The following is a 72,089-nucleotide window of genomic DNA, read 5'->3' as shown; positions in this document are numbered from 1 at the left end:
GATTTGACTCAGTGGTTAAGTGCCCCTGGGTTCAATTTCTGGTACAAAAAAAAAAAGAAAAGAAAAAAAATGTCACTTCAAAATAGCAGGAAATATCTTCTTTTTTATGCAAATCATGGTGTTATCTTCTTGAATTATTTTTTAAGTTTATTATAGATAGATATAATATCGGGGTTCATTTTGACATAATCATATAGCATGGAATATAATTTGCTCCAATTCAGTCCCCGGTACTTTAGCTTTCCATCCTCTACTCTTACCCCTGCTCTCTTTCCTCTATTCTACTGGACTTTCTCCTATTTATCTATAGTTTTTATTTTTTAAGTTAGTGCATTATGGATATACATGAAGGGCAAATACACTTCTCTTGGACCAAGGACAAGATTTAGAATTATGAACACTCTTTTCCATGGTGACTTGGAGCTGAACACTGTACAGGAATATAGAATCTCCATCGATAATGTGTTCTGATCTGTGCTTGCCTTTAAAGTTCTGTCTTTTAGAACAACCAACACATTTAGATCCCATGGGCTAAAGTGGAAGCATTTTTTGATTCACACCCTCCAAGTACTTGGCTTGTATTTCCATAGAAACCTGCCTGTGGAGTTCTCTTGGGATGCAAGGATCCATGGAGTAGAAAATGAAGCACTAAATGCCAGACTGAGACACACAGATGTTTGCATCTTCAACTTCGTCCAACTGAATGAAGTTTTGAGACTTTATATTTTTGGATCACTTTCCCAGGACCCAGATGTATTGGTGACCGAACATGTGAGTTTGAGGGCAAAGAACTGGGGTCATTTCCTATTTCCCTCACTTCTTTTTCTTGTGACATTAAGTTCCCAAATCCCTCACTAGAGAAAACGTTTCTGAAAGCACTTCATTAGAACGTCAGATACATTCTTCATGGCAAGCAATGTTGGGTGCATTTTCCTACAAATGGGACTAACTTCAAAAGGGTTTATGTTATCTAGGGTCATCTTTATTAGCTTAAAGTGGATAGTGTGGAAAACTTCTGCTGAAGGTAGGCAGCTGTACACTTTAACTCTGATTGTCTCTCCAACTTCTTATAGAATCTTGAGGAAAAAAATCAACTATTTTATGATTTTTATTCCCCTGCCTCTTCATCTATAGAATATAAGAAATAGCACTTACCTTGATGGACCCAAATAAGATAGTTTATGTAAAAGCACCTAGTATAGTGGTTCGCATTGAGTAGTTGGTCACTAAATGTTGGTTTTAAATGTCATCCATTCAGGGATGACATTTAAAACCAACACCAAGTTTTATGTCAATCTATTTATTTGTGCAATCCTGGGGAATGTATCTTACCTGTGCCTAAGTGTATCCACTGATAAAGCAAGATTTTTTTTAAAGACATTACTACGTAGTTCAAATGTAATAGTATATGTATATTTTCAAGAACATAATGATGATTGGAAAGATAATTATAAAAACTGATTACATTAGTTGTTTTTATTTAGGAATTATTTAGGATTATCAGCAAGGATGCTTAAATGTATCTTTGAGGGATGTCATTATGTGTTATCATTACCAAATGTAAATGTCCAAGCCAGGATCCAACCTGAATAAAGACAAAATGTTAAGTGTATAAACACCTCCTCAACACATATGGACGTGCATGCAGATGTGACAGATACTTCCTCTTGTGCTCTATTTATATTTTTGCCACATGCCTTTTATGTGTGTGTGTGTGTGTGGAAGGTGGGGGCATTGATGAGGATTGAACCCAGGGCCTTGTACATGTGAGGTAAGCATTCTACCTACTGAGCTATAGCCCCAGCCCTGAAACACACCCATTCTTTAGCATATAAGCTCTAATGTTCCTGAATTTCTCACCATGCTCTGAAGCTCTTCTATCTAAAAGCCAGAGTCATACTGAGTGGAAGTTAATCAGTGACTCTCTGGGTGTGATGTAGCTTAAAATATCATGTCATTTTGGTGGCGTGTGAACTTTGTAAGTGGAAGATCCCAAAATATACTAGGCTGGCTGGAGAATGAATTAGAAGGAAATGAAAGGGGATGTGCCATTTCCAGAGGTTTTAATGAAAAGGAAAAGGTAGAGATTATAGAGAAATAAAAGGATTCCTCTTCCATACTGATTCTAAGCACTTAACCAAGTAACCCAAATGTTCATCGTGTTGGGGGAGGGGAGGCCCTGTGATTAACAATGGCAGAGCCTTGAATCTCCTTACCTTTTAAAAACTCTTTGCTCTCTAAGGTTCCAATTGCTCATTTATAAGATAGGAATGATTACATACTGTAGTGTGCTGTTAAATGTTTAACTGCCAAATCCATATCTCTGGGGGCAAAGGTGAGCCCTGATTGTAAGTTGCTGATTTCTTAATTATAAATAGACCATAGTGGTCAATTTCAACTCATAAGGCAGAGTTGGGAAAAAATGTGTTATAGCACATTACATAGCATTTCCACTTTACATAAACAATAGAATTAAATAACATCAGAAGCAGAGATAATAGCAAAATGTAGTAAAATAATTAGAGAGTAATAACTTTGAGTTTTTATTACCATTTTTAATATAATTTATTTCAGTGCAAGTTTCTCTGATTTAACTTTTAATAATGTCTTTATTTTACAACAAGCCCTCCAAACTCCTGAAAATACAATAATCAACCCCTGCTAGCTGGTCTAAGCCAGTTCCAGCACATCACTGATTATATTGGCTTAAAAGGCTCATTTGAGAATTATCATGCTACATTTTTTTATTTAAATCTTAGAGAAACTCTGTTTAAAGCTATTACTTTATATCTTTCAATTTAAGCTATCTTAATAACCTTACCAGTAATTCTGGATGTTAAAGAAATTGATGCAACTCTGATGTCAATTGCATTGTTAGCCTAGTTAAGTCGAGATGCCTGCCATCTTATCAGATTAAGGATTTCAGCACCAGCAGCAGTGACTGGAATGTGTAACAGTACAGGCCTCAACAACAACAAAATCATCAAGAGGAGGAATCAACCCTGGTGGTTCATATCTAAGCTCCTGTTCTGACCAATTGCATGCTTCAAGCCTCCAGGCAAGCTGGAAAAGGTGGAAGGTGAACTGGAAGTTGCATGGCCTGACAGATAAAGAAAACCCTGGAAACATTGTTTGTCACTGTTCTTATTCTGTTGTGTCTACAAAGGCTTCTAGATTCTTCTCTCTCAGGCAAGTAGATTGAAAAATACCAATTATCACATGAAAAGCAGGAAGGCAAGAAATGGATCAGAGAAGTATTTTCAAATCGGAAAGAATAAGTAAGATGGTGATAGAGGAGGGGGATGAGGAGAAAGGGGAGAGAATTTTCATTTAGTTCCTATCCAGAGGCTAAAATGTGTTCCACTTATTAAATGAAAGAACCTACTTCCTGGATTCCAGGAATATTCTTCTGAACAAAATTGTTGTATCTTACAGAAGCAACGCCTTTTGCCTGGATGAAAAAAAATAAGTAATAACAAAGACACAAAGTTGAGAAATAGTGGAAGATCTTCAGCACACTTAAGAGATTCTCTTTCCTTCTTTTACTAATATACCGAGAAGGTCAACCACAGGGAAGGCAGAGGTTCAAGGGCAACATAATAATTTTTTTTTATTTTTTTAAGGAAAAGACTAAGCATTTTTAAGACAGTAAGCAAGAGCTACTATTCACATTGTAAGCAACGTTTTAACAGAGTTTATGTTAGCACTGTTACTTCTTTTTCTTACCATTCAGAGACTTTCCCAAGTCTTGAAGAAGCACAGCCCATAAGCTGATAGGAATAGAAATGTCAGACTAAGTCAGCCTGCTGGAGCTGCTTGATTCAGGCAGCTGAAAGGCAGATGGAGAAGATTCTGAAGGTCAATCAGAACCATCACTATTATTTCTGGCAGTAAATGTATAGAATCAAGTCTAAAGAATAGACAAATCTGAAAGACAGATATGAATGGGAAAAAGCAAGAAACAGGGGGTCCACGAACAAAAGATTTAGAAATGGGAGAAAATCATGTCCTTGAGATAGGTCAAGATGACTGCAGTTAACATGGAGTGTGTGTGTGTGTGTGTGTGTGTGTGTACGCAATGCATACAGAGATATACATGCACTCAAAATGTAGTTGTTCAAGTCATCAGTCAGGAGGAAAAACGAATGTATTTTTCTTTTAGATAATCCAAAAAGGAGACTTTCTTCACTTCTTTAAATAAATGAAAAGAGAAAACAATCCAGTTGCTATGTGAAGTAGAACATAGCACAACAAATAAATATGGGGAAAAATGTAGCAGAAGCAGAATTTGTTGTTATCCTTAATTATTCTGAGATGTAGTTTTAAGACCATCCCTCTGCCTTTTAAATCTGTTTTCTTTGGAAATATCAAAAAATAATTCACTCAGTTTCTTACCCAGGCACATGCAGAGAATGATGGCAAAATGTATAACTGCAAAAGGGATTATGTTAGAGGGAGAAATGCATAATATAAGAAGAATGAGGAATTTATCAAGCATGTTAAAGGTACAGTGTCTCCATCTACTGTAGAGTCAAAGGATTCAAACTTTCAGTATCTTGATGTTTTGCCATATTTCTCTGATCTTCATTTTCCTCCTCTCCAGGAACGTCCTTCAGAGGAAGATGAATTTGTTAAAGTTACAGGAAGGCCACATGCTTTTGTTCATTTGTGAACAATCTCACAAATAAAGCAAGAATGATGTCATCTTTTCTGACCCTGTCCCCAAGCTAGTTGACTTCTAAGCGATCTCTCTCTTCTTTCTTCCTCATTTTTTCCCTGTAAATCTGCCTTCTCCTCGCCCCCCCCCCCCAGAAACTTGAAATTTAATTGCAGTTTTACTGTCCTGGCTAATATTCCAACAGCATAAGGACAAAGAATCCTTGGATTAGAAGCTGATTCTGATTTTAGCATATATTTTTTTCAAAGGGGAGATAGCAGAAGAGATATACTTCCTGTAGCACACAAGAAAATAAAACCTAGCAAATACTCTGTCCAAGAAAGTATATTCAGTTAACAAGTTTGATTCACTAATTTCCATACTCTACAGCAGTTCCCCTTATCCACGGTTTTGATTTCTGCAATATTAGTTATCCATAATCAACTGCCACGCGAAAATATTAAATGGAAAATTCTAGAAACAACCAGTTGCTAAGTATTAAATCATGCACTGTCCTGAGCATCACGATGAAATCTCCTACCTTCCCACTTGGGATGCGAATCATCTCTTTGTTTTGCATCTCCATGCTGTACACACTACCTGCTCCTTACTTACTTTGCTCTTTACTTAATCACAGTTACCAGATCGACTGTCACAATATCATCACATTGAAGTAACCCTTATTTCCCTTATTTTACTTAATAATAGCCCCAAAGTGCAAGAGTAGTAATGTTGGCAATTCAGACATGTCAGAAACTAGCCATAAAGTGCTCTCTTTAAGTGACAGGCGAAAGTACAAAAAGATATTTTGAGAGAGAGAGAGAGAGAGAGAGAGAGAGTTTAAGAGAGAGAGAGCATATTTACATAACTGTTATTGCAGTATATTGTTGTGTTGTTGAAATCAAAATTTTTGGTAATTAGTTCTCCATGAATTTTCTTATTTTTTTCATTAATCTTTCTGTGCCTAATTTATAAATTAAACTTTATCATGGGTACGTAAGTACAAGAAAAATAAACTTGGCATATATAGAGTTCAATACTACCTATCCATGGTGTCAAGCATTTACTAGGAGTCTTGAACATATTCCCTAAAGAAAAGGGAAACCACCAAAGTCCAATTATGACCCAGTTTGTTAATGTATAAATTCATTCTTCAGAGAAAATCATGCCTCCTGAAACATGATACTTAATTTTCACAACAACCCGAGTCTAAAGTTTTTTCTTTCACCTCTAACTTTTGCTGAGTACACACAATGCCTTTGCTGCTGTCCAGGCAAGAATGCAGTATGGTTCCAGCTTTGTGGGAATTTACAAGGGTCCCAAGGGTCAGCCTAACCAGACTTGTAAGTTGAATACTGAAAAGTACCTCAAGGGCAGATTCTCATCAGACTCATTCTCCTGAGTCTGACATGCTATTTTTGCAACAGAAATACCATTCTCCAGGACTGTCACTGGAAAGAAACCTATGCAAATATTTCCATTATGAGGAATAAAGCTATAGGCTTTGGGGGAAACCACATTTGATGGCAGGTATTATGTAAACCATTCCTGTCTCAATGGGCTAACATTTAGGGAAGGAGTCAGAGAATAGTGGTCTGAACTGAGCTGGGGCATTATGAGTGAAGGAAAACTCAGATACATTAGACTGATTTTAAAGACTGCATGTTTTTTTAAAGAACTCTGAATGTGGAGTTAACTTATGTGGGTTTGAATCCTAATTCTGTCACTTGAATATTAACTGTATGACCTTGAGCAGGTAACTTTTTGTTTGCAAACTTGTTTTTTCATGAATACAATAGAAAGGATTTTTCTTTCTCCATAGAGTTATTCCAAGGACTGAGATAATTTCTGAAATAATTCATTATTTTCAAAACACTTGACATTCCCTCGTTGTTTTCAATAACAGCAATAACATTTTAGAAACCATCCCTGCCAAAGGTATTCCTTGGTTTTGAGCATTGAAGACAGTCTATAAATGCTCGAATGACACTTGCCCTCCTCCTCCAAAAACATAACATAAAATAAAAATCAGAATATATAGATAGTTTTTCATACTGATGGGACGAGCAGCTATTTTTGTTCCTTCCACTCTTTTTTTTTTTTTGATATCTGTTGACAGAAATCAAATTCTTCAGTTAGTGCTCTTGCCCAGAGATGCTTGCAAATTATTTTAACTTGAAAATTTCAGATCCTATGCCAGAAGGAAGTGTTGCTGATGAAAGTAAAACGGAGTATTGAGCAGAAAGAAGGGATTCACCAGGCTTCATGAAATGTCTTCCTTGGAGACCCAAACTCTTCTCCCCAAAAATGATCTAAAGAGAAATATTTGCTGGGAACATGAGGTCTTGTCCATGGTCACCCCTAAAGTCCTACCACAAGGAGGAGGTAGCCCAGCTACGTGAGATAGCTAAGAAATCTCCTCCTCAAATAATGACCTTACAACTTCTGCACTGGTGGGATCAGTACATTTTTGATTGACTGGTCTTTTTCACAACCTGCTAGGAATGGCGCAGGTCTGAGGTATAGTAGGGAATACTCAATTAATTAAAAGGTTGTTCTGAGCAACAGACTTAGTTAGTACAATTGATCTTCAGGGGCATAAGCTCTTGCCTCCAGCTTTGGCTCCGCTGCCACATTATTATGAACTCTTCTATTTTGTTGAGGAGGGGACATGTGAGAAGAAAGGTCTCTGTCCTCAGAATGGGGTTGACAGGGTCAGTGCCCAGCTGAGCTACAGAGAAGCCTACGGCGAAAGAAAACTCAATAACACTGAACCTATCCTTATTGAAAATTTTGATAATTAGTTCTCCATGGAATTTTGGCATTAATTTTGATTTTAAAACTTTTGCATTTAAAATATTATTTGTCTTCTTGATTGCTTTTGGGGCAACTAATGTGAATGCTTTAATTGCCTCACCCTAGTCACAGTCCTGACTCAGGGTCTTTGTCCTCAGAGGAGGAATCTTGTGGGTTCAAAAGAAAATACAGTTCTGCTCCAGATTTGGGGGAAACAGTGCCACTTCCTCAAAGTTCCTGGTCAACCTGCAATGCAGTCCACCTTCCCAAAGCAATACCACGGGCTCATAGGGAGAGCCTAGGGCTAAATGCATGCAGTGTTCTGCCAGACTCTCCTCCAAGTGAGAAACCTGGGGTGGAGCCAACATTACATCCAGTTTCCAGAACTGACAGAGGAACTTCATTAAAGATAAAGCTGATTGGATGTGCCTTGTTCACAAAACCTGAGGACCTAGGCTTGCTCCTTGGAATTTCACCTTAGTACCTCTGCAAATCTATTCCTATTGTTTTGACTTTGAGTCACTTCTAAGCCAACTAACTTCCAGCCTGAGTCTATGTCTATTGTTCAGTTCAGTTCCTCCTGCTATTGCTGGTTACTTGTCCCAGTTGTGCTGGAGAGTGGCAGCCCCTTGTCAAGCTCACTTCCTGATAGCAATTAGCATGCCATATTGCTGCTCCTCTCCTCTAATAACACAGACACAAGAACCTGAGAATGAAAAGATACACTTTAAAAAAAAATTTTTCAAAACGTGCACATGCTAACAAAATCTCCTCTCTTCTTAACCCTGCTAGGAAAAAGGGACCTGAAGATACATGCCAACCACATTTCTTCCTGTGTTAATCCCCTCCTTTCAGAAGCCACAGGCAGGCTACAGCAGTGCATATTTCCTCTGAAGACAACTCCAGCCCAGCTGTGCTGCTAATACAATATTGTCAATGTATCTAAACTATTTAGTTGTTTGTTCACACATTCAAGGGATGGAAAAATGGAAGGCTAAGACGCTGTCTGCTCCCTGATTCCAGACAAGTCCTCCACTCCTACTTGACTTTCTCATCTTCTATTTTTTTCCCTCTGCCCTCACCATCACGGATAGTCTAATTTGTGGGAAACCAGAAAGCATACATTGTACCCATCTCAACCACTAGAGCTGCCAGATCCGATTTCCTGGTAGATGTGGTAGATAGAGGAAAGAACAACAGTGGCTGACAATTAGATTTATTTTTCTGCAGGTGCTCCAACCCTTGACACGGTGCCCAGCCTTCTGCAGCTAACCTACTATCCTCAGCAGAATTGAGGGAATTTCATTGGCTCCGAGAGAGGGAGACAGAATTTCTCAGAGTCAGGTCAGACCCTCCCTGATGGTTTGTCAGCTCTTTCAGCATCACTCATAACAAAAAAGCCCATCCTGGAAGAAAACGCTAGGAAGAAGGCAGTGGGATATCCCGGAGGAAGAATGTGCTAGAGGAGACATAAAAGGATTTCAACTAAATGTTACCATTTTCTCTCCTCAACTTCACCATCAGACTCCACTGGCCTGAGTGTTTTACAAGTAAACATATCAACTACAGTGCTTGATGGCATCATTCCACAGCACCCTCCCTCTCTCTCTCTCTCCATTTTTATCACATTGCTAGTATTATATTTGGGGCAGTCATTAACACCTTCATGTAAGATACCATAAAATGTCTTTTTGGTTGGAAGGAAAACACAATATAGAATATAGTAAAACAACAACACATTTGTCCCCCCAAAGAAGATAAAAAGGAAGAGAGAAAATCAGTCATGTTGCTATGTTGAACACTGCAGTGAGGCAAAGCGATCAGCAGATGATATCTTATAAAATAAAGCTAATTTGTAAAATAAATTTGAAAACAAACTCAAGATCTCTGATGGTCGATTTAAGTGACAATTTGACTGGATTAAGGAATAAGTAGGGAACCAGTAGCACACTTATTTGGGGTATATCTTTGATGGCATCCCATAGGAAATTGGTGTGTGAGTCTGAGTAGAAAAGATTTTCCTTCCACATGGGTAAGCACCCAATCACCTGGGGACCCGAAATGAAGACAGGGAAAATAAATTGGTCTCTCCTGGAGCTGGGATATATTTTCTTCTTCCTCCTTGGACATCAGAACTCCAGGCTCTCTGCCCTTAGGATTCCAGGATACAAAGACTGTTAGCAACCTCGAGTTTTCAGGCCTTTGTGGACTTAGACTGAGAGTTACAGCATCCCCTTCTCTGGCTATGAGGATTTTGACTTGGCTGAGTTATGCTACTAGGTTCCTGCTGTCTCCAACTTGTATGTAGACTTTTGTGAGACTTCTCAGTCTCTTTTGTATGAGCTTGTTGCCCTAAAAATTTCCTTCTCATCTATCTGTCTCTCTCTATCATCTACCCATCTACATTCTATTGATTCTATCCCTCTGGAAATAACATAGGTTCTTCCTCAACAAGAGACTGAATGTCAAACAAAGGAGAATTTAAGGAAGAAGGAAGGAAGAAAGAAAAGCCTTTAAGAAAAAATCAATAGGGATGAAATTAACCGGGGAGGGTCTCTGCTAGACAGATACTTATTTTGGCTCCTTGACATAAGTTTTCTTTCTAAAATCTCTCCATATTTTGAAATGTTTGCTCTTAAATTTTGAAACATCCTTTCAGGAAGCCTGAATTGGTCTAGGGCTAGAGATCCTCTCTTCTTCTCACCAATCCCTGCGCTTTCCAACATCTAGCTGGAGGTGGCGATAGGCTCACAGCCACTCCTCAGTGCCCCCCAGCTGTATATTTGGAATACCTTTGTCTACTATAAAACTTAAATAGGTTTTAGATCCAAATATTGCATCCAAGAATTTTCTCTGGATACCAGATCCATGGCTCACATTTATCTAACTCTGTGGTATCCAAAGGCTGAGGACAAGAAAAAGACAGTATCACAGACTCCATTTTCAAAATGGAGGGCTCCTAGGGAGAGCCTAGGGCTCTCCTATAGCCTACCAATGGGCAAAATGATATTGGTTGTGATTTCTTATTTTATAAGGTAAACACTTTCCTGGAAGACCATGGTCTTTTTATGTACTTTCCCACTATTATTTTATTCACCCAATTCTTCTGAAACCTAATTCGAGATGCTCAGATTCCTATTCAGTTCCCATCTTTAAAAACCAAGTTCCCATTAGAGAATTCTGCCATTGTTCCCAAGAGATTGGAGTGAAAGTTATTAAATGAACTTTTCAAGATAATTGGCTCCAAAAGACTCTCTTTCCCTGCCTTTCCTATTTATTGACAATCTCTCTGGGAATCACAAGACAAAATAAGTTGGGATTCATTAGGTGCACCATGTCTGATAGAGAGCCAGTCCGTGGAAGCTGATTTCCTGGGTTGGGGTGCTACATTCTGGTAGAAAGTCTGTAGCTCTGCTCAAATGCCTGCTTCTGACCTTCTTAGGCTGGTTTGCCCTCATCCACATTCTGCTCCAGTCTGCCTTGCATACTTTTACATGGTTGCATACTTTTACATGGTTCAAAACAATTATATTTTGAATTCTCAAATCAAAAGGCATTCCTGCAGTTAATTTATCCTGAGACATGATGTTAGCTAGCTTTTTGTCTCTGTGACAAAATATCTGAGAAAAAGAACTCATGGGAGGAAAGATTTATTATGTCTCTCCATTTCAGAAGTTCAAATCAATGGCCACTTGGCCTCATCACTGTGGGCTTGTGTTAAAGCAAAACATCAGTGCAAGGTACATACGACAAAGCAGAGCTTCTCATATCATGGTGGCTGGTAGAGAGAGAGAGAGAGAGAGAGAGAGAGAGAGAGAGAGATTGCAGAGAAGATACAGTCCCTAAGGGCACACTCCCAAGGACCCACTTCCTTCAAAGAGGCCTCCTACAATTTCCATCATTTCCCAAGAATTTCTTTGGTTATGAACCCAGCAGTGGATTAATCACTTGATAAGACCACAGCCTTCATGATCCAGTTACTTCCCAAAATGTCCCACCTTTTAATATTGCTGCATTAGTAATCCAGTCTTTAACATGTAAGCCTTTGGGGACATTTCATATCCAAACCCTAACAGACACACATTTTCATGTGGTTATTTTTTAAGGCCATGAAGTGAAATATTCACCACCTGTTTTCAGAAAATCTTCAGGACACATCACTCATTCACTTAAATAGTTGTTGATCCTATTATTCTGATGCATTAATTCAGTTGCTGAAAAGAAAAGAGTTTAACTGCAGATAAGACCAGGCCAGAATAAAGAGCTTGTATTCTAGAAGAGGGAGTCAGAGAAAGATCAAGGAAGCAAGGAAATAAGCAATAATGATCTCAGATTATTCAAATTGTGGATCAAAAATGAAAAGTTTCCAGAACTAGAAAGTATCTGGTGAAGAGAGGTATTTACTGAAAAAGACAGTTTCAGGGCATTCTGATTTTAAACCTAGCAGTGTAGAAGCCCATTCTTGAAAGGCCATCTTTTGGAGGGGGATTGAACACAGAGGTTCTCCAGTACTGGGCCACATCCCAGCCCTACTTTCTATTTTATTTAGAGACAGAGTCTCACTGAGTTGCTTAGTACCTGACAGTTGCTGAGGCTGGCTTTGAACTTGTGATGCTCCTGCATCAGCCTCCCAAGTCTCTGGGATTACAGGCATGTGCCACAGCACCTGTTTTAGAAAGGTAATCTTTTAACTGAAATAGAAAAAAATAAAATGAAAATCAGTTGGCCCTGCAAGGGTCAGAGGAAGAAAACTTGAGGCAAATGATACAAGTGCAAAGACACTAAGGGAAGAGATTGAAGGTGATGGGGCAGAGAGTAGGTTTGTGAAATATTATAAGCTATGAGAATGGAGAGGTAACCAACAGCTAGATCCTCTAGGACTTTAGTGCCACAACCAGGAGTTTAGACGTTATTCTAAATATAGTGAGAAAAATATTTTAGTGAGTAGATAACCATCAGCACATATCCCTGGTTAGCTGAATATACCTCAATTTTAGGTGCCACTAAGTAGGCTCAGGGGAGTCAACATTTTAAAGAAGGGCTTCCACTGAAACTGACAAAACAAATAAATTAAGATGATAAGCATGGTGACATTGCTACAGTTTGGATCTGAAATATTTTCTAAAGACCCATGTGTTAAAGACTTTTCCACAGTCTGTGGCCCTATTGGGAGGTGGTAGGCCTTTAAGAAGTGGGGCCTAAGGGAAGTCAGTCAGGTCGCTGGGGATGTGCCCTTGACTAGGATATTGGAACCCTGGCCTCTTGCTGTCTCTTGGCTTCTCAGCTGCCATGAGGTGAACAGACCCCAGCCACCACACACACTCCCACTACGGTGTACAGTGTCACCACAGGGTCAGGTAACTATGGAGGGAAACCCCTAAAACCATGAGCTAAAATAACCATCCCCACACACTTTAAGTTGATTATCTGATCTATTTTGTCGCAATGATGGAAAGTTGACTAAAATAGAGATGTACAAATGAGAAACTCTCTCTGCATGGGTTTCCACTTGGCCTGTAAAATTATCTCATTCAACAAGGCCAAACATCTCTAAATCAACATCATTTTTTTCATTGCTGAATATTATAGAACATCTCCTTAACCTTGACCAATTTGGACTGCTTCAGGGCTTGTGTTATTGAATGATTTTGTCAATGATAATAAAAAGTTGCTTTTTAATTAGAAGAGAAGAGGGCAGTATTTATAGTGAGATAATAAAGGAATTCAATGAAAGTCCAATATGATCATACTAGGAGATGTCTGGTCTCCAATGCTCCTGCTCTTAAGTATTACTCCTGGCAGGCTGCTGTGTATCTGCTGAGCATGAAGACACACCTTCCTGTTGAACACCTGGAGAAAGGTCTTGCTAGAGAAGACCACCAACAAAATAGAGAAGAGTAAACTCACAGTACAGACTCTTTGAATGTTAGTTGTGCTTTCTACCATCAGACAGTTCCAAGATGATAAGAATTAGTTACAGAAACAGAGGAGCACAGAAGCTGAGAGTCTGGGCTTTGGAGTCAAAATTGGGTTCTTATTCACACCTGTACCCACACTTGCCATCAATGCCTACTATTACTCACTTTGGGAAATGGCAGCTTCATACTTCCAGGTGGTTGCAATCATCCTTGACTCCTCTCTTTATCTCCATGATCAATCCATCCGTTAATTCTGTGAGGGTGGACTTCAGTGTACATCAAGACCTTCTTCCACTGCTACAAGGCTTATCCAGGCTACCACCATCTCTTGCCAGGTTTGTGCAACAGTTTTCTAACTGATGTCCCTCCAAGCATTACTCTTCACTGCTGGCAGGATAAGCTGTCAAAAAGTAGGTCAGAAAGGTGTCAATTAATTCCACACTCAGAGGATTGGATTTAAACACTTACTTAGAAACTAAGTAGAGTAGGGCAAGGACAGATCATATCTTTTTTGAAAATTTTTTTTCTATTAATATATGAAGCGGAATGCATTACAATTCTTATTACACTTATAGAGCACTCTGATTGTACACAAAGGATACTCACACCAATTCGTGTCTTCATATGTGTACTTTGGATAATAATGTCCATCACATTCCACCATCATTTCTAACCGCATACCCCTCCCTTCCCCTCCCACCCTCTGTCCTATCTAGAGTTCGTCTATTCCTCCCATACTCCCCTCTCTACCCCACTATGAATCAGCCTCCTGATATCAGAGAAAACATTCAGCATTTGGTTTTTTGGGATTGGCTAACTTCACTTAGCATTATCTTCTCTAATTAGTGAAGTCAGGCAGATACCAACTGGATCCAGTGATCGAGGCTCACATCACCAGTGATAAGTGGCATGATCCCCTGTGCCAGTGATATATTGATGAGAAGAGCACCCACCCCTATGCTGTGCTTCCCCAAAAACCATAAGTCCACTGTAATTAGGAGGAAACATTAAACCAAACCTAATAGAGGGTCATCTTACAATGTAGCTGTCCTCTCGAAGACTCTCAAAATTATGAAAAGCAAGAAAAGACTGAGGAAAGATCCCAAGATATCAAGAAGAGAAGAAGAATATGGCCAGCCATGGTCTGAAATTATTGCATGAGTATAAGTTTAAGTTGTACACTGGAGTAGTGTCACAAAATCTTGAGACATTCTGCTTTATGCTGATTAGGATGTTAATAATTCCCTTGTCCAACGTATTCATGTTATATGTGCTTATTTTACTTAATTATGACCCCAAAGTACAAAAAGAGGGAAGCTAACAATTCAGATATAGCAAAGAGAAGCTGTAAAGAACTTTAAGTGAAAGGATGAAAGTTCTTAGTAAAAAAGGTAAAAGATCATACACCAAGGATGCTAAGATCTATGTCATAAGAAGCGCCTATGAAATTGTAAAGAAGGAAAAAGAAGTTTGCACCAGATCTCTGTTACTATCACAAGATAACTGAGATAACTTAAAAAGAGGAAATGGGCATTTTGGCTTATAGTTTCAGAGGTTTTAGTACATGGTCAATTGTCGTGTCATTTTGGACCTGTGGCAGGAAGCATGTTATAGTTGAGCAAAGTTGATCACCTCCATGACACCTGGGAAATGCAAAACAGGAAGAGACTAGTATCCCACAGTCTGCTTCAAAGGCACAACTTCAGTGACCTAAAATCTGCCAATAGGCCCCACTTCTTAAGTGTTTCTACCACCTTCCCAGAGCACCATCTGTTGGGGTCAAGCCTTTAAACACATGGGCCTTTGGGGGACATTCCAGGTTTGAGGTATGTTATAGTTCACATCTACCTCCAAACATGTGCATTTAGTTTCTTTATATATATATATATATATATATATATATATATATATATATATATATATAAAATCATTATTATGATTACTAAATATACACATATATATGTGTATATATATATATATGATCCTTTTCCTCTCTTGTTAGAATGTAAATTCCAAGAGGTATAGTTTGAGTGCTGTGTTTACTGCTGTATTCTTAATTTTCTTTGGCATACTGTAGGTACTCTATATTTTTCTAAGAATTGAAAGATCTTGGATATTTGCTTAATATTAGACTCTGCTTTCACATACAGTGCAATAATTGCCTGTTTCACCAATGTCTTATAAATGTGTTAAAGAATGTAAAGTGTTATGCATAATGTTTAACATGTAAAATTTGTAAGAAGCTATATCTTATCCCTAGTTCCATTCCCATTACTATGATTACTATTTCCATTGTTCACAAGTGGTTATGGATTTCACATTGAATGAGAACTGAACTGGAAGATTTGTAAAACCGGTGATTATCCCCTAATATACACATGTCTCTCTACATATGAGAAAAATCTATGGCTCCCTCCTCCATCAAAATAAATAATGATCTGTCTGCTTTGCTATAGACAGGGAATTTTGAGGAAGAGGACTGAGAAACACATGTTTTAAGTCAAGATGTTAGGATTTATTTCTAGGTCAAAAAACAAATTAAGTCATTTTCCAAGTAGTCTCATCCTTACCTTGGAGCTCCATTTCAAAGTAGCAATAATTATTTCACCGTGATTTCTGAAAATGAGCTCCAATGTGCTTGTGTCTTTTGCTACCTACTTCATGCATAAACATATATTAGGTACTTTCTGGTGTGGAGTGGTTTGTAATCTAGTCTAGGGTCATATATAGGTAAAGAAGAGAATAAGTTTTGTGATATATGATATATGACACAGACTGGATTCCTTTGTCCAGAGAAAAGCCAAAAGAAAACTACCATGAGGGTTAGAAAAACTTCACATCTGTCGTTTGCTTTTAGGTTCACTCGTGTGCAATGTTGCATTTCATCTCTCTTCTTAGTCCTTGATGATAATTATAAAGATGTTTATTACTGATATTCTTTTTATCTCTTATTTGTTCCTTCTAGATATACATGACTATAGAGTGTATTTTGACATACATACATGGAATATAACTTATTCTTATTAGACCCCATTCTTGTGATTGTACATGATGGAGAGTTTCACTGGTGGTATAGAACATAGGAAAGTTATGTCCCATTTATTCTACTGCCTTTTCTATTTCCATCCCACTGCCTTCCTGATATTCTTATTATGAAAGGAATGGGATATAGATAAAATATACCATAATGTAATTTACCATTAGTATTCTTTGATTATTATAAATGACGTACCAGGCCTTGTGCTGAGCATATTGCATGCCACATTGTCATTTATTAGTAAAGTTATAACTGTACTTAAAAGAGGTACTAATTTTATTCTCATTTTTTAGTTAAAGAAAGTGAACTTCAGCAAGGATTAACATGCCTAGAGGGAGGACAGAACCAGAACCCAGGTTTACAAGGCTCCAAGCTTGCACTCCATCACTTCCTCTGTATTCACATCCTCCAAAGTTGAAACTCAGTGCTTGGAGCACAGCTGTTTATACATGCTAATTGGTATTAGGCTTACATTTATTCTGCTGAGGTCACAAATCTTATTGTCCAGGCACACATGTCAAGTCTGATCAGAACAACTGGAACTTGGAATTGAATTTCCCCTGCTCTTTGCCCCCAACAGCTTGCAGGTTAAACCTAAATGTATGTGTTATCCATCTCTGCAGCTGGGTTCCAGGGACATTTATTGGTCTAAAAGTTAAACAGCACAGGAGACATTCTCACCCAAACCAGACTCTTCCATCTTCTTTAGTCAAACTTGGGGTGACGATCAGGAAAACCACATCGAGCAAAATGAGGGTGTTTCTCCAGGAAATTTTTTGGGAGAAAAGAAAAAAAAAAGAATCCCTAGGGTAGCCCATTCCCTTGCTAAAAGAAAAAAACTGAGAAACAAGGTGAAATTAATTTGTTAACAGATTTCAAACAGGACCGACTTATGTCGCATACACGAACATGGGTCTGGAGGTCCCAGCCCTTCCCTGCAGAAGGGAAATGTTAGTTCACAGCTCACAGTGATGGGTGATTGATAGCATGATCTGATGGAGGCCTTCATCAGGGTCAAGAGTGAGTTATGGCCGCAGAGTTCTCTGTGTGCTCGGCACCACCGATGGTCAGCCTGTAAACCTCCAACAGCTCCTGCCCACATTCGCCCCCGCGTGTTGTGAATACTGATTTCACGCTAGCTGGTTTTATCCTTGTAGGCCTAAAGAGAGGACAAGAATGGAAAAGAAACCACAACAACTAGAACAACAGAAACTGTAATTTCCAGGGCATTCAACACACTGCTGTAGGTCATAAGGATGACAGAGAGAAAACAGAATGACCTCTAGTAGGTCTCTATCTTTTCTCTGAATATTGATGATTTAAAATCTGAAAAGTTTGGGGGAAGAACACGAGGCTGAGAAGTAATCACACCCCATGCTTAAATAATGCCTCATAGTGTGAAAGAAGTTGATCTGTCCCAGAGGAATCTGATAGGGTTTGGATGAGGTCACAGAAACATTGTTGGTTAACATGTTGACCATGAACTCACTCTGGCATCTCTTGTATGTCTCATGATTATTTAAATTTTGTCCCAATTTTTAAAAATCTTATCTACCCAAGTTTTTGATTGATTGATTAATTGTTTTAATAAATAATCCTCGAGAGAAACATTTTGTCTTTAGTGCAAATGTTATCTTTGGAGGGGTATTTATTGGAATAATAATAATAATAATAATAATAATAATAATAATAATAACAATAACAATTCCATAGTGCTGGGAAGGGAACCCAGGGCTTTGCACATGCTAATCAAGCGCTCTACCACTGGACCACATCCTCAGCCCTGGGACCAGGCCCTTAAAGGGGCTTCAACAAGTCACATCACAGGTCCAGCTGGTTTACAAGAAGATTGATTACCCTAAATTTCACAGTATTAAAGTGTATAGAACTGGAAAGAACTTGGGATCCAGATGTTGGCTCTTCTCAGTGACTCCATAATCTGTGATCATTTCTCTTTATTTTTTTTTAAAGTTTGTTCTTTTTAGATGTACATGACAGTAGTGTGTACTTTGACGTATTATACATACATGAAGTATAATTAGGATCCAAATGTGATCTTTGACACCTGAATTTTGAGCTTCATTTAATGAAGTTTAATTCTGTTTCTTTTTTTTAATTTTGCAATTTTAATGCTGATTTTATCTGCCACATGGTTTCTTTTTTCTCTGCTTATGAATATTGACGATCTGTAGGTTAATTTTTCTGGATGATTGTTATGTTATTACAACTTGTTCCTTTCTGTCTTTTATTCCAATGATCAACTTTGGCAAAACTGCAAGTCAAACGTTTGTATGTCAATAATATTCTTGATGCTCTTAATATGAAAAATATAGAATTTTAAAAATATTACTGTCCATCTCAGAAGTAATGCGGGATATATGAGAGAATAAATTAAATCTGAGAAAAGAGGGGGCCTTCTCTGCTTTCTAATAATCATTGCTCTTTTTCAGAAATACAACCTGCCCAAGTCTGGATAATTCCCTTGTATGGTTATGTGGAGCTATTAAAAAGGGGAGGGGGGGTAGTGATGCAGTGTGTAGACACCATCAGACACCCTGCTGAGGTCAAGAAGCAGGAAATCTCTTAAAATGCTTTTGTGGATAAGAGAGAAAGACATTTGTGAAAAATATATCAAAAATTTAAATTTATTTGCAGGCAAAGAACAGCAGACCAGAGGTAGGTCCTTGAACTACCAAAATAATGACTTTTGCCTTACTCATTCAATGTCTTTTGATTTATAGTTTAAAAAAAATCATTTTCTTTCAAAAAGATACCTTTTGTCTAATTTGCAGAAGTAGCATTTGAAAGTCAAAGTAATATAAAGTAATGAGAAATAAGGTTCCAAAAGGTCTGACATGTTTGTAAAGTAAAATCATAAATTAAAATACAATCATCAAGTTCAGAAAATATTTATGAGAAATAAACAGGAAAACAGTTATATGCCTAATACATACATTTTTTTTCACAAGGTAAGAAAATTACTAAAACTCCAGGAGGCAACGTAAATATATTAATCACCAAAGATAAAAAGACTGCTAAACCTCCTAAAATAAATATACTTACCTTATATATATTGATATGTGTGTATGTTCAAATATACTAATTAAATTTAAAAATCAGAAATATCCTATTAAATATCAAAACCAAGAAGGTATAGCATTTCATTTTGGTGAAAGTACTTTCAATTAACTTACAAAAATTTAGCAAGGCCTATTAGTTATTTTGAAGTACTTCATTCTGATCTTTTTTGACACATTTTCCACTTCTACAACTCCCTCCTAATATTTTCATGCCAAAAGGTCCAATTTAGCATCATAGGTATAAGCAAAGAGCAAGAGGAGGAGGACATAGAAATAAAGACAGAGAACTGCAGAAGCATGTGTAAGAGAGAAGGGGAAGGAAAGAAGAACAGGAGAGAAGATGACAGAGAAAAGAAAAGCAGCATATTCAAATTTAGTAAAATGATTAATCAATTATTAGATATTCCTTAAATAGAACTTTATAGATGACCATAAACCAAATGCTTTCAAATATGTTAAATGACATGAGAAAATGCTATGATTAAGTGTTGTTTGAATCCTAGTGCCAAATTTCACATTAGCCTCTATTAAACATTCATTTTACTAATAGCACTTGGAAAAATTGTGATTTAACAAAAATTTATATGTAAAACATATATCATTTATTTCCTGTGCTAGACTGTATCTTTCCAAGTAAGTACCACAACTTTTCAGCATTTTATCTGAACTACATGGGAAGCCCTTAGTGTTTGTAGCATAAATGATTACAGAATCAGTGTGTGGCTTCACCCAGGCTCTCTAGAAGACAGAGCCCAGGAGACAGCAGGGATACTATTGCTTTCCTGCAAATATGAAGGCAGCAAGATTGAAAAAGTGCAGACACAGGGTAGGGAAAGAAGAGAGCAAAGGGAAGATTGTGTATCACGCTGCCCATGTCTTCACAAGAACACAGCCATTCCACGGAATGTCACTGTATCACATCCACACTGACGAGATGAACTGGGTTTAAAAGAGCTGGCTACAATATGAAGCTAAGACTATGGAGGAAAGGCACAGGACTCAGAAGTGATTTTCATATCAGGGGCGGGACGGCTCTTTGGGCCAGCTTCCATGCTGGAAAAGGAGCACAGGAAAGAGCACTGGAATCTCTTTATTTTTATAGGGAGACACACAAAGGAGTTTTGATAGAATGTTCTTCGCCAAATAAGGCAGGGGAGAGGGTAGAGGCTTTCTTTGTGATGTCTTGTGGTCAGCAGATTGATTGACATCTTGGCAAGTCACGCCCATCTCATGTGCTCTGTGGGATCTCAGGCAGAGCTAAAGGGAAGGCAAACACTTGCGTCTCCCAGCCCAATCAGTGTGCAATGCCAGACCTGTCCCCTCACTTGGCTACTACGGACATAGCCCACACACACAGCCCATGGATGGCTCATGACAACTACGTATTTTAGTCTTGTTGCACATTAGAACAACCCAAGCTGTTGGATGGAGAAAATGAAAATAATCTACTGGCTGTTCTATCTCTTCTCTGCCACAGATCAACTTTTGTCCCATAGGGAATTAATGTCTTTACTTATTTTTAGTGTCACCTGGCCCTTCAAGCAGCCACTGAAGGAGATGCATCTCAAACCTAATGGAACTGCATCTAAGTCCTGAAGAATTGAGTTGGACCAGAGTTTCTGTTGTCCCAGTCTCTGGTGGGTTGGGTCTGAACACTGGAGGAGCTGACCCTTCTGCTATGGTGGGAATCATGGAAACAGTGACAAAAATTAGCCTACTCTAGGGGAAGCAAGGATAGCTAGAGATGTCATGTGATGTGTCTACTGCATCCAGCCTCTACAGAGCAAAGCAGAGGGGCCTGGGGGAAGACAGCTAAGAAATACTGGAAAGTTCCATAACTTGTGTCTGATGTCATTTTGACACCACAAATCTGATAAACTTGACTGTAACAGTAGAAATTCTACGTCCTATACAAATCACATAATCATCCCTGTTATAATTTGGATATGAAGTATCCAGGCACAAGATTCATGGGTTAATACAGGAATTTTCAGAACTATAATGATTAGATAATAAGAACTATAACCTAATCAGCAGGTTAATACATTTGATGGATTAAAACTTTGAAAGGAACTGTACTGGGTGGTAACTATAAACAAGTAGAATGTGGCTAGGTCACTGAGGGTATGTCCTTGGGGATTTTATATCTTGTCCCTGGCTCCCCTCTCACCCCACTTTCTGGCTGCCATGAGATGAGCAATTTTCCTCCACCAAGCCCTTCTGCCGTGAAGTTCTGCTTCACCTCAGGCCCAGAACAATGGAACTGGCTGATTAAAGACTGAAACTCTGAAACTGTGAGTCTGAAATAAACCTTTCATTCTTATCGGGTATTTTGGTCATAACAGCAAAAAACTAACACAAGCCCTCTGTGAGTCTCTCTTTAAAGTCAAGCCACGGGTGGAATATTGTGTTCAGTTTCTACTACAAGGGAAACAACTAAGAAAAAACAAGACAAAAAAGAAAAAGCCATCGTGACGAAGAAGAGTTGGCTATTAGGTTGAAGGCACTGTGATCATGTGTCAAAAACATAAAAAGAAGGAAAAAGGGGAAGACTCATATATGGTCTCTAAATTTTGTACCATCTTTTGTATTACAAAGTTATTCAAATATTCCACCAAAAGATATTAACTATAAAATCTAAAGACTGGCTAATTAAATACATGGAGTATCAGCAGGGTACATTTTTATCATGGCTTTTCTTTATCTGGCACAGTTACTTCTAACAATATATGTGTTCAGAAAATGGTAAAAATAGTAAAATTACAATGAAAATACTGCTAATAATAACAGCATAATAATGAAATAATTTTATTGTTTTACCTACATATACTAAGTGCACTAGAAGTGCAAAGAAAGATATTCTGTAACTTTTGGTTTTCACAACTATCCTAACTTAAGCAAATAAGGTGAAACGTAGGATGACATAAAAAGACAATGAAGCTGGAAAACATGGATAGTAAAATGAACTTAAGCCTTAGGAATGAGAAAACCACAGTAATTATTTTCCTGTGTGTTGAGCTTACAGGCAATGAAATCTTTATTCTTAGGTTAAATGCAAAAAACAAAAATCCTTTATTTCCTATGTTATCCTTTCAGACTGTGGTCTGTAATACCCAGGCTGACTCCATCTAGATATTTGCTCAGGAACATCAGTCATTCCACGTGGAACGATTTCTGCAAACCTCTCTGAATATTTTCATGTGGTTTCTTTCAGGTACTGATCATCTCTCCATTCTAAACATTTTTTCTGGGCCTTGTCAAGAGTGGATTGCTCCTCTTTCTTTGACTCTTTCCAGAGCTTAGCATTTCTTATCTACTTTTGTCTAATGCTATGGGAGAAATTTCTCCAAATCTGTTTTACCCAGACCCCAGACATATCACGTCTAAGAAACTGTGATCCTATTGAACTGAAAATTAGTTTCCTTTAAATACTCTCCTCATTCCACTCCTCAGACAAAACTTCCCATGAGGTCCATTCCGGCAGGATGATCCCAAAGCCAGAGCAACAACCCAGGTCCTGCATCCTTTGTTTCTTTATCTGCACCATCCAGATCACCCAATCTGAATATCTCCTCTCTCATTAAACACTTTGCCTCTGTGTCTGTATGTGCACCCCTATCAAGATGCCATCTTCTTTCCATGGCTCTGTAAATTCTCCCAATCCTTTAAATACCAATGAGTCAAATATTCTTCAGGCAGTTCATCTTGATTCCTTTATTCCACAATGATTTCTCCACATTCAAAATTGTTACATGTATTTTGAGTCATTCATAATCATAAAATGATCAAGTTCTACTTGGTTTTGCAAGGTAACTTTTCATGGATATCTATTTAATTTTTGTCTATGAGATTAATTATATGTTTTCCTATATTTTCTAGAAGACTTAGCATATATTTATCATTTATTATGTCAAAGTGTAACCATTACCTGTCTGCCTATCTATCTATACACATATTATTTATATCAATAGGAATCATATTTAGAAGTGAAATGATTGTAGTCTTTGGGAATGAGACATAAGAAAAGACCAGCATGAAAAGTGATTTACAAAATGAGTTAGGTATTAATTATATAACCTATGCAGTATTATCTTATTTAACCCCAACTCTAACCCCTAAAATATAAGTATTAAGCTCTCTAAGCCTCAGTTTTCTCATCTTTAAAATGAAGATGAGCAATTTATCAATTTTTATAGGACTAGCATATAATGCAGGCCAGGAGGAAGAACTGAACTAACTTCTCTTTGACTCAACAATCCTTGCTCTTTCCTCCTGTGGGAAGTGGGAAATATGTATTCTTCATCCACCAATGTTCTGGGTGACTTCAGTCACACTGCTTCATGTCCCTGAACTTCAATCTCCTGAGTTCTAAAATAAGGAAAAGGCCAGATTAGACCAAGGACTTTAAAGTGTTTTTGAACATGACAGTACTCTAAATCACAACCCTGCATACATGTATACCTATACTGTACATATACATGTAAAACTTTGCTTAGAGAACATCAACCTTATCATCAACGTTTACTATCTGAATTTAACCTAATTGCTATTCCATTCTTTTAAAAATTCTATTCTATTTAATTTTTAAAATGTTTACCTACAATTCACTAAATCAATTTCACAACCTGATCAGAATTCAACCCTAGACGAAAAAGCTTCTGAAATCCCTATTTGCTATACAGTGTGAGGTTATGACTCCCGGCTGAGAGCTGCAGGGTAGAATCCAAGCTCGTGGACTCAATCTGCTTTCACCAACCAGTAAAAATACAGGTCAGAAAACTGATGGAGCCTTGAGCTACGAGGTTTTACACAAGTTCAACCATTGACATATCCTGTGAACTAGGGCATACCACCTGCATCTAAACCTTTATCTATAAATCAAGAAGAATGAAAGTACTCACTGACCTCACAAATTTTCCACAGGGAAAACTCCGAATGTTTTGAAGCCCTTTGGAAATGCCAGGTGACCCCTTCAGAAGTGTCTCTTTCTATTAGTAAGAAATACTCTATAGAAGAAGCCATCATAAAAGTGATATAGAAAGTAGACAGTCCAGATCTTATCAATTTCTGACCTCTGGGTCCTTGGCAAAACCTAGGTAAATATTTTATAGTGCCCCCACCCTCAAAAATACATAAGTACTTTATACTAAAAGAGAAGGATACAAAGATGTGACAGGGAATTCCTATTTCAGAAACTTTTTATAGAATGCCTGAAAAAAAATATTTTTAAATCCATTATGGAATTTCAAGCTCTTTTCATTGTTTCACAGAAACAAGTTCCAAAGAGGTAAAATAGCTTCTTCAATTAATTCTGTTTACTGGCTTCAAAGAAGATAGACTATAATTGAAGCTAGAGCTTTCTTTTGAAGACGGTGCTCTAGTAACCGCTCCAGTTTAAGTTGTGAGGAACATTGAAACTTGTAATGGTGGAGGAGTAGGTGTCATTTAAGGTCATTGATTCATTTGGCAAAAATGTGTTTAGCACCATCTCATGCCAATTGCAAAAATGATCCAAGTACTCCCCTTCCTTTATTCATGCCCCCTTGCCATGTGACTGTGCATCTTTTCCTTCCAATGCCCTTAAATCAGGATTGATCTTGTGACTTATTTACATGGAATAAAATAGAGTATGATGGGCAGCAGCCAGTTCTGAGTCTAAGCTTTCAGAGGCCTTACAATCATGACCAGCTCCAAAGAGAGAACGACTAGACCAGCATACTGGGTGATGAATGATAATCACTCTCATGGCACTTAGAGTTTTCCAATCACAAGATGTGATCCTTGACCCACCTGGTGTCCAGAGATACATGAACAAGTCGTGCTGGAAATCAACAGAGGTTTTTTGAGACTAACAGAATTTAGGGACTCACAGACTCTTATGCAAAAATAAATACCTATTGTTTTAATCCACCCATGTGGGGGAAGTTTTGATATGAAGTAATAGCTCCTTAGCTGGACACTGTTGCAGAGATTGCTCTAGATTGCTTCAGACTTTTTGTGTTTCCACTAGTGATACTGTGATCCCACACACAGGAGAGGGTGGCTGCCATTCACTCTCACTCTTCCCACCCAACTCTCAGGTTGCAAAACCACACAGTTCCCTTGGGCCCCAGTGCCAATGTTCCCACCCTCTCTGTGATATTAGATTCTGTTGAGCTTTGCCTCCACTTAGAAACATCAGTGAATATTTACACCACCTTGGAGAGGATCCTAGGTCCTGGGAGAAGCAGGGTCACTGTGGACAGACTGCTGCATTTACATCTCCCTTGAGCCAAGGATGATATACATTCAAGCTCTGAATGCTATTATGGTATAATTAAGAGGATGAGTTAAGATGCTCTGCCTTCTGAATCAATTTTGAAATCTCTGTTATTCTTCCTATCTTCTGCTAAGCCAAGGGCATCAAGGCAGTCCCCAAAAATATGCTCTGCTCTGTGACGACAAAGGCAGAGCTGCCACTGAAAGAAAGAAATGAAGATGATGTCCCACTGAACCCTCTAATCCAGGTGTGGTGAGAAAGCTCTGGCTTGCCTGGGCATCCCTTTGCCTTCTTGTCCCCCATTGTTCCTGGCCTTCCTGCACAAACTTATTGTCCTAAATCTCTGAAAATCAACTTTTCATGAAATGAGGAATTGGATCAATTCTCACTTAGATATTCAAACAGTGTCTGTCAATGAGATTCTGTGATATGTCTGAAATATGAAGAAATCATATTTTTGTAGGCAGGGAGAAAGGAAAAAAAAAGTAGACAGGATGGACAAATTAAATTTGTGGTTTAAGTAAATTCAAATCCACTTGACATTTCTTATATGCTCTGCAAAGGACAGAGCTTGTATAATAAACTTGTTACCAGCCACCTTCCTGCCACTGCCTCTCAGAAGTTTGTAAATCATTCTCTGATGCTATTCTAAGTGTTGAAACGGAAGTCCTAGGCAATATTTTACAAGCTAAATCATCCTAAATAGTCCTTGCATAAATGGTGGAGAAGTTAAGAACTATGGAACGAAGTATTTGCTGCTTCTTTCAACAATTATTGAGCATCAATCACATACATCATAGAAGCTGAAGGCATTACGGAGAACTCAGATCTAGAAAATAATTGTAGGGCAAGATCAATTCATCTTCTATTCCCTACGCTGGAAAGAGGACTTTCCAGTAAGGAATTTTTATTATATAGCCCTGAACAGGAGCGAGAGATATTTCCTTGATCTAATAAAACCAGAGTCTTAATTCACAAGTAAAAATATTTATAATAACTATGTTAAAGCACTAAATTATATAATAATGTGACAGGCACTATAATAAGAACTTATATTATATAACTAGAAATCAGACCCCATTCTAAGGGATTCCAGGGTAATACTCATGTAATCATCACAATGAATACATTGATAACCAGAAAAAATGAGGAGTATAAAGGTCAGTAAATTTGCTCACTTTCTTCCTAAGAGGGGCCCAGGTGGCTGAACTTCAGAACTCCCCTCTACACTATACACTGTAATAACTACAGTATGCTGCCCCCACTCCAGGTTTATTTGACCTATATATTGTCAAAGATATGACAATAGAAGAAATTTTATATTTTCCATAGATCAGAAAAAAAGAAGGTTCTCAGAAGAAAATTAATCTTTCCCATAGAGAAATGCGAAAATTTAGAGAGTCTAGTGAAAAACCAATGCTGCTTAGAGAAGCAGACATTTTTTGGTGTTTAACCTTTTACCATACTCACAAAACCAGAGCTCTTCTCCTTTTCCACTTTCCCCCTGCTTGCATATCTCAGGGAAGTAGCTGATAGGAAGAATGAATAGAAGCAGTCACCGTGAAGAGGAGAAACATCACTGACATATGTCATGGGTGTCATATTTGAGAAGCTATTTTTCTGTCCAAGATCTAGTTAGTATGTGGCAGAGCCAGACATTCAGGGGAACTCCTAGACACAAATCTCTTCTGCCTTTCACAAATGAACATAAAATAATTGCACTTTTTAGCCCAAGAGTTGAGGAGGAGCAAGAGAGAAGTAGGTAGCAGTTGAGAGAAGGGTGCTCTGCTGTGTCTGAGCTGGAGTGGGAGAGGGGCGTTAATATGCAGGACCACAGCAAAAGTGAGACAGCTGCTTTCCCCACACCTCTTGCAGTCTGTCATTGGTCATCAGCCCCAAGGGTTCCACATACACTCTAATCAAGGAATGCCTCTGTTGGGGTAAGAGATAGTTGCAAACTAGAGTTGAGAAAAGAGAAAGGACCTTCATCTAAGTTCCCAAGGTTTCCTTTGCCCATGCAGGGTACTGATGGAACTTAGAAATTCCTGTGTGCCCTCTTGAAAGGTTTCAAATGTGATAAAAAGAAAAGGCAGCCGGTGACATCCAGAACTGATCTGACATTCACAACTAGACATCAGTGTTCTTACAAGCTGGTCTGACACTCATAGTCAGCCCAGTTTTCTCCTTTGGGACAAAAATGACCTCCCAGAATTTCATATCAAGTAAGATCACTCTTAGACTATGATAAAACAAGACAAGAACAAGGTCACCAGGTAACACAAAACACTCCACATCTCTCACTCAATAAAGGAATGACTGCCACTTCTTTGCCAATTATAGCTTTATTCTTGCTGTAGTCTGTCTTCCCTACAGAGATTATTGAAGTAATCATAGAATTGCTCCTACTTTCTGACAATACCCAAGAAAGACTGAGCTTTTGCTTCTTATGTTCTCTCCCAAATTACCCAACAAAATCCAAATCTACAGTTGGTTCTTTCTAACACCCTTTCACTGAGATGCCTCCTGGTCCCCTTGCTACAAGGAGAAATAAATTCAACTCATATGCACAGTAGTCAAAGACAGCTGGAAAAACTTCCAGAGAGAGTTGGCACATTTGGGGTAAAGTGCTCTATCAATTAACTTTTGATTTAACAACAAAAATACAAAACATCAGTGTCATATGAGAAGTATTTGTGGTTCATGAATTCGTTGGTGAGTTAGGCTGCTGATTGTGGCTGCATTCACTAGGATTTCTCAGGGCAGCTCACTTCTGAATGCTCTATGTTGGGAAGGACCTATTAGTTGCCTGGATTTTGCTCCATGTGTCTCTTGTTTTCTAGTAGGCTAGCCATGGGGCTATAGCTTGGATCTGGAAGGTTCCCCAAAGGACTTTGTTTGGATGTTGAAGACTTGGTCCTCAGCTTGGCACTCTTAGAAAGTGGTGGAATATTTAAAAGGTGGGAGAACTTAGGTCCCTGGGCTGTTTCCACAAAGTGCATCTAGGATTTCCACCTCTTCCTCTCTCTTTATTTTCTTCCTGGACAGAAGAAGCAGTTTGTTTTACAATGAACTCTCTGCCATGGTGCCCTGCCTTGCTACAGGCTCCAAAGCAATCATAAACTACAACTCCCAAAGCTGTGAGTTAAAATAAACCTTTCTTTGATAAGTTGATTGTCTTGGGTATTTATTACAGTAATGGAAAGCTGACTGATACAACATAGTCTCATGGTGAAGGTAAAGGAAAAATAGAGCAAAAAGATATGTGTGGCCTCTTGAAGATCTAGGGTCACGACTAACACAATATCACTGCTGCCTCATTTTGAAATAAAGAAAAGAACTTGTATTTACAATAAGTATTCAAAGGGAGTTGCAAAACTGGAGCAGAGTCATGGCAGCTTTGGGTATGGACTCCATCCCTTTAGTAAAGGGAACTACATAGTCCATGGCCAAGGCCAGGTATAAAGGGAAGGGTAAAGAATTGGGGTTATCATTGTAATCTACTGCAGGAGCCCTTTTAGCTTGCTCAGCCAAACGTCAGGGAGGCTGTACTATCCATGAGAGACAACTGAGGCCAGGACAACCAGAAATCCTCTTTTCCACAAATTCTGGATTACATAAGCCAGGAATGACCACTCACACTGATTTATACCAGTAACAAATGCCAAACATGAATCTCAGAAGGGCAAGCAAGAGACAACAGATAAGGAACATGTACTCATGATTCACTTAAGCCAGAAGATGCTTCATCAAAGGACCATGGTCCTCCCTGCACCCAAACTGTGAGAAGCACATGTTCCTTGGTTCTCTCTCATTGTGCATGTTTCAGGGAACTGAGAGATAATATTTATTTTTCCAGAAAAAAACATGACCTTACCTAAGAGGAAGATTTAAATGATTAGCATGGACCAAGTGTTATGCAAGATTGAACTAAAATTAATTTTTACCCGTTAACCAGAATTGCAGTATCAGAAAAAGACCCAACTAGGCAAAATAAAGAAGATACAATTTCCCTGCACTCAGAGTCACACAAATGTAAAATTATGACCTTAATATATTCATCACCAACAATTGTCTGTGTCTCAAGGAATCTATAATGTTGGAAGACCTCATCGACAAAACTAGCTGTCACATGTTTCTTCGTTTCTACCTAGAAGTCGATAAGGGAAAATGATGAACATTTTCTCCATCTGTCTGATTGTAAATATTCATTTCAAACTTTGGGGCCTGCCCTAATTAGTAGCATTATCTCTATTTTATTTTTCAAATGAAATTACTTTATAAATACCTCACAGGCTATTGTGAGAATCAAATTAGAGAACAGATGTGAAAGTGTTTTGAAAAGTTCAAAATGTCTTAGAAATTGGAAGTTATCTGACATGCTGTTACAATAATAAAAATGTAAGTGTGTTAATAGACATTGTTTTCTCATTATAAGGAGGAGTGGTACGGTAGAGATAACACGATATGAAGTCAGCCCTTGCATGTTTAAGTTCCAGCTCTTCCTCTACCTGGTATAACCCTTGGGGACAAGGCCCTTTTCCACTCCAGAACTCTATGCCTGATGTTCTCATTAGTAGAGTGAAAAGGTGAAACTAGAGAATTTTTAAAGTCCTTTTGAACTCTAAATAAAATTTCTTGTTGATAATTTTTCCAATACACTTATATGCAAAAAAAAATACATAAATATGTAGCAAATAGAAGATATGCCATACATACATAAACATAAACATAAACACACACACACACCATATAATGCAGCCATTTGAAATCTATTCACATCCATTTAATTTTAATACTTTGGACCTGTCAGGCCTATAGCTAGTATCACCCCTGTATTTCATAAAGTTCCCTTACCTCTCTCACCCTTGTTCAGGTCACCCTTGTTCAGGGCTTCCTCCTCAATTTTCCTATAGCTCTTTGAGCTCTTCATCATCAAACTCATTGTCATCTTTGTTCTCATTTGCACAACAGCATCTTTACTAGAAATCTATGCACTCAAACTAGAAATTACATTATAAAAATTAATTCAATATCATCAATGCACAAGAACTCTGCAAAACAGGTTTAATTCTCCTTATTTTACAAATTAAGATGCCACAGAGAAGTTTAATACATTGCCCAAAGTTATACAAGTAAGAAGGAGGTAAAATGACGTCACACTCATAACTAATTGCAAGGTCCTTGTTTCTCGTTAAGTCATACTGAATGCCTTATAGCCTCTATCAGAAATCTTCATACTGTAATAATGTAACTACTAATTCTATTCCTTCTAGATAGTCAGCTCCTTGGTACTTAAGAATACTTGTTCTTTTATGTGTTCCTGGTATTTAACACAACACATAAAATGGAAGATGTTCAATTACTGTTTGTTCCTTAAATACATTATACTAGTCACATGTCCATTTTGTCCTAAGTATGATTTTTAACATAAACCATTACAATTTTCTATGAGGATATGGCTAGGAATTGAACCCAAATTTCACATATGCTAGGAAAATATTCCACCACTGAGCTACATTGCCAGCCCTATAGTCACTTTTTAAAAAACTTTATTTAGTTGTAGATGAACACAATACCTTTAATTAATTAATTATTTATTTAAGAAACTAAATAATTTCTTTTTTATGTGGTGCTGAGGTTTAAAACCAGCGCCTCATGCATGCTAGGCAAGCACTCTACCACTAAGCCACAATCCCAGCCCCCTAAAGTGACTTTTTAATGCTAGCTCTTAGACCTGTATTAAGCAGGATAGGATTTCTTGAAGGTTAAATACATTCTAAAAATATTCTCAAAATAAATCCATTTAAAGTCTCAAAATCATCTCCAGTTCCCATTTACAAAGTACTGTCTTCAAATAATGGTAAGTCACACCATAAATCATAGTCATATAAAAAATAACTGCAGTACAAAGAATTATCTTACATACATCATAGGTCTGATGGTCCCATCCTCAGTTCTTTAAAATGTCAATCTAACTGCTTTCTCAAGCTCCTGTCCTATTTTCTAAATGTCTCCTAGCCATTTGCACTCACTGCTTCTAGAATTATTTCTAAGTTGTCATATCTTACGTCAATTTAAACATCTTTCTCTCTATAAGAGGAGTTTGGGTTGATGTCTTTTAGACTTCCATGATGCTTAGCATAAAGGAGTTTAATAGATGTATTCTCTGATTAAATAACCACAAATATTAACCCAAATATATTAATTTCTGTTGATTTTCTTACTACTGATCTTTCAATTTAAAAATTCAACATTTTAAAAATAATATCACTTATAAGTGAAGAATAATATGATTTCATTTTCTACTTTCAAGCCCTAAAATATTGGCTACATGGGTGCCCACCTTTGCACTTCATTGCATGCTATATATAAATTGGAGTATTTACTAATAGACACAGCATACTGAGAATGGTTAAATACTGTAGTAAATAGAAAAGAAGCCATGGCCCCTGCTTTTGAGAACACAGACACAAGAATTATACACAGAAAGACGAAAAAAAAATAGAGAACAATGCAAGGCAGAACCTAATCAAGTGCTCACTTGTTTAGAACAGATAATTATTCTACAGCACTTCAAAAGGGGAGAGATGATATTGTTACTCTTGGAATACAAGAACATACAGAATGCAACCAAGTAATTCTGAAACTAAAGCTTCCTTGTGGAGGACTCTTTGAGTTAACCATTCTCAATCCTTAATTATAGCATCTGTTCTGTTTTTTGTTTGTTTGTTTGTTTGTTTATAGATGCCTCTTTGTCCTCCATCTTCATAATGAAGGCATTCCCAAGGTTTCGTTTCCAGAAATCCACTCACTTTTTTATCCCTTCCCCTGTCTTGGGCAATAATTCCAATCACAGATCTACAAATTTTCTGCCAAATCATTGCTTCCTCCGGGATGACGACACTCGTTGGTGAAGCTATTGCTTACCAAACCCTCACTTCTGCATTGCCTATCTAACCACTTTCACAAGTGCCAGTCACATTTTCCAAACGTACTTTGGTCACTTGTATTACACTAATTTAAGAACTAATTCTAAGTTAGCTGTGTAAAGTCAATCTCAATGCTTTTATGTCTATAAACATTTCTCCTTTACTTTTAATGAACAAGGTCTTAGTGAGTAGGGGCTGCAGCCCAAACAATAGGAGGAAGAGTAAATACATGAGAAATATCAATAGAGGTTGTATGCCTGGAACTACCTAGCAAATAGAAATACCAAGGTAGAAAATTCTCCTTACTCTGGCCTTCCACATTTACCGCTCCCCCATGGCTTTCCCCAGACCTCCAACTTTCACCAGAAATTCTTGTGCTATGTGCACAGAAGAAATGAATGAGAAAATGCATATGCCTTGGTTTTTATATCAAGTAGCACTGTATTCAGATTTCAGCCCCAACATCATTACCTGTACTTGAAAACCTCTGAAATTCTCTCTTCTTTTCTCTTGTCCCAACAGAGAATAATACTATGAATTTAGTAAGGTTATGGAAATTTAGATAAAGATAATATATAAAAACCCAGCACAAAAGAAGAGCTAAATAATTAGCAGTCCTTATATGACAATTATCATTATTATTTCAAGATGAAGCAACTTCAAACTATATTTATTTGACTGTTGCAGTATATAAGCATGCTTATCTTCACATTTCCACTTCATTTTTAACATCAATGGGATTATTTCTCCTCAATTTCTTTCCATTAAAACAATTACTATTTATTCTTCAAGATACTGTCATCCTTGATGAAGTTTCTATGCCCAGTGTAGTCCAAAGTGAGTCCTCCCATAAAATTACAGGATCATCTCATATTTATTAAGATATACAAGTCTTTAAATTATTAAATATATACTTTTACATATTTTTAACTCATATTAAATGAATGCACTATTTGGGCTTTCCAATTAGAATATAAAGCCCATGAGTGTAAGGAATACTATTTGTCTCATAAACTCAGTGCTGTGCTCAGAGTAGGCACTTGATAAATATTTGTTGAATTGATAAATAAATAAAGAAGTACGTTAATAAAACAGAAAAGTGAGAGTCAGATTGAGAATTAATGAAATCGAAAGCCATATTTTTGTGGGAACTGAATGCTAAGAAAAGTCAGTGGCATGATTAAAACAACAAATAGGGAAATCTGATCTGTCAATGCTGCCTACAGTGGATTCTGGATGAGAACTTGAGAAGCAGCAAGATTATCAATTCTCTTTGTTAAGAATTAGAGGAAAGGAAAATATTCTTGAATTTAGAAACATGGGAGAATTCAGTGAGTGGTTTAAGAAAAGAAATAACTACACAAAGTGAATAAATAAACATTTTGGAGTGTAAGCAAAAACTAACCGAGTGACTGTTTTAGGATTGGAGAGAGCTAAGTCTGCAATATGGAAACTCTATAGATAAACTGTCAAGAATGAGACACAGGTTTTGATTGGCTGAGGTATTGTTCAGCATGCATATATGTATACCCCAAGGACACACTTTGCAGGAAAAATAAGAAGATGCCTTATAAACTGTCAGTGAAGAGTATGAAAACCCCCCAAAAGGTGGAATACTGCCTGTCTTCCTAATACTGTTTGAAAGAGTTTCATAATCTTGAACTTGTTCAACTATGACATAACAACAAACTACTTCCTCATGCTTATTTGGTTACCTGTTCAGACCTTTTATTCATGTAACTAGCATAGAGAACCCTAAGGACTGAGAGCTTGAGATAATATCCTTAATAAAAGTAGTTCTCACTCTCTTTTTCAAACTCTGTCTGTCCCATTCTACCAGCTACAAACTGTCTTTGTGGGGTTGTTGGCATGGGGTGGGAAGAAATTAACCTGGACTTCTTCCAGCTAAAATGAAGTAACAGAGGTTGATCGCACTTACTGGATTATTTAAAACTAAAAAAAAAAAAATGAATAGCATATGTGCAGCAACAGTTTTCAAATTCTAGACATCAGGCATTTAGAACAACGATCCCTGAGAGGTGGGAAACTATTCACATGAGCTTTATAATTGCTCCAGCTTATTGCTTTGAAAGAACTTCCAGGATGCAAAATAGGAAGGAATAGAAGAGTCAAAGCTGAGAGCCCTGGAACATCCAAGCAGCTAGAAGTGAGAGCTACACAGACAACATGTGTGATCAGCAGAGGGTAAACCCAGGGCTGAGGAAAGAACCATCAAGAAGAACTCAGGTCAAGTGCCTGGGCCCAAGCAGGTTCTGCCTATTCCAACCAGTTAGAACAAAAACATAATGACTCAGGATATTGAGTTGAGTTACTCAGAAAGATCTTTCCCATATAGTGGAGAATAATGATCCATAAGCCACCTAAAAATATTAAAAATGGAGCTAAAGGGATTTAATTATTTCCATGCTATTTACCTGAATTGAGAACAAAGCTCAAAGATATATATAAAAATAAAAAATTACTTAGCACCTAAGAAAGTGAAATTCACGATATCAAACACAGAAAGAAGCAGGAGAATTTGATTCAGAATGAGGGAAAAAAAATCAATGAAGAAAACACAAATGCATATAGATGTTAGAATTAGCAAGCAAGGACAGTAAAAGAGATATTAAAATTGAGTTGCATATGTTTAAACAATAAATGAAAACATAAAGAAGAATATTTTCGATAAAATACCCAAATAGAACTTTCAAGGTGAAAATTACAATATGTGAGATTAAAAACACTGTATGGGATTAAAAGTGCATTGGATATCATAAAAGAAGAGACTAGGAAATTTGAAGACACAGCAATGAGAAATTAATCAAAATGAGATTCAGACAGAAAAAAAAAATTTTTTAAATGCTAAAATAGCATTAGTGAACACTAAGGTAACTTTGAGCAGATTAACAAATAAATAATTAGAGACCATAAAAGAAGGAGATAAAGAATATTTGAAAAAGAATGACTACAGTTTTTCCAAATTTGATGAAAAATGTAAAGCTATAAAACCAAGAAATTTCATAAACTACAAGAAAGGAAATATCAACAAACTATACAAAAGCACATCACAATAATTGCTTGAAACCAGTAATAAAGAAAAAATTATCAAAATTCCAGCAAGACTTTTATAGATAGATAAGATATTCTGAAGTATACAAGAAAGGCAAAGTAACAAGAATAGTTGAGAAAAGAACTATAGTGGAAGGGTTACTCCACCCACTGTTAAGACTTACATAGTTACAGTACTCAGAAATGGCACATATATGGCCAACTGCTTTTTGACAAATGCCTCAAAAAAATTCAATAGAAAATTATTTTTTTCAATGGTGTTGAAATGATTGACATCCATAGGCAAAAAGATGAAACTCAACCTCACACCACATACAATAATTAATTCAAAACATGCCATAGATTTTCATTTAAAATATAAAATTGTTAAACTTTTAAAAGAAATAAAACAGAAGAAAAATCTTTGAAAACCAGGTCCAGGCAGCAATTTTAGTCATGACACCAAAAACATGGTCTGTAAAAGAAAAAAAAAATTGATAAGATAGACTATGAAAACAAAGTAATGCTTTGAATGATCCTATTAACAGGATAAAAAGATAAGTGACAGATGTAAAGAAAATATTCACAAACCACATATTGGACAAAGGTCTTATATATAAAATAAGAGACAATAAGCAAAGAGAGCAATCCAGTTATAAAATGGGCAAGCGATTTTTATATAAATCTTCATTCACAGTTTTATTTGTAACATTTGCAAAATTTTAGCAACCCAATTACCCATTAAAATATAAGAAACAAAAAAACTGTGTTACATCCATGCAATATGATACTAGTCAGCAATTGGAAGAAATGAATGATTGAGAATGATTGATGCATGACACAAGATGGCTGTATCCAAGGATAATTATATGCAGTGAAAGGAGAGAGAGAGAGAGAGAGAGAGAGAGAGAGAGAGAGAGAGAGAGAGAGAAAATGTTCTTCATCATTCCATTTACATTTACATCATTCATTTACACAGTGACTTGGGTGGGATGGTGAAGGATGACTAAAATAAATACAAAGGGGAATAAAGAAATTTGGGAGTGATGAAATGTCCACTACACTGATTATGATGATGACTTCAGGAAGGTGTACAAAACTCATTAAAAACCACATTTAAAAATATAATTGTCAATTATATCTCGAGAAAAACATTAATAAAATACAATGTCATATTATTTTATGTATGATTTTTTAATGATATCTTGCAAATTTATAACTTAAACTTATATCTGTTCTATGAATCACAGGTGCAAATTTGCACTCATCTTCTTACTCAGTCTCTGCATGTGAACATCTCATTTAGCTATTCAAATGGAACAATGAATATCCCTCTTCTTCAAATCATCTTTATCCCATTTTAGTGGCTAGCAAGTCTATTCTTTCAACTGTTGCCCAATCAGCAAACCTGGTTACTTTCAAAAACCTCAGAGTCTACTCACTACCCTATTCAAAGGCACCATCACTATCGCCATTATTCCCTGCCTGGTTTCATTTCCTCTGCTCTTAACCTTCCTATACTTGGTTTCACCATAGAAGTGAACATTTGATAGAGCCAGATGTTTCTATTCCTCTACTCAAAAATCCTGCAATTGATTTTTATATTTCCAAGGGGGGGGAGGGAGGGAGGGGGAGAGAGAGAGAGAGAGAGAGAGAGAGAGAGAGAGAGAGAGAGGGAGGGAGGGAGGGAGGGAGAGATGTTATCCACCTTTGTTATACTTAAGGAGAAAAACCCGCCCTGGACTAGGACACACTATCTCTAGTTCCCAAGGCTGTTTTTTACTTAACATCTCAAAAAGATAGTAGGAGAGTAGGTTCTCATACCATATAGAATTTTTCCCCCAATACCTGGTTTTTCTTTCCCAAAGTCTTTATTCTAATATCAACCTATCAGTAAGTGTTCTCTTTATCTTCCTGCACTCTCCATCACCTATTTCATTCAGGTCACTGATCAACTGCTTCTAACCCCACACCTATCAATGACTTGTCACCTCCAACTTGGAGACTATTTATTCCATGAGGGCAGGAATTTCATGTTTTATTCACTACTACACGCAGCATCAACAATGGCTGGCACCTAATAGGTAATTAATAAATTATTTTAAAATATTAGGTACTAAAGTATTAAGGACATAAAGTTATACTCTCTTGACATTTTGTAAGGAATTCTAGCCTTCTGAACCAGATTCCCAAATAAATGTTATGCAGGTTTTTAAAAGGGAAAAATAATGAGATTTCCAAGATCTAAATAACCCATCTCCCTTCCAGAGAACCTACTATAGGGAAAATAGATGATTGACAATACGATTCACCATGGTACTCACATGAGACCAGGCTTTCCTAGGTTAGTCCTAGCCAATCTCTGAGTATAATGAGGTACTGGAGGTGGTCATTTTCCATCTATGGGATTCCTCTGATAGGAAACTATGGCTTGGAGACCCCCCGTCAGTCTGGTCAGGGCTTTCACAGAACTGCCCTGCCATATGAGACTCTTTCCACACACTCCTTCCTTCCCTCCCTGTTTCCACAGATGTTACTATAGTTTGATTGTTGAATGTCTCCCAAAGGCCTGTGTATGAAAATCTTAGTCCCTCACATGGTATTCTTGGGAGGTGGCAGAACCTTTTGGTTGTGAGGCCTACTGAGAAGTCTTCAGGTTATTGGAGGCACAGAATTTGAAGCAGATTGTGGAGACCCAATCTCTTCGTTTCCTCTCTTTTTGCTTCCTGACCAAAGATGAGTAGATGGCCATCCACCCTCATGAGAGGCCTGAGAACAATGGGTCTATCAGGTCATAGACTAGAACCTCTAAAATTTTGAGCCAAAATAAACCTTTTTTGTTAATTATCTGGAGCATTTTGTTATAGTGACAGAAATCTCACTCATAGAGGTGTCAAAACTTTGTGATCTTAAGGCTTTGCTCTTCCTACTCCCTCCCTCTAGATCCTTCATAGACATTTCTCCAAGAAAGTCCTTAAACCTCTAATCCTGTTTTTACTTCTGCTTTTTGAATGACTTAATTTAACCCAAAGCCACAATAAGTCTGTCAGTGGTGGGAAAAATGTATTTACATAGGATAATCCTTAATGCAGGGGTAGGCATGTGACTATAGAATTGCAAAAGTCAGGAATAGAATTATTTCCATTAGACAATAACCACTAACTGGAGCTTGAGGCTTCATTTAATGGTGGGGGACAGTTTCAGATGTTGTTGTTTTTATCTTAGAATGCAAAATGATTTTTCTTTCCATCTGTGTCATGTGGTGTGATTATTCTTTATCCAACAGAGCAAAATCAGTTTTACTTTCTCAGAGACATAGGTAAAAATTTGCTCACCCTGGAAATCTTCACACCTGTCTCAGTTTGCTCTTTACTTGATAATATGGTCTCAAGCAATATTTCTGAACCGCAAATATCATCTGATCAGAATCTCTTCTGTTGGAGAATCAGATACTGAAGAAAACATCCTGTTCTCTGATTCTGGAAACTTCCTAGGCAATAGTCAATAAATCATGTAAAACTATAAAATCTTTGCCATTTGCCATTGTGTTAAGCATTTCAAAAGAGTGAAAACGGAAATGTATTTTTGAATCAAATCCTGGCTGTTACTTTCTCTATTATATTACCTAGAAATGTGTGTGTACTAGGCATGGAGGGGAAGCAGATATTTCTCAATGCAGATCCTTTTCTGATTTCTAGTCACATGCACATATGCAAACAACCAAGGAAGAAGGCCTTGAATTTATTGCTCAAACATTCTGACCCATACCAGCAGGCTTCCTCTCTGCCCTGAACCCAAATTAACACTCAAGCTGCCTTTTCTCTTGAACACCCTTGCAGAACTGAGTATGAGGACTTCACAACCATTGTATTAAAGCCTTTGTTTGCACAGGGTTGTCTTTTCCTGATTCAGTCTGCAGTACACCATGGTGTGGAACCTGCTGTTAGCTAGGCAGGGGTCCCGAGAGAGGACATGTTGGGTTCTGTATGTTTAACTTTTTATCCTTTATGTCAACCAGTTATGTTTCTAAAATATTTCCAATCCCCTAGCTTCACAGAAAACAAATAACTGTGCACAGCCCCCTCTCCCTTCATCTCTTATAAATAATCCCCAAGAAAGACAGCAGCAGACACAGGGTCTGAATGCTGAAGAGAGTAAGGCTGCCATCTCCACCTCTGCCTCAGAGAATCATTTTGCAGTTAGGCCACAAAGCACAGGAATGACTTCCAAACTTTCCTGGTGTGAGAGGAACAGAGTACTACCTGACAAGCATGGCAATTATAACTCTTCACAGCAAAATCCTGACTGTGTCATCAAAAGAGCTCAGGGTTTAGAATCCTAGTTCAAATGTGATCAAGTTTTTGTGCATGATTTGGACAAACAAAGATGATTATCTCTCTGGGCTTCAGTGTCTTTACCTTTTATGAAGCGCTGTTGGGTGGTGGTTAAATATGTGACTTTGCAAGCCAGGTTTCTGCATTTTGAATCCAAGTTTTGCTACTGTTTAACCATGTCACCAAGGGAAAGTTATTTAAAGTTTCTGTATTAGGCAGATTTTGCATTTGCTTATGCTGCATAACAACAATAAAATCTCAATGGCTTGTCACATAAAGGTTTCTCACCCATGATGCATTATGGCTCTGGATCGACTCTGGCTCTGAGGTCCTGTGGCTCAGCTCCACATGTCTTCCTCATTAGGAGATCCAGCTGAGAAAGAGTCTGTATCTTGGTCTAATAGTAGATGAATAACAAAGCAAAAGTCAGGCATGTGAAGGCTCCTAAAGCATTTAATTGAAACATGCTTGTTGTCTCTTCCACTCAATTTATGAATTTAAGTAATATTAAAATGCAAATAAGAATATTCCTACCATGAAAGATAAGTAAGTCCACTAGCAAATAGCAGGGATCTTTGATCCCCTTGTATGAAAGTTAGCATATACTTGTGTACAAAATATAATCTGCCTTCTGCATCTCACTTTCTCCCTGTAAAATAAAGTGCATGATAATAGTATTCACTTCATAAAGTTGTTAGAAAGATTAAATGAGTTTTCATTTGAAAAACATCTAAACAGTGACCAGAATACTGTAAAACCTCATTAAATGTTAGTTATTATTATCTGTCCAATAGGTATAATTTTCTTCTACCTCACAGGGATGTTTGAGGAGCCTATTATTAATGGTTTGTGTTACAGACATTACATAAGATGAAAAAATCATATTAAGAAGCATACAAAACTAAGAAATTTTATTATATAAATTGCAGGCAATAATGTAGATGTGTGCCCTTTAATCATCTCATTGAAATGTTTATTGAGAAATTTCCAAATGGGATTATGAATACCACAATATCTTTGGGAGAGATCATCATCAACAGCAAAACAGATCATTTGTGAAGCCTTTATGCTCAATATAAGAGTTGCAGAGATGAATAAGTTTAAGCCCTTCATGTGTTTACAGCATAGTTGGAGACATGTGTCTGAAATAAGTGCATCAGATGACAGCATCATGGATGGTAGTATAGGTCACAGGCACCACTAGAAATTAGAGAAAGACTGACCCTGAGAGCTGTAAGCTGGGAAGTAATTCTTAGAGAATTCTACATTTGAACTAGCCATCTAAGGAAAGTTGGATTCAACTAAACGAGACTAGAGTAGGCAAATAAAGTAAGAAAAAAATATAAGGAGGAAATAGCTTCTCTATTATCAAGAAAAATTAAAACCTTGAGAATGTGTAAATGGAATTGGAATAGGGCAAAAAAGAAGAAACTAAACAAAATCAGGTTCTCTGACTGTTGGTACTGGGTTGTGTTCTTCTCCAAGTCTATAGATTCTTAATCTTTAGGAATATTTCACCTTCTGCTAGTTTTCTTGACCATGTTTTTTCAAGACCCCATATTTCTGCTTACATCTGTCTTTTTACACTCTCATGTGAAATATGGAATATTAGAAAGCTGATTTTAATTTAGTTACTATGACATTCATCACATATGAATTTCTATTACGTGTCTTTTGTAAACACCATTTATTTTAACCCTTTTAATGCCCACTGAGTTATTTCACATGAACCTCCAAGTCACCTATTAAGAGCACATCCAAGTATTCAGACCCAAGTTCTTGTGCCTCAGAACTTTGATTTTTCCACATCACTATACTCTCTTCCATTAAAAGAGAAGACTCTGTGTGTGTGTGTGTGTGTGTGTGTGTCTGTCTGTTTGTGTGTGTAGACTTATATGCACGTTTTGACACACACTTGCATGAATCTTCATATTCACCTGTCTTGATACAGGCACCCCACCACAGGGAAATGCCCTCAGTTGAATCAAATGTTCTTTCCACTTGGTAAATGTCAGTGTCTCTGAGCCTTGTTCTGAATGCTGTTGATTGATTGCAACTCAGTTGCTGACTCTGAAAAATATGGGAAAGTGTAAGAATAATTTTCTTGTTAGTTTATCTCAAAGCCACTGATGATTGTGCATCATGGTCACATTGGAGGCTAATGAGCCTAAATGATGTAGGCAAAGGCAGTGGATTGCAAGGAGTCTGCTCAAAATGCAGAGAGAATGGTTAGGCCTCAGCTGTCTCATCAGGGATCATGGGGAATACCTCAACTCATATGTGTGTCAACAGTTCAATCTCTCTGGTGAGAGCGATTTAGTAACAATCAAGTAATTCTTGCTGTCACACAGCTGCCCTGTGCTCATATTGAGCCCTCTTATGTGAACCCAAGATCAGAAGGGAAAAGACCTGAAAGTCATTTTTAATATGATCCCGTTTATTCACTACCTCCTTCACTGAGGCCTCAGTGCACATAGGTGCATGGGTACATGTGCATGCATACATGCAAACTCTCTCACACACACGTCATAGAATTCTTTATTGTATTGAAACCTATATGCTTATTAATATCATCACTCTATATTCTCCAGACTTAGGTATACAGTGCCTGATTTCTATCTAGGATTTTAATTTATTGAGGGGAAAAAAACAAAAAGGGAGGGGGAAAAAAACCCCAAGCTATATAATTTGAGAAAAAGATTCAGAACTCAGTGCCTGAGTCACAGTGAGATTTTTCATTGTAATGTTAAACCTTTTGTTTTAGTCAGCTTTTTTGAAACTGTAACTAAAGGATCCAACCAGGACAATTGTAGAAGAAGAAAAATTTATCTGAGAGCTTATGGTTTCAGGGGTCGACAGATGGCTCCAATCCTTTTGGCTCAAGGGGAGGCTGAACATCATGGTGAGAGAGTAGGGAAAGGGGAGCAGCTCACATCATGGTGATCAGGAAGCAGAGAAAGAGAGAGACTCCACCCTCCAGATACAAAATATATACTCCATAGCCATGCCCCCAGTTAACCACTTCCTCCAGTCCCCCACCTGCCTCCAGTCCCCACCCAGTTAATCCCATCAGGAATTAATTCAGATTGGGTTAAGACTCTCACCATCCAATCTTTCCCCCTCTGAACCTTCTTGCATTGTCTCACATGTGAGCTTTTGGGGGACACCTCAGATCCAAACCATAACACCCTTCTACTCATGAAACTTTTGTTCCCTCTCGGTGAAGCACTGAAAACTTTCCTATCTGTTTTAATTCGGATTGCCACGAAAGTAGAGCTTGACACAGGATGTTGGAGTAGATGGTTCATAAGGTAGAAAAGCCAAGAAAGGCAGAGTGAAACTTGGGGAAAATGAAACAGAGAATGAAGTAAAGCCAATATAAGTTTGATATATCAAGATCATCTCTGTGAGTAATGGAGACTTGATGTTTCTGGGATCTTCTGAAGTGTATGATTGCTGTGATTGTCAACTAGAAACACAGTGGAACTCCATTGCCCAATGGCTTAATGATTTCCCCAAGGGATGTTAACTCAGAGTACAATTCAGGTTTGAACATGTATCTGAAAGGCTGAATAGACCCCTGCAGGTATCCCATGACAGCTACAGAAAATTCCTAGGACACAAATCAGGAAATCCGAAGTGTACTCAAAGTTTAGTGTGGTCATATGAAACAGAAATCTAACCAAGAAGTTTGTCAAAGAAGTCTAATTCAGTCCACCCCGTGAACCACTTCTATGTACTCAAAGCCTACATAAATTCCTCCCATCAAAGAGCCTTTAGACTAGTAGTAAACTCAATTTTCACAAAAGGCTTCATATGAAATGGTTAGTAGAACAAACTGATTTTTGTTGCTGTAACTAGTATCAAATCCATAATTTTATGTTACCATTTTCTCTTTCCATCATCCATTCAAAATACTTCTTACCCTAAGCCAAAACTTCAGTAAATCTAGGTGCTTCCCTGCTAGGGTAATACTGATCATTTTTCATGAGAAATTTTACTCCTTGATTACCTTATACTCAGCATGTCATGTTTAGTGAAATTTTCCATTCATCATTTACAATGAGCATGGAAACACTGGAAGACAGTTCAATGAACCACTGAGTTTCACAGATAATCCTCCCTGCCCCTATAAACAGTAACAATGCTGGCTCTATATAACATTATCAGTTATATCAGTGCAAGGGTATATAAGATTCCCTTTGTTCTCCACCTTCCTCACCAAGTCCTTATTCATCCCTTCAAGTAAGTGTTTTCTTCTCTGGGAACTATAATCTGCAAACCAAAATTGCCTGAGGATATGTGGATGGTAAAGACAAATTCCACAAGTGGATCACTTATAATGATTATGAGAGGGACCAATCCAATTATCTTCCCTTGGTTCCTTGACCTGTGTTTCTAGCTTATGAGGAACACAATATTATACATCAGCTGTTGGTTTCATGCAAATACTGTATCCTGAAAAAGAGCACTCCAACCTCACAGACTTTGCCTCCAAGTTCATCTAAACTGACCCTTTAATAGGCCATCTCGTCACTCCACGCAACCAGACAATTCTACGTGAAATGGAATATTGTGGGGCCAGTGACTTCTGTGGTTATATACACCTTGTTTCATTTCCTTAAAATGGTTAAATGCCACAAGCCTAGAAAAATTAAGTGTAGTTATGTGGAGTATAAGAGAGGGCATGAATGGCCCTAACAATAGATGAGAATCATCTGGAAAATATACCATGTCCCTGAAAATATGAATGATATGTTAGATTCAGTAAAGGCAAAAAAATAAATAAATAACAACAGCTCAGTTTGGGGATCGAGATAAGTAATCAAAAAGTCTATTTAGAACACTGCTATCATCCACACCCTGGTCTCTAACACCACTTTCCAATAGAAAGAACAAGGGCACCTCAGAAGAAAGGCAGATTTTGAGACTGTGGTAGAAAATTTAAAAGATGAACCTGGAGCATCTTCTAGTGTCACATACAATTTAATATAATACACAATGATGGAGTTATGTCAGTCAGACATAGAAAGTACTGGAAGAGCTCCTGATGGCTAAAGATAAAACTATTTGTGAAAGAAAATAAAGCATTATTCTTTAAATCAATCTATCTACTATCTGTCTATCTATCTATCTCTCAATCTCTCTCTCTCCATATTTGATTCTGTTTCTCTGAAGAGCCTTGGCACTGACTGAATCAAAAACTCTGAGATCCAGCCATATGCATTTTAACAACTTCTCTCCAGATGAGTGGATACATGCTGAACTTTGTGAACAAGTAAATGAAAGAAAAAGAACCCAAAGGGTATTAAATATCCATGAGTCCATAGTAATATAAATAAATGATGGAATAAAAATGGAGCAGAATAGACAAATCTCATGCAAAAATCACTCCGAATAATTTATATACATACTCTGCTCTCAAAGAGGTGGAGCATAACGCCCTATACCTCCCACATGGTTGTACAATCACTTCTTTCTAAAAATTAAATTATGGAAAGTGAGAACTAGAAATAACGTTTCAATGGAAAAATCTGAAAAAGAGTCTAAGGCATCATGACTACTAAATGTAATGTCTTAATTTAGTTGAGATCCTGGAATAAAAAAAGGGCATTTGGTAAAAAATAAGGACATCTAAGTACATTGGTAAATTAATAGTAACAAATGCTAATGCAAAACATGAATAATAAGAATATCTGGGCTGGGCACGGTGGTGCACTCCTGTAATTCCAGTGACTCAGGAGGCTGAGGCAGGAGGATCACTAGTTCAATGGCAGCCTCAGGAAAGGCAAGGCACTAAGCAACTCAGTGAGACCCTATCTCAAAATAAAATACAAAATGGGGCTGTGGATGTGGCTCAGTGGTTGAGTGCCCCTGAGTTCAATCCTCAGTACAATCCCCCAAACAAAGAATATAAGGTATATAAGAACTCTGTACTATTCTCAAAATTTCTTTATGAATACAAATAAATTATTTATTTAAAATTAATTAATTAGTTAATTTTATTTGAATAAGGCTTTTCACCAAAGAGGATAGAAATGTGGAAAAAATACCCACACTTGGCAAGGGAAAGTAGATGAGGGTCAAAAAAAGTATCTAAACTAGCTTTCCTCCTAAAAGCAGAGGGTGAGACAGGACTTATGTGGGTGTAGTTTATTTGGGAGGCGAGCTATTGATGCAGGAGCTAGGGACTGATAAGGAAAAATAGATGTAGACAAGAGATAAACGTATCCAGCACATCATCCTTAAAGTTATAGTTAAAATATCTCTTTGGGCCTACCTAAGTCATGCAGAGAGCCAGTGAATTTTGTAAAAGAATTCATAAGGAAATTTTTCAGGCATATAGGGATAGTATCCTTAGCCATTTCTTACTCTTTTCACATATTTTCATTGGCACCATCTACAGCTTCTCTCTCAACCTATCCTGATATAGAAAATCTTTGATTTTGTTTCATGGATACTGATTGAGAAATTGAAAACTTTCTGAGCTGTAGACCCAAGCAGGACTCCATCAACCAGTTCCTTTTATTTCCTTCACCTGTTCTCACAGTTTTGCATGTATCAACTCATCCAGAGAAAGGTTGTTAAAATGAAGATGGCTGGACCCAGAGTTTATGATTTAGTAGGTGCCAGAGCTTTCCAGAGAAACATAACAAATAGGATATGTGTGTGTGTGTGTGTGTGTGTGTGTGTATGATATGTGTGTATTAGAAAAATATTTATTTACTATAAGCAACTGACTCACATGATCATGGAAACAAAGAAGTCCCATGATACTGGAGATCCAGGAGACTATAGTCAGGTAAGGAATAGAGTAGAGTTTCAGTATGAGTTTTCAAGAAAGCCAGTGATGTAATTCCTGTCCCAGTGCAGAAGAAATATTCCAACTTGAATATGTAGGCAGGAAGTACAAGTTACCCCTTATGCTTCTTTTTGTTTATTCAGGCCTCCAAATTTAATTAGACTCACCCACTGTGGAAAAGGCAATCTCCTAGATCTACTAATGCAAATATTAATCTCATCTAGAAATGCTTTCACTGGCATACTCAGAATAATATATGACTAAATATCTGAGTACCCCATGGCCCAGTCAAGTTGACACATAAAACTGTCACAGTAGATCTGGAGCAGGATGTGTTCCTGAGAGGTCCTCAGATGATGCCAGTGCTGCAGATCCAGGAAGGACACTTTAAAAATGTCTGCTCTAACACTGTAGCCAGCTACTCAGGCTCTCATGTAAAAAGCGTGATTGTGTTAGCATTGCTGCAAACACCATTTAACTGACTTTCTAGAAGAGTTCTTCCTAAAGGCACTAAGGCTTTTCATCTGACGTTGAGATGAGTCACCCTGCCGGCTCTTATCATTGTGCTGGAGGTAATAGGCTTCCTACCCCAATTATCTCTCTTACTTCTTCATGATCACCATGGCAAGGACACAGAACATTGTAGGTCATTCTAAGCAAAAGAAAATGAAGAGAAGAGCGGAGAGGTAGAAAGTGATTCAAGATTCAATCAAGAGGACAGAACCAATCCCATGCAAAGGCTGCACTGTGTTCATGTGGGATGCTACTTTTCACAGAAATTCAGAAAACTTTGCTGTGGTGGGCAGAGCAGAAAAATGAAGAACCCAAATGATTCTCAGCGTGCAATTCATCATGTTCTATGTAATATGCACAGAAGAGGCAGGAAGAAAGGTAAAGGAGCAATCGGCTCTACTGTTCTCAGGGTACAGGTCCTGTCCTGAAAGAGGCCAGAATTCTAGGAAACAGTCTGGTTGAAATCTGGAGCAGCAGTTGAGATGCAAGTTTTAATGGTCACCAGTTTCTCCAGTTCTGTTCCTTCTAAGTGCATGCTAAGATTCTGCTACCCCTTCAGCCTTGCTGTTACACTGGCCCCATGCCTTTTTTATTTTGGTCAATGAGAACAATGTGAAGAGACAGACACATATGACTTCCAGGAGGAAGTCTGAAAACTCTGGTGCACCATTCAACATATTTCTTTCCCTCTGTCATGGTGACTGATGACATTCCAGATGGTATAGGCTTCTGTAAGATTCATTTCTGAGTGAGGAAGACAAGGAGCCGAGATCCCAGCGACCTGAAATGACATTTGTTTTTACTAAACCTATAATATTTTAGGGGTAGTATTTTACTTCAACATACCCTAGCCCATCGTGAGAAATAGAGCCAAAATATATACCCGACTAGTCCAGAAAACAGGTACGGAGTGAATTAAGGGCAGCTCCGTGCTCAGGATTTATGCATGGGAATACCAGATGGCTTGTTTTCTCGCCAGCAACAAAACTTCAAGAGGAAGATGAGAAGTCAGCTACAGTTACTGGACCACTGAGGTCCAGACCTTATTCGATGTCCTTGTGTATGTGTTGAGAAGAGACATATGAGAAGGTTGCCAGAGTTTGCTGCTACACTCACTCCATGCCTGTGACTCACTTGCCTACCAAACCAGGGCAGGATTTTAATCCATAGACTGGGGACAAATCAAGAACTTACCTATAAGGACCTGAGGAATGTAAGTCAGAAGATAAGGTACTCAAGTGGTAGCATACATTTTTCTTTCACTGAACTCAGTCTCTGGTCCATTTTTTAATGCACGTCCTGTCTTTGAAGTTTGCCTTCTCCACCTTGGTTTCCAATTTTCCCTCTAGGGTGAACCCCACTAATGGCTCTGTGATTCCGTTAATGGATAGCACTTTCCTCTGTCCAGCTGCCTTCCTCAGGCCAATGTGTTCCAATGATCAGAGGAATTTTCTCTACCGTCTCTTGGCCATCTTTTTTTTGCAGGCCCACTAAATTCCTCTTCCATTTGTGAGGATCAGCTTCTTGCAACAGAAGTGACTGATAATCAGTCTTCCCAACAATGAACTAAGAACTCCAACCCAGCTCTGGTTACCACCCCTTTCCCAATTTCCCTGTAAATCCTCACCACTCACAAGCTTGCTCTTCCTCCTTGTGACCACATTCAGCATTATGCTTTTCCCACCTGATCATAATAAGAATTAGATGTACGAACGCAATGCACCACTTCCAACAAAGGAATAGGGGTCGTTCTCTCAAAGGCCCAAGAGAAGGAGTTGCAGGGGAGAGCACTGAAGTATTGTGCCTTGGATTGAAAATTTTTCAAATTTTCCTATTGTACACTTAATGACACTTTCAGAATATGAGTCTAAGTCCAGGATGACAAACATAGTAGGTTTATTGTCCTTTTTTTTCCCTGAGATTTCTGGCTATGATAAGCTTCCACCTTCTCTTGGATCTGGAAACTTTGGGCTCTACTTCGTAGATCATAGGACCTTTCCCAATTCTGCCTTCAGCCCATCAGAGGAAATGCCTCTTGAGAGCAGCGAGGATCACTTTGGGAGGCACTTTCAGAAAAGTTCACTTTCCTTGTACGTTTTATAATCATTACTCCAAAAAGACAAGTTGCTCTTTAAATTACAGTCTCCACTCTGTGAAAGTCAAAGACTTCCCAAGTTTGAGGTACGTCAGTCAGGGGTCACATAGAAGCCCAACTTAACAAGATTGCTTCCCTCCCTGCTTGAGCCATTTAATTCCTTCTAGCTTCATTCTGCTGAGGAGTGATTGGCAGGCAGAATTGTTTCAAGGTTACTTCTGAGGTACTACATATACCCTCCTGCAGCCTGTTTGCTAGAAATCATAAGGCTGAATTATACTTCAGGTTTTCCAAAGCAAATACAAAATTGTGCATGCTTGTATGTCTTTTTTTTTAATTTGGCACCATATGTCTTATACATCACATATTGCTTTTAATCTTTTACCTTGGTACATTTCTGGTTCTTTCTCTCTGGCTGTACCTTAAGTGTTGGAATTTGCCAGTCATGTTCCTGTTCTACTTCTTTTCTCCCTTGGCATATTCTTCCTGTAAGTTACCATCTATGCTTTTAGGTATCATTGCATCAGATGACTTGAACTCAGCATCTCCCACTAGATCTCTTCCTGGGCTATATGGCAATACTTACCTATCCACCTGGAAGCTGAATATTTGTTACGTCTCCAGGGAGCCCCAACACTACACGCTTTGTACTTCTCATCTCTATGTTCACTGCCTCAGCACCCTCACAGCAGCCTCTAAGACCTCTTCCACTAGGTCTGTCATAGTCACATCTACTGTTTCTCCTCCTGTTCCTCTGATGGTGGTGGATAGCTCTTGTGTTTACCAATATCTAGTGTTAATGTGATTCCATGTACGTGGAATTCCATGTCCACTTCCCTGCCCATTAATGATAGTCATGGCTTTGCCATGAGTCTGAACAATAATGAAATGTGAGCAGGTTAGTTTATATCTGGTAATTCCACCCAAACAGATTAAAAAACTGGTGTGTAATTCTGCACACTCTCTTCCTCTGAAAAACAGAGAATTTTGAAATGGTGGCATCACAGTAACCTCTCTTAGTCTAAATCTTTTAGTGTGTGTGATGCACAAAACTGTCACCTAATTGTTTGAACAAGAAGTACATATTTGCCTCACAGAGTTGAGCTTCTGTGACTTGGAGCTTAAAAATTGTTAGCACATTATAACCTAGCTGACCCGTATACCCTTTCTGGTTAATACGATCCACTTCCTGAGGAATTAAAAACCACTAATATCTTCCTTTCCTTGATTTCCTATATTAAAATACTTCCTAAATGGGTTTAGTGTATCTTTCGGTCCCACCACCACATGTATAACCATCATGCAATTGCCAGAGCATTTCAAAATAAAAATCAGGTTATGTACTCCCAGTTTCACCCTAGAGAATCCCTACACAGAGTTCTTTCGAGTAGGGTTATCTGTTATAAAGAAATAAATCTTTGTGAGTATTGGCATACTTTCTGCATAGCATATCAGAAATCAGAGCATTTAAAAGAATATCTGAAAGAAAAGAAATTTCATCAGAGAAGGAAAGGAACTATTCCCAGACCAGTACTTCATGTGGTAAAACTGTTCTATAGTAGAGTTGTCACTCAAAATTGTGGGAAATTGGTTCTAGGAACTCTCCCACCAGACACATACACACACACACACACACACACACACACACACACACACGGATATCAAAATCTGTGGATGCCCAAGTTCCTAAAATGGTATAGTATTTGCATATAACCTACACACATATGTACTTTAAATCATATTTAGATCACTTATAATATCTAATAGAATTTAAATGCTAGGTAAACAGTTGTTGCACTGTATTATTTAGAGAATAATGATATGGAAAGATGTCTATATTTGTTCAGTATATTTCCAATATTTTTTCCTAATATTTTTTGATCTGCAGTTGGTTGAATTCATGCATGTGGAAACAAAGAGTCAACTATCCGTTTCTATCAAAGGTTAGGAGAAAGGATAAAAGAGAAAGCAGGATGAGAAGATGATAGAACAGAAAGCTATATGCATTTCCAACTCTTTCAGATTCAAGAATTTATAACAGTGTTGTTTTCCCAAGTAACTCTAAACACCAATCTCTAGACCCAACCAGAAGCTAACCCACTCTATTTTTCTCATCATTCTTCCACTGCTGTTCACCACTCCCTATAAAAGCAACAAGCCAACTTTATTTTCCCTGATGTTTCACTTTTTACATTTTTTAAAAGGAGACAGAGAATGCCTATTTAACTAGACCAATTCTGCACATTTGTAGCCCAGCAAGATCACCTCCCAGGGATTCTGATTAGCAGATAATTTCTCCTTATACCAGGACAGACTCCTACTGCTTGCCATTCATCTTGCGTGTGAACCTGTGAGTATAGAGGAAAGTACTGCCAAAGGATAATATTACTAAGCATTATTTTTATTACTTCTCTTTTTATTCCTATGAGAGTCTCTCTAGGGAAGCCCATGTTATATCTAAAGAACAGAAACATGGAATATGCAAAAAAAGAATTATAGGTGGTGGCTATACATTCTCCTCAGCTACAAAGCACACAGGAATCTTACCTGGAATTGTATTTAAGCTCAGATATTTTAATCTAGAGGATGCTTTTGAATGGTTGGTGCCCTGGGGGATTTAGTGGCAGTTATACCCACCTTAGATATAAATAACCAAGTAACAGGGCAAGAGAAAGAAAATTAGTGCTGGTACAGTCTCTATATAGATAGTGCTGAGATTCTATTTTCTTAGAGGAAAAAAATATAATAATAATAATTAGTGGATGATTATTTTAAGGAAAATTTTCTCAAGATTGAAATGCATTTAGTCTCTTTAGAATTGGTTTTTCATCTCTATGATCTCAAGCTTTAAAACTTAACCATTTAAAATAACTTGCAAAATTGGTAGCTATTGTGATTCTATGAAGTTATTTTCAGGGTAAATATTTTAAGAATAGAATCAAAACAGAAGTCTTCAGTGAAATTTTTCTTACAAAAAAACATTTCTTTTCTCCCCAGATCCATCTTCTTCAATACTTCCCTCCCCTCTAGACCCCTCCCCACCAGGAACTTACATATTGGTACGGGGGAAGGTGACTGGGAATGATGTTGGGAAAGGCAGAAAATCTAAACTTTTAAGGACAAATCAAACCAGCAAGGAAAAAAAATCATCTGGAAAGGCCTTCTCACCCTAGGCACTAGGTGAGCCTAGTTTCTCTGCCTACACAAAATTAATTTGATACCTTCTTAAATGAAGCTGATGGGCCCCCAGGAAATGCTACTGTCAGGATCTCAGATGCTAGGCAGCCATAGAATCTGAGGCCAGGAAAGCACAGCCCCAAGAGCCACTAGATACTCTCTGAGCTTTAGAATACTGTTATTTGCTCATATGATAGACTACTGTCTAAATGATGAATTGGGGGTGAGCTTGCATTACGGCTAAGAGTTGTAAAATAAAACCTGTTTCCCTTGAATGGGTCTCCCTGTAGTCCATTTTGTCTTTGAGCACTTGGTAAGAACTGGCAAAAGCACAAAGACTCATTTCCACATGACACGGGAGACACTGCACTCACATCACTCTTCACTTCACGGAGTCGCCTTTCTGCCTCCACAGTGCTCCTGTCAAACATCCAGGTGCCACAGATGGGCAGCATTGGCCCAGGTTATCACTTTTTGTTACAGTGTTGTTTCAGCTGTGGTTGTTTTCATTTTACCTTTGGTTAAAAGGCTAAAGAGAGGGCTGGGGGTGTGGCTCAAGCGCCTGGCATGTGTGCAGCCAGGTTTGATCCTCAGCACCACATACAAACAAAGATGTTGTGTCTGCCGGGGCAAAAATAAATAAATAAAAAATAAATATTAAAAGTCTCTCTCTCTAAAAAAAAAAAAATGCTAAGGAGAAACACTTGGAATCTGGTAGCAAATAAAAATAGAACTGTTTGGAAAGATCTAGATCTAAGAAATTCAGTCTTCCCTTGATAGCCAGGGGAACTGATTCCAGGTTTCCCCATGAGATAGCAAGATCTGTAGATTCTCAAGTCCCTTATGTAAAATAGCATAGTGCAATCCATGCACATCCTCCTATATACTTGAAATCATTTTTAAATTACTTACAATACCTAACAAAATGTAAACCCTATGTAGATCGTTGTTATACCATATTGTTCAGGGGAAAATGTTGTCTCCACAAATGCAAAATCCAGACACAGAGAGACAACCGCCATCATGAAGATACTAGAGTCAAGGAGAGGAGTGATATCAAGAAACCCAAGAGCTTCACATAGTCATCCTAAGACACAGAGCAGCCCCAGCCTCCCTCTACAGCCACTCCATTGTTCCTCTTGTTTTGTTCTTCTTATTTACTATACTCTTTTGGTTTTTTAAGTATGCCAACACTGAGTCACCTCTGTGTCTTTGCACATATTATTCTCTTGAAATGCTCTCACACATTGTTTCATTTCCACTCATGTTTCAGGTCTCAGGTTAAGAGCCACTTCACTGGTCAGTCCTTCTCTGACCTTCGTCCCCACACGCCACTGACCCATACTAAACAAGCTCCTGGACTACTATCTCATAAGCTCCTGAGCATTTTTACACTCATGACAGTTCACAGTGGTCTGTTTCTTCCCCATCCACAGACACACAATTCTGTGTGTGATTTCTGCCTCCTTGTCGCACTACCAGCTTCATGAGGTGCAGGAAGTTTGTCTTCTTTGAGAAGCACTAGAGTTCTGGGAAAGCCTAGTGCTGTCACAAGTTAGGGGAGTCACTTGTGGGTCATTGTTGAATAAAGAAAGATAAATACCTGAGAGAGGGATAAGTAAACAAGTAAAGCAAAACAGCAAGTTGTGTTGGAAAGAAAGAGTTAGTAGACAAAGATTATTTTAGATGATTGCATTAATTATCCTAGTTATGTTTGCCATTGTATCCGTCCTAACAAGTTTAACTGCCATCCTTTCATTAGGGCCCCAGTAAGAGGAGAAGCATGCGGAATAGGTGCCTGAAAGGCAGATGGCAGCTTACTGACCTGCTCTAGATCCTTATGTTTGTGGTATATAGTTATTTTTAGTAGCAAAATATTACATTTTGTTACATCTTAGATTTTACAACAAGCTTTCCTATAACCTTTCTGTGTGCTTACATGTGAGACAGTTCCAGCTGGATTTTCAATGGTTTTGCAATAAGTTTTGTAGATTTTTCCAAGGTTAATATCTGTTATGCTCTAAAATCTTGTCTGCATATTAGTTGGATCCAATCGAATTTGTACATTCCTGTTCTGGTTAATACTCAAAGTTTTCTTTTTAATTTTAAACTATGAAAATGGATGAATTAATTAAAAGTAATAGACAGGCATTGCATATATGTTTATATTAACATAAAACATAGACTTGGTTCTGTTACAACTCAAGATGAGTGAAGTTGTGGTGCCTTGTGACATTAGTCTATACTGACATCCTATAATTACCTACATGTAATTTTATTTCTTTATATACTTCTAATATCTCGAGAACACTAAGATGTCAATGCAAACTATCCCTGCATTTATTTCAGTCCACTTATTAATATTTAAGATTTTTTCTTTTTGAACTGTAGTTGCTATTTCTCACTACTATTATTCTTTTCCTTTTCATTCATCTCTGTTTGCATTTGTATGAATATGCATTATGCTACACCATTGCAAAAGAAGAGTCGTTCTTTGGCTTAATCTAGCAAACTTCCACACTCTTTATCTGATATGTCGTGTGTTCTTGGCCCCCATCCACATTCTGTGCTTCGTGCATTTTCTGTGCACAGCAGTAGCAGCTGAGGTATCACCACACGTGTTTCCTTCACAGTAGAATGTCCTTAAGGAACAGATGGTTCTTTTTTATTTTAAGAGAGAGAGAGAGAGAATTTTTAATATATTTTTTTTTTTTTTTTTTAGTTTTCGGTGGACACAACATCTTTTTTGTTTTGTATGTGGTGCTGAGGATCGAACCCGGGTCGCACGCATGCCAGGTGAGCACGTTACTGCTTGAGCCACATCCCCAGCCCCCTTGTTTATTTTACTGTATTTGAATTTTCAAAATTATCACCTTCGTTGAAAAGATTTGGGAGGAATTCATAGATTGAGGAAGGGTAGATTTAATAAATAAAGACTAACATGAGGTTGTTAGAAACTCTATCTTAGTAAAGTTTTCCTTTAGAAGTACTTAAGGAGAGGACTGATCAAGTGTTTACAAAGATAATCGATAGTCATAATGTTTCCTCTTGAGGAACACGTCAGAAATAATCTTACATTGTGCCACAAAGGCCAGCACACCAGGATTTACATATCCGAACGACTCCATCAAGTTTTCTGATTATCAAAGTCAAGATGAGGCCCAAGCTTCACAGGTGATTCTAGAGAGGCTGATCAGTGTGAACTGCACTGGAATAAACCACCCTTGACTTATAGCTTCTTTCAGTGAATTTTATTTTACATTTTCTATTGTCAGGTGTTGGTCACAGGTTTGGTGATGCTATAAGAAACAAGTCAATGTGGTGTACATCTCCAAAGCAAAATTGGATCTGTTTGGAATTTATTTGTGTTGATTTCCTGTTGGACAGGTGATCCAAGAGGAAGTGTCAACTCATGTTTGTGTCTGCTCCTGACCAAATAAATGTATGTTATTCTCTATTTGCCGAAAATGGCATTTGGCCTACTCGAGTGGTACTAAAATGGATAAGGATGAATAGAGCAGACAGTTCTGTCAACTGTACTTTAAGCTCTCTAAATGGTTTCTACAAATTTCCACCTACAATGGACAAGGTCAAAGCACTGAGAAGGTGCCACCTCATTAAGACTGAAATGTACCTGGCTCCAAGCCTCACTCAACAACCCTGATACTAAAATTAGTTCTATGGACACTCAAGTACTCCATCTTTCCATTTCACATTTGGTTCCATTAAGCACAGAGGACAGTTAATAAAGGAAGAAAAATTAGTCTAACTAAATTAATAGAACTCTGGTACAGGGAGGGTGAGCATTCCCATTCAGGGTATATCTGAAAGAACAATGACACTTTTATTGCTCATAAGCTGAATGCCTGCATTTTTACTGAATTCTTTCATAGGCCTCAGGTGAAGTGTACCCAAGAGGCAGGAAGTTCAGAATGTGTTTCTGCTTTAGTTCTTTCAACAAGAGAGAAGTGCTATACACACCTCAACAAGAGAAAACAAACACATGCCCAGATCAATCACATGAACAGAACCAAGATAACTAACGAGCCATAAAATGATATTAGAGATCATTGTGTGGTGTCTTTCTCTGCAGCAATCTGTTGTCAGGCAATTGAATTGTTTGGAAGGCCCAAAGAAAATATACGGTGCTCTCCAAATACATTTTTATCAGAAAAGCAGGTTTATCTTCATCTTACTTATGAAAAGAGTAAACCAAATTTAGGCTTGGAAGACACATAGAGATTATTTAGTTCAACACTTTCTCTGAAGAGATCAGAGGCCAATGAGATTTGGAGACTCACCCAGGGGACCTGCTAGTTCCTTACAGAGCACTGATCACACACATAGGTCTTCTAGAAGCAACAACACTGCTAATTTTGCTGAGTTGCACAGCTGCTGGCACATTAGCTGGAATCCTCTGTTATTCCCCTTGAATATAAAAATAATATATTTTCTAGCCTGAATTACTATACTCCAGTAGGCAGAAGAATCACCTAGGCCTTTCTGAACTAACCCAAAGGAGAGAGTCTACTTGGTACTTGTCTGGATTCTCATTGTAACTTAAAGGGGAAATTTCAGAATGTCCACAGCATTGCACATGCTGCAAATAAAGGAGAAAGATGGCTTCAAATTCCATGCCGCAAAATCCTATTTGGGTAGCACCAACCTTAATTTCCAAATGGGACAGTATCTACAAAAGGAAAAGTGGTGGTATCTAGATCAAAAATTTGAGGAGGACCCGGGACAAGCTTCTGCCTGAGGCTTGTACCACTGCAGCCTTGGAAAACCTTGCTGAAATCAGTGTCTTTCCCCCAGGAATCCTGGCTATGGGGCTATGCTGAAGTTTGCCGTGGCCACCAAAGTCACTTCTGTTGTCAGACACTTTAATCCTTGGACCTACACTAACCAGATCCAGGTAACCTTCCAGAAGCTATGTCTTGTAGTTGAACCCAGGGCTGACCACCAGCTTCTCACAGAGGTGTCTCATGTTAACTTACTACCATTGCTCTGTGTAATACAGACCCTCCTCTGTATTATGTGGATATTGCCATCCTGTGTAACAAGAAGAGGCCTCCCTCAGTAAGTCTGGTGTAGTAAATGCTGATCCAGAAACTTCCGAACATGCACAGTGTTAGCAGGTGATATTACTCCTCAGTTCTTGTCTTCTCAAATGAAAGATTTCAGTCAACAGACTTAGAATAAGTATAAAGTGTTTATTTAGTGAAGTGGAAGTATGCCCCAGGTTATGTGAAGCAGGCTGCTCCAAAAGCAGACATGCCCTGGGGTTTTTATATATTTTCCAAATATAAAGACTCACTAGTCTTTATATTTGGTCTGGTAACCTCCCTCCATGCAGATTATGTATTTAGGACAGTTACTATAGCTTCCCACCATGGTTTAGTGCCTGCACAGGTTTCCCTGTTAAGAAATTCCCATCAATACCTAATCAAAAACTCCAGATGTGGTTTAAAGCCATAATGTAAATGATGTTCCAATGAACCAGTCCTTTAAACTGTTTATACTCAGTTCTTTAGTTTAAGAACATAGTAGATGAGGAAGATAAGAAAAAGAAAGTAGTAGATGACTATAAAGGAAGAGGGCTTATAGATGGGGTTTCTGTTGCCTGAGGTGGAGTGATTTTCCATTGTTCAACATGGAATGAGCCTTACTCTCCCTGTTCCATTCTCTTGATGATGTCTACCTATCTACCTACCTACTCTAATGTGCAATGTTCCATGGGAGCTCATGCCTGACCTCTACTTCTGCAGAGATTCTGAGGAAACTGAAAAAGAAGAGCAGAAGCACCTGAGAAAGATGCAACCCAGAAGGAAGTTGAGAGTGAATGGATTACTCCAAATCCTGAGCTCAGCGGTTAGCCTGAGGGCTCAGACAGGTCTGAAGGTGGGCAGGTCCTGTCTGTGGCTGTCCAGCAGGTTCACTGAAGCCTGGAACCCCCAACATGCCAGGGAAGACTGGTTTGCAGCCCCCACTGCTCAGCTAATGAATGGGTGATTCTAAGCTGTTCTTCCATAGGACCTTAAGTAAAATGGAAGTAAAATTGGTGGAAAATAAGAAGTTTCTAAAAAGAGAGAGGAAAAAGAATCAGCCAGTGTATTTATTAAAAATTTAGAATCTTGAAATTCATCCCCAGATATTTTGATTTTGAAGGTGATGACAAAAGAAGGAGGAGGAGGAGGAGGAGGAGGAGGAGGAAGAAAGGAAGGGAGGGAGGGAGGGAGGGACAGGGAACCAGGGGGCAGGGAGAAAAAGAAAAGAAAAGAAAAAGAAAGCTGGTCTGAAAAATCATCTTTTAAAGAAGCATCATACTAAAGGGTATTATAATATATATAATTATTATAGAATTCAGACAGACAGAGAGATTCATATACCGAATTTATCATCTTTTAATATTTGATAAAACAAATCTTTGTAAGCAAACCCAGCACAAAGCCAACAGAAAAAAAGAGAGGGCAATAAAAACAAGAAAAAGCCCAGGGTTGCCTCTTATTGGGCATCAGGAAGTGTGGCTTTTTGCCTTTGGGTATCAGCATGGGTCCCTGTTCCTAAATGGATATGAACAGAGAAACCACCCTGAAATGTGTAAGTGTCTTTGCATATTCCATTGGCTCATGATTTTATGTGCATGGGACTCCTTTCAAGTGCCATTTGCACAGGCCAAATCATATTTGTGGAAAGGAGTTTCCTCCTCTTCCCAGAAGATGGTTTATAATTACCAATAGTGACAATGGACCAAGGTCCTGCTTGTGACAATCAGCAAGGTTAGCTGCATCATCTGGCTGGTGGTTGCTGGAATGTCATTTTCCAGGAGTAAAGAGTATCCTGTGGTGCCAAGTAGATCTGGTGTAGAAAAAAGTACAGGAGAGACTGCAGCCAGTTGCTGGAAGGGCATAATATACGGTAATCTCTTGGATCCTCTGTTACTCAGCATAAAAAATGACCTTGTTGGGGGCTAGGGTTGTGGCTCAGTGGTAGAGCACTTGCCTAGCATGTGTGAGGCACTGGGCTTGATTCTCAGCACCACATAAAAAAATAAACAAATAAAATAAAGGCATTGTGCCCATATATAACTAATAAAAATATTTTTAAAAATTGTTTTAAATGACCTTGTTGGATTGAAGGTACACGTGCAGAAAAAAAGTGCTGGCATAAATATGTGCTCCAGTCACAGTAGGGAAGAAACCTCAGCTTCCACCTATTAAGTTTTCTCAGGATCAGCATGCAAGCCTCAGGCTAACTCTGCTGCAGGAGAAAGTCTGGCCAGTGGGGCAGTTCTCAGACCTGCCAGGACCATTGATCAGTCACCCCTGTCTGTCCACCTGCCTTGAGGCAACCATCGTCACTTTGTTATGTTGTTTTCCCTTCCTTCTCTTGTTCTCCAAAGTCACAGGAGAAAAGTGGCATACAACTGTTTCATAATACAGGGAAAGTGCATCCTCAGCTGATTTGTAAAGGAAACTACATGAAGATAACAAACCCAGGTCCTATAATATAAGGCACATAGCCACCCAACTTGTCACCACCGTGATAGCCTCTGAGCTCAGGTCTTCTACCAAATGTAGCTGCTCTTAAACTCTGAGCTTATTTTTATGTAACTTTTCTTACCCTCTAAACTCATGGGATATGATGTAGCTTTTCTTACTCTCTAAACATCACGGGATGTTTTCTGATTTTCCCAGAGTGAGTCAACCAGAAAATTGCCCCTTTTCCTCATTTTTTGCTCCAGAGCTTCCTAAATCAATGTAATGAAACAGTGGGGACAAAACTGGAGTGAGGAAAAAGCCGTCCCACGTCTGTCCCAGTTAGACGTTAGCCACATCATCTTAGATTCCAGTTTTAGTCAGCTTTTCCACTGTCATGACCAAAAGGACCTGACATAGGAGGAAGAGTTCATTTGGGGCTCATGGTTTCAGAGGTTTCAGTCCATAGAGGGCTGACTCCATTCCTTGGTACATGAGATGAGGCCGAACATCATGGTGGAAATGTGTGGCAGAGGAAAGGAGCTGGGGACAGGGAACCAGGGAGCAGGGAGAGAGCTCTGTTCAACAGGACCTGCCTCTTCCAGCCACACACTATCTGCCTACAGTTACTCAGTTGTCAGCAGGTCAATGCACTGATTAGGTTAAGATCCTCATTAAAAGAGAATAAAATCATGGCATTTGCAGGTGGATGGATGGAGTGGAGAATATAATGCTTAGTGAAGTTAGCCAATTCCAAAAAACCCAATGCCAAATGTTTTCTCTGATTTAAGGATATTGATTCAGGACATGATGGTGGGGGTGCAGATGGGAAGATGAGATGAACTCTAGATAGGGCAAAGGGAAGAGAGGGGGAGGGAGCGTGCATGAGGGTAGGAAAGACAGTGGATTGAGATGGACATCATTACCATAAGTACATGAATAAAGACATGGATGGTGTGACTGTGTGTACAACCAGAGATAAGAAAAATTGTGCTCCACATGTGTAATATGAATTATAATGCATTCTGCTCTCATATATAACAAATTAAAATTTTTAAAAATGACCAATAAAAATCCACTGGTAATCCATTAAAAATTTCTCATAACTCAGTCATTTCATCTCTAGACTTTCTTACACTGCTTCACACATGAGCTCTTGGGGGATACCTAATATCTAAGCCATAACAGTATCTATTGCACCTCTGACTTGCTAGAATATTGTGGGATTCAACCACCTGTCTTGGAATATTAGAGAAGTTCTCATCATAAAAATCCATATACCACCATATACCACCCTTAAAAACAACGGCTTAAGGATTGCAGATGGCATTTGGCATCACTACTGGGGTTTTATAGATAGTTTCCTGAGAAATGTTTTATGCTCCAAGTCATTTGAGTCTGTCCCTGAGTTTTGCATGTAGTGTCTTCAGATCCACTGGTGCAACAGGAAAGAAAAGTGGAGGCAGCATCTCTGGTGAGCCTGAAGCAGCAGAGATGGCTTCTACAGAACCTGTATCAGGTCCTCATAGACAGGAGGAAATAAGTTCAGAACCACGTTTCCTTCTCTTCCTTTCTCTGAAATGAAATGAAGGCCTCAACGCCTTCAATGGCCCTAAGCACTCAGAGACTCTACCTTCATTTCCCAGGCGCAGACAATGCTGGGTGGTTTTTGGAACGTGCACACATGAGGGGACACCCCAATGAGGTGTTTGGGGAGGGGCAGACCCACAGTAGAGGCCTCAGCATATCACGGGGTCTGGCAAGGGGCAGCTGCATCCACTGTCTCACACATCAGCCTTCCAACTCTAATGGGCTTCCATCTCTTTTTCTACCACCTGCAGGAGTCACAGTTCTTTGCTCCCAAATGTTTAAAATGTCCTGAGCTCTCTCTCTGCCTCCAGCTCACACTGCATATTGTGTTTGGAGCCGAGCTGAGGTTGCAATAGGCCCCGCCCACCTCTGGAACACACATCCAGGGCTGCCTTTTTAGACATAGCTTGAGTGAACCCCAGCACAGTCTGGAGGGCAGTTTCATCATGAAACCCATGATGTTTGTGACAGCAATGACATCAACATCTCTGAGCTTATCCCACCAAACAGCTCCTTAGCTTTTGGTCTTCAGTGTTGCCATAATGATGTTCACACCATAGTTTCATTTCCCATTGTTCTCTTTGTGGGGGGTATCACTATGGGGTTGGAAGACAACCTCTGGAAAAATCTCTCACAGCCTTTCCCACATTAATATCCTGGAAGATGTTATTGACGGCATGGAGCACACGAAGATCCCTGCACTGTTTGTTTCTCAGAGCAGATTTGAGGGGGTGCTGCTTGGGACAATTCCAAGGATTCAGACGTGGCTCCTTTCCATGGCATGCAACAACGCACGTTTTTCATTTTAGTTTACGGATGGGGTTGGAAACACCCACTCTTCTCGCCTGAGGAAGATGTAAACGGCTTAGTGTTTTCAATATTTGAGGTCTACCATTGTCTCTGATGTCCACGATTTATACTTTGTTACTGGAAGAAAAGGTTGAAATCTAAAGAGGGAAAAAAAAGACACCTTTACTCTTTTCTCAATAGAAAAAAAAAATAGCTTTTGGACTCGTTTATTTTGCCATCACTGACCAAGTGCATAATTTATTAAAAATCATATAAAATGGAACAACTTGTTGCCTTTTCTGCATCCTCACCTCCCACCCCACTCCAAAAAGACAAGATTCCTTTGCTGTGTTTTCATTTCTGCAAATGCCAGCCAGGCTTCAACATAGGAAGACCTAACAAAATCCCTCCTATCGCTCTGTTTGATCCATTTCTTTCGAAACATGGCCTCACTGATTCAGGAGACAAGACCTAGGTTGTGGTTAAAATGCACAATTAAGCAGCTGGTGAGGACTGGCCAATGTGGGATCCCCGTCACGTGGAGTTAGGGGGCAGCCCTCCATCGCCTCAATGCAGTGGCAAGGCAGGCTCCACTCCTGGATCATCACACTGCTGGGCACCACCTCTGTGCCACAAGCTACCACCTTTGTGCTTCAGGCTACCACATCTGTGCTGCACAGGCCACCACCTGGTCTGAGCTAGGCATGAAAATCTATTTTTAACAACTCATAAATGATTCTAATTCAATTAGACCATGGAACCCTCTTTGAGAACGACTATTCTACATGATTGATTATAACATTGACTAGCAAGAGGAAAAGCAATAAGATTCTCTTTTCCATTTTGTGAAAGGCAATTAAGGAGCATCTCCCTGGTTTTACCTTACTACTTGAATAAAAGTAATTTTTTTAATCTCCTCAGTGAAACCTATAATTAGAAAGATTTCAAAGGACGTCTAGTCCTATCTCTGCTTCCTTCCAGATTCTATGCCATTGACTCAGGCCTAATTTTCTTCAGGACCACATTCTGATGCTAAAATGAGATTTAGGTACAATCAAAATATAAATGCATCTGAAGCCACAATTTCAATTTATCACTCTGTATTTCACTTCCTGAGTTAATTCAGTTTTGCATACAAACAATAAGTCCAAGGATCTGTAGCAGAATCTGTGAGGAGTAGAAGAAATTAAAATAGTGCTATGCATATCTTCAAGAAGTAGGGGAGGTAAGATATCACTATGTTGTATGACATTTAACACTCTTTTTTATTTTGGGGTAAATTGACAGAAAAAAAAAGTATGTGTTTATTATACAGAACAGATGATTTGAAATATACAGACATTGAGGAATGGGTAAATCTAGCTAATTAATAAATGCATTCCCTCACATAGTTTTCATTTTTGTGGCAAGAGCACTTACCATCCACTCTCTTTGCATTAAGCACTCTTATCTTTTTGATGAGGTAGTAACAGTACAAATATGTGAAAATCCAGAGTGGGAAAAATATTTCCAGTTCAGGGAAGTCATGCAAAGCTTATTACAGCGATAGTGTCTGAGCTGAGAATTGAAGAACAAGTCAGAAAGGGCAAAGGGTAAGTAAGCATCATTTATTGAATGTCTACAATGTGTCAGGCAGCTTCTTTGCACAGCAGAGAAAGGGAAACAAAGACAGCAACAATATACCCCTGGGAAGAAAGGATGGATCTTTAGTTAGTTGTAGTCCTTAATTGATGGGCAATTTATATACAGTAGAAATACTCCACTTGTGCATGTCCAGGATAAGGTAGGAAAATGCTGTCAGGAATAACAGTGGATAATTTGAGATGGAAAATCAGAGTGTTCTACTGAGCACATCTCTCCAGGTTACCTTATTTTTTTTTCATTGTTTTTGAGTTCTTTTACAACTTAATAAATTACACAGTCCATACAAAGAATTGTATCCAAGAGACATAGACTTTCTTAGTGCCCTGAAAATATTGACCAATTTCACCATTATAGATGGATATGATTCTTGGACTTTGCCTTTGAGCCGGCTGTACCATCTTACTGATCCTTTCATTAAATTAATTAAACAAAATATTTGTCGTGTATCAATTTTTATTCATTTATGTCTATACTTATGATTTTACCTTTTTAAAAAATGTGTTCTTTAATTTATGGATTACAGTTATATATAATAGTGGAATTCACTGTTACGTATTCAGACATGCACATAATGTGATTTGGTTAGTTTCATTCCTCAGTTTCTCCCCCTTTTCTCCTTTTCTCCTTCCCCGTGGTATATTGATCTCCCTCCTATTTTCATGAGATTCCCTCATTTTATTCCTTTTCCTCTCTGATTTCCACATATGTGGGGGGAAAAATATCATCCTTGACTTTCTAAGTCTGGCTTATTTCACTTAACATAATTCTCACAAGTTCTAACCGTTTTCCTGCAAATGACATAATTTCGTTCTCCCTTGTGAAAAAACTAAAACTCCATTTTGTATATAAATCACATTTTCTTTATCTCTTCTTCTTTTGACAGATATCTACATTGATTCGTAACTTAGCTATTGTGAATTGTACTATAAACATGGGTATGTATGGGTAGAGTACACTGGATTTAATTATTTTGAATGAATATTGAGGAATGACATATTTGGGTCATATGATGCATACATTTCTTATTTTCATAGTGGTTGTACTAATTTACAATCTCAAAAACTGTGTATAAGTGTCCCTTTCCCCCCCCATCCTCAGCGGTATTTATTAAATGTATTTTTGATGATTGCCATTCTAACTCTAGTGAGAAGAAATAGTGTAGTTTTCATTTGCACCTCCCTAATTCTTAAAGACGTTGAACATTTTTTTTGCAAATTTTTGGCCACTTGTATTTCTCTTTTGAGAAGTGTCTATTTAGTTCATTTACACATTTATTGATTGGGTTGTTTGTTCTTCTATGGTTACTTTTTGTTTGTTTTTTTATATCTGGATATTAATTTTCTGACAGAAGAGTAGCTAGTAAAGATTTTCTCCCATTTTATAGGTTCTCTCTTCACAGTCTTGTTTCCTTTCCTGCACAGATTTTTTTTTAATTTGATGCATCCTGTGGTGTAATTATTGGTATTATTTCCTGAGCTTTAGGAGTTCTACTGAAGAAGACATTGCCTGCACCTATATGCTGGAGTGTTGACCCTATGTTTTCTTCTAGTTGTTGTAGTTTCTGGTCTAATTCCTAGGTCTGTGATTCATTTTTAGTTGGCTTTTGTGCAGGGAGAATAGAGATATGGTTTTTTCCTTCTGTGTATGAATATCTAGTTTTACCAGTACCACTTGTTTAAAACAAGGTTGTCTTTTCTCTAATGAAGGTTTTAGCACTTTTTTTGAGGTTGCAGGGAGGTGGTGGTACCAGGGATTGAACTTGGGGGCACGTGGCAACTGAACCACATCCCCAGCCCTATTTTGTATTCTATTTAGAGACAGGGTCTCACCAAGCTGCTTAGTGCCTCACTGTTGTTAAGGCTGGCTTTGAACTCGAGATCCTCCTGTCTCAGCCTCCCAAGCCACTGGTAGTACAGAAATGCATCGCCGTGCCAGATTGGTTTTGGCACTTTTGTCAAAGATCAGATAACCATATCTTTTTTAATTTGTTTGCATTACCTTCTATTGTTTATGTGTCTTGTTTTTATTCTGGTACCATACTGGGTTTTTTGTTTGTTCGTTTGTTTTATAGCTTGTAGTATAATTTGAAATTGTGTGTTGTAATGCTTAGCTTTTTTTTTTTTTGTTCTTAGAATCAATTTGACTGTTCTGGGTCTTTCATTCTTCTATATACATTTTAGGACTGTATTTTTCTAGTTCTGTGAAGAGTATCACTGGTATTTTTGGGGGGACTGCATTGAATCTGTAGATTACTTTTGGTATTATGATCATCTAATATATTAATGCCTGAACTCTCCATAAGCATGGGAGTCTTAAATCTTCTGTTGTCTTCTTCAATTTCTTTCCTCAGTGTTCTATGATTTTCATTGTATAGCTCTAGTACCCCCTTGGTTAGATTTATTCCTAGGTATTTAATGACATCGAGGCTATTGTGAATGTGATGGCTATTGTTTTCCTAATTTATTATTCAGCAGATTCATTACTGTTGTATAGAAAAGCTATTGATTTTTGTATGATGATTCTGTAAACTGATATTTTGCTGAATTTATTAGCACTAGAAGTTTTCTGTTGAAGCTTTTTGAATCTTCTAAGTATAAGGTCACATCACCTGCAAACAGTAATAGTTTAAATTATTTCTTTCCCATTAATAGCCCCCTTATGTCCTTCTCATGCCTAATTGTTCTGGTTCAAATTTCAAGTAGCACACTTAATAGGAGCCGTAAATATTAACATTCTTCTCTTTTTCTGGATTTTAGAGAAAATGCTATCAATTCTCCCCATTTACTTATTTGGCTTTGTGTTTTCATGTGTAGCCTTTATTTTTTTTTTTACAATGTACTTTCTTCTTTTAAATTTCCCTCCCTCCCTCCCTTTATGTAGCCTTTATGATGTTGAGATAAGTTCATTTTATCCCTAGTTTCCTCAGTGGCTTTTTCCTTTATTTTCTTATTTGTTCTAATGAGTTATACATGACAGTAGAATGCACTACGATACAGCATACATATATGTAGTATAATTTCTCATTTCTATGGTTGTACATGATGTGGAACCCCACCAGTCCTATAGTCATGTGTGTGCATAGGGTAATAATGTCTGATTCATTTCACTATCCTTCCTACCACTATGTCCCCTCCCCTCCCTTCACTACCTCATCCTAATATAAAGTACGTTTGTTCTTCTCTAGTACCCCCGTGATTGTGAATTAGCATCTGCATATCAGAGAAAACATTCGGCCTTTGGTTCTTTGGGATTAACTTACTTCTCTTAGCATGATATTCTCCAGCTCCATTCATTTACCTGCAAATGCCATTATTTCATTCTTTTAAAGGCTGAGTAATATTCCATTATGTAAGTGTGTATATATATACTCACATTTTATTTATCTATTTAGCTGTTGAAGGGCATTTAGTTTGCTTTCATAGTTTAGTTATTGTGAGTTGAGCTGCTAGAAACATTGATGTGGCTATGTCAGTGCAATACGCTAATTTTTAAGTCCTATGGAGTGGGATAGCTGGGTCAAAAGGCAGTTCCATTCCAAGTTTTCTGAGGAATCTCCATACTGCCTTCCATAATAGTTGTAGCAATTTGCAGTCCCACCAGCAATGTATAAAAGTACCTTTTCCCCATTCTGCCCAACATTTATTGTTGCTTGTATTCTTGATAATTGCCATTCTGACTGAAGTGAGATGAATTCTTAGTTTTGATTTGCATTTGTCTAATTGCTAGAGATGAAGAACATTTTTTTCATGTATATTTTGATCGATTGTATTTCTTCTTCTGTTCAGTTCCTTAACACATTTATTGATTGGGTTATTTGTTTTTTGGGGTTGAGCTCTTCGGGTTCTTTATATCTCTCACACACTGCATGAAACTCAACTGAAAGTGGATCAAAGACTTAGGCACTGGAACACCTTGAGCCTAATAGAAGAAAATTTAGGCCCAAATCTCCACCATGTTGGTGTAGGACCTGACTTCCTTAACAAGACTTCTAAAGCACAACAAGTAAAATCAGGAATCAATAAATGGAATGGACTCAAACTAAAAAGCTTCTTCTCAGCAAAGGAACCAATCAGTAACATGAAGAGAAAGCCTACAGAGTGGGAAAAAAATCTTTACCACATGCATTAATGCATTAATCAGAACATTAATCTTCAGAGTTTTTATTATGAATGCATGCTGGATTTTGTCAAATGCTTTCTCTTCATCTATTGAGATAGCTATGTGATTTGTTTTCCTTAATTCTATTTGTGTAGTGAATTATATGTATTGATTTGTGTATGTTGAATTCTACTTGTATACCTGGAATGAAGCCAAAGTGATCATTATGTACAATCTTTTCAGTGTGTTGTTAATAATGATTTGTGAATATTTTATTTTTTAAGGAATTTGTTTATCAGGCTTATTGATCTTTAGTTTTCTTTCTTTCTTTGAAGTTTTTAAAAAGTTGTTTAATTTGTCCTTTTTAGACATATATGACAGAGATTATATTTTGACATACTATGCATACATGGAGTGTAACTTATTCTGATTAGGATCCCATTCTTGTGCTATACATGATATGGAGTTTCACTGGTGGTGGATTCATATGTGACCATAGGAAAGTTCTGCTCGATTCATTCCACTGTCTTTCCTATTCCCATCCACTCCCTTCCCCTCATTCCCTTTTGTCTAATCCACTGAACTTCTATTCTTCCCTCCTGGCTTTATTGTATATTAGCATAATGTGTCCTTGTCCATTTAGAAATCAGAATGACATGGCTTCACAGAATGGATTTGGAAGTGCCACCCACTTTCTATTTCATAGACTAATTTGAGGTCCATTGGCATTGATTTTTCTTGAAAGGTTGAGTAGAATTCAGCTGACAGTGCATCAAGCCCTGGGCTTTACTTTGTTGGAAGGCTTATCATCATACTGCTTCAACCTCATTTCTTATTATTTCTCTGTTAAACTTTTCTATATCCTCTTGGATCAATTTTGGTTGATCAGATGTGTCTAGAAATTTATTCATTTCTTCTACATTTTTCAATTTGTTGGAGTATAAGTTTTCAAAATAGTCCCTAATTATCCTCTGGATTTCAATGATGTTTGTGGTGATATCTGTTTTTTCATCTTTAAATTAATTAATGTCTTCTCCATCTTCCTCTTGCATAGTTTGGCTAAGGATTTATCAAATGTTTTATCTTCACAAAGAACAAACTCTTCATTATATTAATTCTTTGTGTTACTCTTTGTATTGTTTTTTTCCATTCTCTATTTCATTTATTTCATCTCTGAATTAATTATTTCCTCTTTTCTACTGGTTTGCAATTGGTTTGTTCTTGATTTTTGAAGACATTGAGGTACATAATCATGTTGTTAATTTGGTATCTAATTTTTTTTTAAATATAGGCACTCATAGCTATAAACTTTCCCCTTAGAAACATCTTGACAATACCCCAGATTTTGGTATTGTGCATCTCTATTCTCATTTGATTCCAACAGTTTTTTAAATTGTCCCCTGATTTCTTCTACAACCAATTCATCATTCGAAACAACATTGTTCAATCTCCATGTATATATGTATAGATAGATAGATAGATAGTGTCTGTATTTTTTCTTTCTGTTGATTTCAGATTTTATTATTTTATAATGGATTATGATCTGATAAGATGCAAGTTATTATATGATTTTATTTTGTATTTGTTAATATTTGCTTTGTGGATAAAATATGCTCTATTTTGGAGAAAGTTATGGAACAGATGAGAAGAAAGTTTATTCATCTGTTTGAGGATGAAATACTCTGTAAATTTCTGTTAAACCTATTTGATTTATAATATTTCTAAGGTTTCAAGTGTTTTTGATGATTTTATAACTAAGTTGCCTATATATTGGTAAGAGATATGTGTTAAAAATCACTCTATATCATTGTATTAAAAACCTGTCTGAGTGTTTGTTTTATGTAATTAGGTATATCAACATTTGGAGCATAAATATTTACTATCATATATATTCTTGTTGGATTGTTCTCTTTATCAATATGAGATAAACTTCTATCTGTTCTGATTAATTTTGGCTTGAAGTCTTCTTTGTCAGGAATATCTACTTCTGTTTCCTTTTGGGCTCCATTTGCATGAAAAATCATCTTGCACCCTTTCTCTTTCAGCCTGTGACTGTCTATTTGTAAGATGAATCTCTTGAAACCAACACACAATTGGGCTTACTTTTTAATCAATTCCACCAGTGTATATATTTTAAATGGAAACCATTTACATTCAGTGGCATTACAGAGATGTGTTTATTATGTCCTGTCATTTGGATTCATTTTCATTGTTTATTTTGCACTGAAGTATATATCAGATGTCAACCGTGACCTCCTCAGTACTAAGAACTGCAACAACATGAATGGTGGGAATAGAACTTATGTAAATTAAATGTTAAAAGACGATAAAAATACAGTTCATTAAGACAGAAGAGAAAGGGGTAGGAAGGCAAAAAAAAACTTTAAAATATTCAAAGGGTGAAAAGAGAGAAATCAGAAGAGATATAGCAAAAGAAGACCATAAAGAAGGAGAAGAAAATATATAAAAGAAATGGGAGGGGTGAACTATTAGAGGGAGAAGAAGAGAAAGAGTAAAAACTAAACAATAACAAACCAAAATTTTTTTTAAAAACTAGCCCTAATAAAATAAAACAAAATAATAACAATAACAAAAGGATAATTAAAAATGATTTTAAAAGGAAACACATATATACATACATTTATTAACCAGTCAGCAATACAATGAGAACAAAAACAACAAAATTCTTATTCAAAAATGAAAGATGGGCTGGGAATATAGCTCAGTTGGTAGGGTGCTTGCCTCATATGCACAAGTCCCAGGGTTTGAACACCAGCACCACCGAAAGAAAGAAAGAAAGAAAGAAAGAAAGAAAGAAAGAAAGAAAGAAAGAAGAAAGAAAAAGAAAATTGTCTCTGCTGATATGGTCAAAACTCTGGACAAGGATGGGTATTCATTGTCAGTGCCAGATTACCCTTCTTTTTGTTACTTCTTAGGTTATGAACCCCTTAGAGAGAGAAAGGGTTGGGGTTATCGAACACTTCCTCCTTTTGTGTTGCTTGTGTTGCTGCAGTATCTGGGCACTGAAGCTGGCTGAAGTGGCATTCAACTCCCCTGATAACCAGGAATAGAATGCTGTGTATTGGAATCTTATCCAGAAAGACGATCAATGCACTCCCAAGGTGTGGCTGACACAGAGTTCTAAATGTGAAGACGTGAAGTTCCTGTAGCTGGGGCTGTGCTCAGAACTTTGTGCTCCAGAGAGAGTAGGTCAACACACCACTAAGACCAGGCAAACGCTAATCTCTTCTGGAGGTTTGTACCTCAGTCATCTGCTAAGAATTCTCGATATAGGACAGGTTGATCATGCCCACATGTTTGGTTTCCCCACCTTCTTCAGCTGGACACTTGGGCCACCAGACTCAAAGGATAGTGAGGGGCACTCCCTTCTGTATCTTGGTCTGAATCCCCCTGGATAGAGTCTTCTCTGACTGTTTCAAATGCATTCTGTCAGATGCACCCTAATCCACATGATAGGTACTGGCTGGGACAGTGTGGCAATTTTTGTTATGACCTCCCAGGTTCCTGCAGCAGCAGCTCCCATGTGACCTCCACATCAGCTCTTCACTCACAAGCACCATGTGTAACCTCTGAATCAGCCAAGTTCAGACGGCCTTTCTCAAAAAATATATTCTTTAACAAAACCAAAGAAAGTGGACCTGCATTATAAATTAAGATTTTTAAAATTCCTCCATGTAGACTAAATAAGAAAGGGAGTGGGAGAACAGAGTGGTAGGTCAAGCTGAGGCTGACAATTAGACAGAATCAGGGTCAAAGCCAGGAAAGTTTGGGCAAAACATGAGAATTCCCAAATCCTGGAAGATATGTGAAGGATGGTTGTG

Source organism: Spermophilus citellus (genome assembly GCF_964194105.1).
Source record: "Spermophilus citellus genome assembly, chromosome: 16".
NCBI classification, from domain to species: Eukaryota; Metazoa; Chordata; class Mammalia; order Rodentia; family Sciuridae; genus Spermophilus; species Spermophilus citellus.
The sequence above is the reverse complement of the archived record's forward strand: the minus strand, read 5'-3'. Positions refer to the sequence as shown.